Source organism: Tetrao urogallus (assembly GCF_951394365.1).
Source record: "Tetrao urogallus genome assembly, chromosome: 8".
Lineage (NCBI taxonomy): Eukaryota > Metazoa > Chordata > Aves > Galliformes > Phasianidae > Tetrao > Tetrao urogallus.
The window spans coordinates 13,001,150-13,073,238 of NC_136821.1; the positions used below are offsets into that span (position 1 = coordinate 13,001,150).

Genomic DNA, 72,089 nt, shown 5'->3' on the forward strand with positions numbered 1-72,089 from the left:
TTTACTAAATGTGGAGTTAGGTGGTTTGAGTCTTGATTGAGAGCTGAATTTTTCAAAGCCTTCAAACAGAGAAGCTGTTATTGTTCCCTGTCCTCCAGAGAATCTGTGAGGATACATGCCGATATTATCATTTTGTTTGATTGCTTGTTTTCACCTAGCCATTGTAATTGTTTAAATTTCTTTTCAGATTTCATTTTAGTGTTCATCAGAAGAATAAATGAGTAAAGAGAGCTTGGAATTAGAAAATAGGATAAACAGTGAAGAAACAGCAGGCACAAAGTGGCTCATGTGGGGTAAAAGAGGTAATGCTTCATTCCTTCCCAAACTCATATTTTACATTTTTACTTAACTGCCGTCTCATTTTTCATGCTTATAGATGTTTGTGAGACTGCTTCTTGTGATCAGGGTACATACTGAACACCCAGTGAGGTGCATAGCATCAGTGGTTGTGATGAGCAACTGGAACTGCTCAGAACTTCTGACATCTGAAAAAAGTCAATGTGAGATTTCCAATTTCACAAAGCAGTGGGATTGAGTTCCAGATTTGAACTCAATATTCAAATGATTATTTCTTCTTACTAGCTGGCTGGACATAACTGAAAAGCTTGAACTATCCAAAAGAGAATAAATTTCAGTTACTGGAACTGAGCTGAAATTTAGATGCTTTAACTTGGATATCGCTAGTTTCCCAGAAAACAACATTCAGTTCAAAGAACAACCTGCATGGGCAGTCTTGATGCACTCAACAGCACAGTAGTTTGAGTTCTCACTTGATTGTATTAAGGTAGAAAGTTCATTCCTGTTGTTGAGAAGCAAATCTTGTATTTCTCCAAGTTCCAGGAATCCTATACTTTTCAAGTCTTGGAGTTTGTTTCTCTTAATTACTACTTTTTGAACTGTCAAAATTTAAAGTAATTAAAATGTAAGATAGCATGGAAACACTGACAATGTACAGAACCTTTAAATTCTCTACTCTGCATTTTTAGTAACAAAAAAACAAATCAGTTGTTTTGCACCAGCATTAAGTGCTCAATTCACATAGATTTTGAACTGATTTGACTACCTTATCTGATGTAGAAATCCAGCACAATAAGACCAAAGATGCATCACTTCGATTTGATAAAGTCTGTAATTGTCTGTTCTCTTACACTTGAAAGTTAACTTCATTACCTGAGAGAAAGGTGAATAATCCATTAGAAATGCCATTTAGATTGTGTGCACTCTAAGCATGGAAGTAGAAGTGGAATCATCAAAAGTCACTATATATAATAAATGAAAATTATTGCTACAGGCAAATGTGTATATACCTGAGAGAACAGTATACATAATTCAGTTATAAATATAAATGTTACTTTATGCTTTATGGTTAAAAAGAAAGCAATGTTGGTATCAATTTTGAAGCACCTTTCTTATGCTCATAAAAAATACAGGAAGTGTTCAGTAGGATTTAATAAATAATAAGCTGACAGCAGTATAGTGGATAGAGGTGATGAATAACCAAGAGGAAGAGACTAAATACAATATTTGTGTATAATTAAAGCACTGAGCTATTGCTGGTTGATTTGATTAATGGTACCTTCTTAATTATAAAGTGTCTTTACTTATAATTTAAAACTGCGACAGAATGTCTTTTGCTCATCCAGAAGCAAGAGACAGTGGAGAGATGAAGTGTTTTATTATCTTTCTTGAATAAAGATGAGTTCTAATATAAGGCAAGCACACTGCAGTGCCAAAGTGCATGAGAGGTTAAGGGAGCCACAGGTTAGGATTTACAACCAGCAGATGGCACTCATTTTATTTAATTCCATTCTATTGAACAATCTTTTATTCCATCATGCAATTTTTTTATTTATTCATTCATTTTAAGATAGAGACCAACTTTTGCAGAAGGTAAATAAAGTTTCTCATTTTGATCCTTAATAATGGGAAAGAGAGGTTCAACTTGTTTTAAAATTTCCCAAAATTTCACTTTTTAATTGCACAAGCAAGCAAACAAGAATGCAAGCTTAAAAGAAATCTAAAAAAAAATTATTTCAATTTAAACTAAATGTTTCTAATAGACACACAAAGAAATTTCACTTGCTTTGCCAAAAATCCCATCCTAATAATATTTAGATTAACTCAAATCTTTTTCCTCTATCAATCCCTTTATTAAAATCTTCTGCCAAGCAGTACCATCAGAATATCTTTTGCAAGCCAATATCGTTGCTCAAACTACAGAAATGTCACTTGTCAGTTTAGACTCAAAACTCAACAACTGCTCTCCAATCACAGGGAGGGCCCTTTCCATTGTTGGAGGCAAAGCTCATTTATTCCATTTCTTAAATTCAGGCAGATTTGGCACAAGAAAAGCAAGTCCATAGAGGAATAGTTACAACACTGATTTCTACTCTAAAACCCAGCAATTAGACAAGGAATATCATATTGGGTCATCAACAAACAGCTACTTTCAATTCAAAGCCTACTATCACCTTTACAATTACTTGTAAAACTATCCAGTTCCCACTCAGTTCATCACTAGAAGAGCATGCCTTTTTTGCTTATACTCAATAGCACCTTAACAGGTGATTGTTACCACTGGATCTGTGAGGGTTATTTGCAGGCTAATTTGCAGTCTATGTATAATTGCAATTGGGTATGCCTAAAAGCAGAAAGAAGGTTTAACCTGGTTTTAAGTTCCATGCCCCTGTGCTGGTTTCATGTTTCCTGGCAATGGTGTAAACAGCAGCATGGCAGATACAAACATCACCCAGGATCGAAGAACAGAGCCAACACAGACAATTCAGCTGCCAGCTACTCACATCACTTCATACAGTATGCTGGCCTTCCTCTAGCTGTAATCTAAGTATTCAATAGATCTAACTTGATTTATTTATTAAGTTGCTTGATCAGAAAAATGAAAGAAAAATTGAAATAACATTTGCCTTCAGGTCTTGATAATATGATCACTCCCACTATTACAACAGTGCTTCTGGCAAATAAACTGGATGAATGAAATAACCTGTTCTACAGATAAAATGCTAGCGAGCCTGTAATCTCTTCTGCCTGAATAAACTGATCCATGTCTGTTTGGCATAGTTCTAATGGCAAATTCCATGCTGCAGAAAGACTGTGAAACAAGATTCCTGAAATGCAGCCAAAAAGGTCTGGATTTTTATAGAGCGATCATATTTTCTCTGGATGCCTCTGGCACAGAAGTGACCTCTAATAAAACTGGGTTTATGTCCCAGCTTCATAGTTATTGAGAAGAATACTATCATACTACCCTTTTTCCCCATCATCTCAAGCAGAACATGGATTGGATTAAGAATTAAGGAAGTGCCCAAGATTTAACCTTGCTGAATTCGAAATAATTTTCAGTGAAGGTATTTGCAAGATTTAGAAGAAATCTATCCAAAATCTATCTAGCTAAAAAGCTAGATTCAAAGGCACAGAAGCTCTGAGGTTTGGGCATCTCAAGTATTACATCTGTATGGTATACATACAGCGCAGTAAAGCAAAAAAACAATAATTCTACTTGTTCAGTTACCACCTGGTCTACGTAGACAAAGTAGTGTTGAGTAAAATAAATAATTCTGAAGTAAACTGTGAAAAGACAAGACTGTTGAGTAGAGAGCTTAAGAAAGCAAAGACTCCACCATTCTCACTCTACCCAAACTCTGGAGTTGGCAGTGGGTACTGTGGTAAAGCACATAGAAATTTATATATGGCTTGCCTAGTATGTGAGCTTTTTCCATTTACCCAAAGCCATGTATGCCTTTGCTTCCCTTTCTTCTGCATCAGACCCACTGAAAACTCTGAGCAATGGCATCTGAATAGCCACTGCTCTCAGTGAAAAACCAAGGTGAGAGACAGTGTTTACAAAGGTCTAGCATAAAATGAAAGGGGTCATCAATTTGTTGCTGGTGCATTAGGTACAAGCTGGGCATGTACCTATCTGGGCAATCCAGACACACTCATCCTAGAGTGCGTCAACTACTCCAGTTCAGCAACAGTGGAGTGCAACTCGGATTCATTACAGGTTTAAGTTTAAAGATTTTCCTTATAGAAGAATATTTTCTTAAACTAAAAGTCAACAGGACACAAACTTTGTCATGGAGTGCAGGACCACTTGAAGTAAGCAACTCTTAATAGACATACTGGAGATCAATTGAAAATCTTTGACCTACAGATTCCTAAAAAAAAATCTAAAGCCCTCCTGGGTGAAAATACTTAACACATATCCAACTAGAGCAAGATATCATGGCATTAAAAAAAAATCTTTTACTATAGATCCACTTTTTCCTTATATCATTCATTTCTACATATATGAAGCATCAGCAAAATGGAGATTTTCAATTCTTTACTATACTGGAGGAAAGCATAGATACTTGGAGCTAAAGAGTTTTTTCCATTTCTTTATATTTTCAAGGATTGTTTTGACTGATCATATAAATATTTAAGTAAATTCAGTAAGTTCATGTTTTGTCCCCTTGTCTTTTGAATCTCCACAAAAAGCAAAAAGGAAGACTGAATAAGTTACCAAAGGCAGAATTAACTATTTGATCACAGAAGTGGTCTAGATTTAAAGTGGTACATAGCAAACTTTTTTTCCGCTACTTCTGCCCACTGTTTTTCACACTCGGCAGAGGACCTGGACTATTTTGATGCCCCTCTTAAGGAGCTGAGCCAGATGTTTCTATCATGCACAGTGCTGAGATAATCAAAGTACATCTGAAAGCTAGATGATTTGCCTTTCATTACTCTGCATTACCACTACTAAATTGCCCTGAGCAAGCTAGTTTGGCCATCTTCAAACAACATTCCTAAACAGAGTGGAAACCATCAGAAATACTGAATCTTCATATCCTGGGGATTTGGGCAGATCAGTGTCAAAACCCGGGTAGAGCTTTACTATGAAAGAATTAAGAAAAGAGTCATCATGGCAATATTCGGGGTTATATTTTGCTGAAGTCACATGGACATCAACTATTGATTAGTGAATGTTGTATAAGCAAACTCACATACTGTCACTGTGGGTGGCATATTAATAATTAAGTAAAGAAGAGAAAATAAACGTGTATGAAGTTTATTGTTATTAAAAGCAATAGGAGTTGTTTATCACAGAGCCATATGAATTCAAACTGAGCAGAAGTGATAATTTGACCCCTTGGTTAATATCATTCCTCTGGCAGAGGATCCATGGAATGGATGATTGTGAATTGATTGCCTCGTGCAATTAAAAATTTAGAAATAATGTAGAAATAAACTGTAGCTATATTTCATGTATTTCAGTTTGTGTCAATGAATTTCCATCAGTAATGGCTTTAGGTCCAGGGTAGCAAACAGGATACTGAGATTTGATTTTTTTTGTAGTGGCTCCATAGAATAAAAAGAACACTTTATTACGAATGTATCAGTACACAATGAAAGGTGTTCTCACTATTGCCATCTCTCCTGATATTTATTATGGGATTTGGAACACACCATTTTTGTTACCCTTAACTTTTATTAGAAAAGAAAAAATTAGTTCTATTCATCATAACATCCATCTGTAAAATGTCAAACTGAAACATTTTGTAGCAAAGAGAAATAAGAATTAGAATTTCACTACAGTGAAATCAAGTCATGGTTGCTGAACATTTCAGTATGCTTTTACTTTCCACTGTCATAATGCTATAAAAGTCGAAACAGTCACAACGGAAATAAAGTAGTCATGTCCTTCTGTTTCCTCTAAAAAAAAAAAAAAAAAAAAAAAACCTCAAAACTCTGAAAAATAAAGTTATTTATCTAATGTCTCATACACAGTTTGTGCAACTTGCCCTCCTTTTCAGATTAATATTATCCAGTTCTGAGTCATGTAAATGAATAGAGCTTGTCAAAGAGGTTAGGAATCCAGAATCCAAACGAAAGTTCAGATCTGCTCAAACAGTACTATCAATAGCTGAAAACAAGTATGATGTAATTTTTGCTGTTCAATAATTTAATTTCAGACAGTTCCACTATTACTGAAATAACATTTCCTGATTATATCTTATCTTAACAAGTTTAAAAAAAACACTGAAAAGCAAACTATATAAAAACTTTAAAAACTGAACTTCTATTTGCAGACATTAGAACAAGATTATCTTAACATCTCAACAGCCCTCCATCAGCCTAGATGATTATCAATATAGAAATCTTAATGAGTCAGCAAACATGCAGTGACAAGCTGTCTACTTGATAATGTTTAAAAAGGATCTATTTATTCTTGAGGCTCAGTGGGAAGATGGGATGTGCTTTATGGAAAAAAAGATGGATATGAAATCCCTGTATTCTAATCTTATCTTAGTTGCCCTGTGAAGTTGTAAACAGTTTCAGGGAGCCTAACTGCAGTTCATCACAGTCTTTGGAATAAACGTAAAATCTTCTCTTCAAAAGCATAGGGATGAATGTTAGAGAACATTTGATTCCAGAAATCCCATTAAGATCCACAAATCAGGAAACCAAAACAATGCCATGGGACTTTCCAGAGCAATTCCCCATTGAGAGGCTCTTTTCGCTGTTTTAAGTAGTTGTTTGTACTTGAACCAAGATATAAACCACATTATCACTGACCTGTAAAGAAGTAAATCTTCTCTTGCTCTGAGTCCCTACTTGGAATTATTTCACAAGCTGCTATGTTCATTTAAAATTCCCTTCTAATTCTTTAAGCATAGTAATTATGTTTTGCTCAATGTAATAATATCTTTCTCCATTTCTAAGTAATTTTCTCTTGTACCTTTTGTTAACCTTACTAACATCAGAGTAACTAACCCTCTTGACCAGCAGACAAAACATCAGCATACCAGTAGATGAGAAGCTGTTCCTTCCTATTAATGATTCCTTACACTCTATTACTTTTCTCTTTCTCCCACACTTCAAACGCTTCTCATTCAAAATGCCAGTATAACTAAGACTTTTCTACTAGTATTTATTGGCTCCATCATTGTCCTGTCTTCAGTATCTTTTCTTGCTTTTCCTCAGAAAAAAAAAGTTCAAGCCATTCCTCTTCCTATTTGGGATTCTAGACTTTCTTCCTGTTCTAAATCCTTCCTTTATGAGTCACTCTTCCTGACAGTTTATCGTGAATTGCTTTGAGTCAAGAAACCAGATGTATTAATTAGTTGCTTGTCTCAGTTAACTTTTTCCATTGAAGATACAGAGTTATTTCATACTGCTGATGTGCTTAAAAGCTACATGAATTCCACAAACAAAAGATAATTCTCTAGGATCATCAAAATAACTGATGTTTGTGTTTCTGCAAAATTTCTGAGGTGAATTCTGTGTAAGTATTTAAATGCATAAATGTTTAACTATTTTACTGGACAGCAGGCATAACATTGTAGATGCAATCTTGTGGGAAATTAGTCCTGCAGATGTACTTACAACCTTAGAAAAACAGTAATACCCATGTTTTCAGCAGTTCTCCATACAAATGAGTGAAACTACGTTAAGGTTCAGACAAGAGGGGAAAGATATATTCTTTGAGTAAAATGCAATTCTAATCTATCAGTATTTATTTTGAGACCAAAAAAAAAAAAATAGATTTTGGACCTTTTAGCTGACTCTTCCTTGAGAGCTTTGAATCTAGAACTCAGATTTCAGGGAAGAGAATCAGGAGGTACATTGAACAAAAGGAAAGATTTAGATTGTCTGCACTTCAAGAGATGAATTCAGGAATACAATTCACATTACCCCATTCCAAACACAGCTGGAAAACAAAAGTGCCTTTTCTTTCTTGTTATCCAAAGTCTAGCCCGAATTCTTTGAAAACAAACTCACTGAAAGATAAATTAAGTCCACCTAAGGGGCCCAAAGTGGCCATCATTACACTTGTTACAAGAGGTCTGCCAAGCCATACAGCTTCCTATGACAAATTCACCCTGTAGCAAATTTAGCATCTTTTTAAGCTAATCCAAAGAGAATGATTTACTGGCAAGTTGCCAAAATGAAGTAGAAAATACTTCCTCCATCATTTTAATACTTGTAGTTTATTGCTGGTGTAAATAAGTTTATAACCTTCCAGTATGAAGCAGAGACATCTGCTCCACTCAACACTAAACATCTGGTTATTCCAACAAAGCATATAATTATATTTAATGGATGAGAAGTGTTTGATGGATTACATCCAAGTATCTGAATAAGACATTTATGCATAAAGACTATTTGCATGGATTATCTTGACAGGATAACAAGACACAGTAGAACATTATTTTGCCTGATATTTATATTGATATTGACTGATGCTTTGCATTGCAGAGGCTGCAGATATTTTGGTTGTGTCATGGTTTCAGCCACAACAGTATTAACAGCACTGATGTTAGACAGTTGCTGAGTGTCAGGTCATAGCATATATATGTTATAAATGTGTATAATATATTACATATATAATATACATATGAACAAACATTGGTGTTATATATAGCTTTTGACATATATATAAACACCAGAATTTTTCTCATTTCCTTTTCTGTGTTAGTAAGTAATTTTTATCTCAACCCACATATTCTATTTTGTTTCCAATTCTCTCCCTCATTCACATGGGAGACAGTGAGCAAACTGCTGTGTGGTGCCAAGCTGCCTGCTGGACTAAGCTACAGAAGGCTGCAATCACAAACTCCTTTTTTCCTTAGACAGAATGTAAGATGTAGAAACCTACATAAGATGTAGAAATTTTGATTTGCTATACCAACAGTCCAGCCACTTACACTCTAATATTGTTCTGTATTACACTTTGACAGTGGATTATGTTTTTCAAGCTAAGCATTAAATGTTCAAAGAATGAACTCCTCTACTTGTCCTCATAACCTACTGTCATCATCTAAAATACGGTTTTATCAGGCAGCTGAAAAGAAACAGAACAGAAAAAAAAAAAAGGTCATTTTTCAGTTAATTGATGCAAGCAAGTAACTCACCGAAAATGATAAAACAACAGATAACTTAACTTAAATAGAGAACTATTGTTCTAGAAACAGCAATCATAAAATTCTTCCAAGATTACATTTTTCATTAAGAATTATGACACAGAAGTAGGAGTGTTCTAATTAAGCTGAAAGGTTTTGTTAATAAAGGATGATCAGAATAGCAGACAGGAAGAACTGAGTAACCTTGAGAGGTCTAGCAGAACTGGGATAAAACTTCTTTGTTTAAACTCCAAAGTAATCTTTTTAGAGGCTACAGGCCATGATTCTGCCTATTTTCTGTCATTCCCAGTTCCAAAGCTCATGAGTGGTGGACAAGACTGAACTACCTCAGACACAAATTGGTTTTATTGTGGACAAGAAGATATTAAAAAGCATTTAGTAGTGAGTAGGTATGCACACGTTCCAGGAACTTCTTGTTCTGTATATTTGCTTTTCTGAACAGGACAAGGCTTTCATACAAATATATATATATATATATATATATATATATATATATATATATATATATATATATATATATATATATATATATATATGAAAGCCAGTATTCCCATCTTCACCTTCATGAAACACATGCCAGTAACAACTACGAATATCAAAATACACTACACATTCCTGTAGACACACACCTCAATACATATAAAATAACCATGACACTGGGGGGAAAGATCTTTTCCCCGGGATTTTATACTTCATAGAGGCTACAGGATGAGTCCTGAAAGCCTTATTTATGTCATTTGATGAGGAGCCCAAATGTTCAGTGCTTGCCAGGAATGCTCTTTTGCAAATAGACCGAGCCTTCACATTGTGACTTTCTGAACTCTTTTGTGTTTCTCTTCAGTTTCCTTTGAAGAGCAATTTGCATCACAGGCAGCACTGGGAAGCTGAGAATTCACAGATCCCACAGATTTTATGTTAGTTTGCTTGGGAAGACGATGGAGCAAAAATTGCCTAAAAAAAATATATAAGCAAGCACCTTCACATGAATAAATATTAATAGCAAAGTTTCGCACTTATGGAGCAGCTTCCATCTGGAGGTCCTGTCTGGCTTCATAAATATTAACAACCCAGTTCTGTCAAAATCTATCAGAACATTTCCACTAGGATTTCTTGAAAATGTGTCTTGGGGTTATTTTTTTTTTTAATAATTGTTTTTAATGCCTCCTTCTGCATCGCAGCAAACATTCTCTTCTGGATCTCTCCTGTGCTCTGAACAGGCTTCCACTTGAACTCCTTGATCATAGAATCATTTGAGTCAGAAGAGATCCTTAAAGGCCACCTGGTCCAACTCCCCTGCAATGAACAGGACACTGACAGCTTTACCAGGCTTCTCAGAACCACATCCAGCCTGACCTTTAACATCTCCAGGAACAGGACATCCACCACTTGTCTGAGCAACCTGTTCCAGCCTGTTCTTGGAGCTTAATTAGTCCTGCAGTGACTCTTTTCAAGAAATGTTGACTCCTTACATTTGCTTGTCCCCTACTGTACAAGCCTTAAGGGAGACCTGATCAGAAAAATTTCAAGAGAACAAGCATGTTTGCCTCACTAGGAAGTTAATGGCATTCCTTAAAGCAGGATTCAACATATTTCTCTCATTTAACAAACCTTTCTCCTTGTTAACAATTTCCCTGCCTCCAAGAGTCCCATGCGTTAAAAAAGAGCTCTGGACAGAAGTAATGTTAATGTGAATATAAAGCAGACCCTTGTGGAAAGAGGGCTAAAGAGGCAGTAGGTGAGATAACAAATGGCATCATATGTATCAAATTTGTGTTTTTTTTTCCATAAGTTTACCCAATGGCAGTGCTTCTGTGAAGATTCTCTATACTGCAAGATGGTTGGATGAAGAGCCACATTGGAGGCAGAGCTGCTGCTCCTTGTGGACAGAGGTGACACTTGGATTGTGAAGTTAGCAGCAGTCTGGAGATACTTCACTAAGAAGCCAAATAAAATTTGTTTTCCCATTAGGACACTTGTTGCTTGCTCACAAGGGTTATTTGCTTATTTTATTATCTCCTGCCATTTTTTCCCTTCCTCAAGTGATAATTCACTGAATAGTTTCTCTCACAGTAGCATAATTCTTTATCCAGTTATCCACAATCTGGATTTCTGTTGTGGAAGAATTTCCTTTACAGCAAAGTTCACATTCGCATAGCAATTGGACAGATCATACAATACAAAAAGGCATTACAACAGAGGTGTGATGACAGAAGGACTAGCACAATAGAAAGATGCTATAAAAGAAGGAAAGAAGATTATTCACCCATATCAGAAGATTCCAAGTTTGCAGGGGAAAGCTTCACCAAGGAGGGACCTCCAGAAAGAGAACCTTCCCCAGTGGCAGTCAACCCTTAAATGAGATCTAGAGAGATGCAGCCATGCTCCACCCCTTCCAGTCACACAGCTGAATTGCCTTCACCTGTGCTCCGAGTGCTGATGGAGTCCTTTCCCCAGGTGCTCAATCAGTAGTTCAGGCCATGACTCTACAGTTCCCATACAATCCATAAAACTGTGAGATACTGCTGAACATTCTTCTGCTTTTGCAGTGTTTCCAGTGCATTTAATAATATTTAAAGAATATTTGGTATTTTTAAGCATGAAAAAAATTGCTTATTTTACAGAATAAAATAAATATTTGATGTTTTATGTGCACAAGGAAAATTGTTTTCCATTCGCCCACTTCCTACCTCTGCCAATGACAAAACATGTTCAGGTAAGGAGTTCATAAGATATTTTGGCAGATATTTTGGAAAAGAAAAGTAGAGAGAAGGAGCATAGTTTTTATGAAAGCCAAACAAATCATGACTCATGCATTCAGACACAAATGTGATTCCACGCTGATTTTTAAAAACCACATACAAAACAGCACTGAAGCGGTCTGATTCATCATGCTTTTAAAGCAGAGAACTTCAAACAAATGTAATAGAAGCATTTTTAAAAAATCCATTCTGCTTTACAAAATAGAAAATGTTAATGCTGTCTGCAAGGAATCCAAGCCTATGACACATATCAAAAGCCAAAATCCTTACTAATAGGGAGAGAGTGGGAGGATCTTTTCAGGTGCCTTACCCTTACTGTTTTGTGTTATGATTTTGTCCTGAATAAACTGTTTTATAATTGAGCAGATGAAGTAAGTTGCCTTCAAATTATATTATGAATGAATTGCGAATAGCAAGATCTTCACAGCTTGAAGAAGAAATGTTACATTCAGCTTTTTTATTCTGGTATTTAAAAGCCCTGGAACAACAAGCACATGATGTAAACATCACAGCATCTTTGTTTACTTAGAAAAGTTGCATCCCACTCCATAAGAGACAAGGAGTCAGTCCCTACCACAGACATCAGAGATCTAGGGTCATAGACAACATGGCTCAACCAACTTAATCAGTATGTCCTTTTTGCTGTCTGAGACAGCAGAACATCGATTCACACAAGAGAGTATTAAGAGTGAGAAGTCACTGCTCATAGCCCAGTCATCAGCTGCCAGGCACTAAGAACATTTGATTCCTAACCGACCCATCTAATTTCTTAGATGAATTAGCACCCTGTGACTATTCTGTGAGCTAGACAGTCCTGCCTTACAATTCCACTTGGAAATATGAATTGCTTTAAAAAAAATAAACTTCCTTGATTGCTTAGAATTTGACCTCTGACGGTGATAACATGCGAAACAGTGCTACATGAAAGTAAACACCCTATACCTTCTGATATGCAATTCACTGCTAAAAATTTCACTGTATTACATCACAAAACCTACTTCATTTATCTCTTTCTGCTCCTGGGAAAACATACCCCTTACTCTTCCCACATGGCCCGGTGATTTGGTAGGAATTCCTCCACAAGAATTGGTTTGATTTTTTGTTTTTTGTTGTTGTTGTTTTGTTTTACTTTTTCTTTTGGTGCAAAATAATGAAAACAAAGTAGCTAAACAACATTCATACACCAGGACTTCTCTCCTCCAAGCTAAACGAGCTCAGCTCCCTCACCTGTCTTTGCAGGATGTGCTCCAGCTCTTTGTGGCCCTCCTCTGGACTAGTTCCAACAGCCCCACATCCTTCCTGTACTGGGGCTGCAGGCTTGGACATAATACTTCAGGTGGGGCCTCATGAGGGCAGACTAGACTTGCGAAACACCTCCTTCTGGCTGGGGATTAACAGTAGGTTTTCTTGTTTATTTGTGACAGAAAACACTCCCAAGGAAAGGAAAAAGTAAAAGAGAAGCATCCAAGATCAAGCCTTTGCTGGAATGCTTTTTCCTTCCTGTAAGACAGTCCCCTGAGAGCAGGACTCGTGGGTGTGAGGCAAATGACATCCCCTTCCTGCAGTGTGTTTACACAGGATTCACTCAGCCACATGGGCATCTAAAATAATACATCTTCTCACAATCTTTCTCAATGCACCCACCCCATCCCTACCTAAGTGCTTAGACACACATTGAAGGCCAACTGAAAATCTCCCAGGTAAGACAGAGGCAAGTTCATCTTGCCAAGAGATGCAGATGCTACAGCCTTGGAGACACTCAAGGTCAGGCTGGATGGAGCTTTGAGCACCTGATCAAGTTTTAGGTGCCCCTTTTTATTGCAGAGGAGTTAGACCAGTTGGCCTTCAAGGGTTCATTCCAACTCAAAACATTCTAAGATCTTTCTGCTTCTGGCCTTTTAGTTCCTGAGAGATATCTTGTGCTGCAGTGCTGTATCAGGGGAATACACTCGTCCCAGGGCTCTTTTGATTCAAGAGGAGTAGCTGAGTGCTTAAGCCATCTCTTTCCCTGCTGGTGACCAGATTACCTGTTCTTAATGCTGCTTAAAGATATTCATCTCTAGCACAAATCTGTCTTATCTTTCTCCCATAAAAGAGACTGTCTGAGATGCACCTGGGAGCACTGGAGATGAATGCATGTTTATCTCCTGCCACTTTCAGGATGCCTTATTGCAGAGATAGGGAAAAGGATGCTAGACCTGTTGCTTCCACTTGTGAAGAAAAGTCTAGACCCTAGGAATTGCTGAGCAACTTTACATGAGAAAAAAAGACATCTTGGGGTGGAGGGGAGTAAAAAAAAAAAAAAATTGTTCCACAAAGGATGATAAAACACAAGAAAGAAAAGAAATAGATCTGTATGAAAAGGAAATGGGCAAAACAGATACAAAGGGCAATGGGGAGAGCTAATGAAGCAGATAGGCATGAAGGGAATGGAAGAACCACTTTCTAGAGAAGCAGCACAGGTCTGAATTCTGTAGGCCATCTTATTTCTGAAGGGAAAAGAAAAGTTATTCTCTCCTTTCCAAACAGCAAACAAAACAAAACACAACCCATGCCATCCTCTCATAACACCTTGCAGTAGAAAACCGTATGGGACTGCAGGCTGCTGTTCCATGGGGGAAGAAATTGAGGTTGCAAAGTGCTAAGGGTGTTTCTGGCTGTCTGCCTAAGCTGCCTTGCTCTGCATGCACACAAATTTCTTCCTGGAAATCTGGACTAAGTGGTAGCTGTTGAATTATATCCTGCCTCCAGCAATGCAAAGCTCCTCCCAGTGAAATTCAAGAGGATGGAGCCAATGCAGGTGTTAGTACTGCCAGGACATCACCCTGACCTTGTGGTTCCCTCCTTCCCTTTCCCATCAAAATGATTCCAACTGCTGTTATTGTTTTCATTTTGGGTTCTTTGTATTTGGACTGTGATAGAAATTAGGTCTCCCAGTTCCACTACAAGGAAAAGGGGAGTTATTACAGATTTTACATGTTACATAACGAATCAAAAAGAGAACAGAAATGAAGAACATAACAATATTTCCCTGCCCTAAGACAGCCAGGCCTCTTTCCCAGGGCTTTTTTGTTATCCTTCTACACTGGATGCATTGTTTTCCTTACAAATCTCTCACAGCAAACACAGATGCCACTGCTCCTACTGACATGGAGAAATTTCTGAAAATAAATGTTAATACAATCTACCTCACACCCCAGAAAGAGGCTTTCATTTTGACAGTTTGGAAGAGTATGTTTCCAGTTTTACCCACCAAAGCCCAGAACAAACTAGCACAAGTTACAGACTGGAAAGAAAACCACTTCTAAATTAAAACTTCAAAATTCCCTACATAAATAGTTACAATACAAGTTTCTTTATCATCATTATTATTATTACTCAGTAGATATACAAGGGATCTAATATGCCACCCAGCCTTGCAGTTTTGAAGTCCAAACTAATTAGCCAAGTAGAATTAACAAATTCCTTTGATACTTCCCAGTTTTAAAGCTTTTGTTTTAATTTTTATTGTTGTTTTTAACCTTCAGACTGATATTTGGGAGAAATAATTCCTTTTAAACAAAGTGAAAAATGCTCACCCTGGAAAAAGGTATTTTTTCCTCTCTCTAGAAAAGATTTAGACTGCCTCTTCACATCGCCGTTTTTCCTATTAGTGTCTTTTTCATTCTCTACCAGTTCAGATGCTGAAGTAAAATATAAACTTTTGCTCAGGCCCAAATTAGGGCAAGGCAATAAAAACAATTAGAACTGATGGAAAGGGCCTAATCTACTATTTCTTTCTTTTAATGTTTCATCACAGATCACGTTCACTATAACAATGATCATTCACTTGGTAGCCCCTGAATTCTCTCAGCAGCTTCACGTTTTCTGCAAGAGTGTGTAAGAACTTATACCATGGTTTATATAAAGCCTCGTTAACTATCAGACAACTTTCTACACTTTACTAGTGATATTCTTATTTCCCATGAAACCATAAACCTAAAATGACTTGCTCAGCTATTATAAGCCTCCAGCTATCTAAACTAGCTGTGTTGTGATGCTATCTACCAATTCCTTACCCTCTGTTTGTGCCTTTGCTTTTTCATTCTAGTGTCTCATCCTTTCTACTGTTGTATTATCCCAGATTTTTTCCAACTATGTCTCCACCACACCAGAATTAGTTTGAATTTTTACCTTCCCCACTGTCTTTGCAATTCTCTGCCCAGTTAAACTCTACAGTTTTCATTTACTCTTTCTATTGCATCTGGCAAGTTACTAATGAAAATGTTAAAAGAAAGAAATTCAGGCTACAATCCTGCAGACTTGTATGCAAAACATTGTTTTCATACTGAACCACCAGTAACTGCTTTTTCACAGAAGCTGGTGAAATTGGACATCTATTCATTACATTAGTCTCCTTCCATCAGTTTGTTATTGTCTCAGTAAGCCCCTATGTATCCCTTTCCTAACAGCATCAGAGATGCAAAAACATTATGCAAAATGTCCTCCAAGGTCTGAATGGTCAGTGTTCCTCAGTGCCTGCCCACAAGTCTGCTAGACCAAGTTTCTCCTGCTTCTTTACTTCCCTGAAAAACTAACAAAGTACCACTTGCTTTTTTTTTTTTTCTCCTCTTTTACTGGGGCCTGGGTAAACATATCTTTCTATTAAAGACCACAAATAGCTTCCTAGTATTGTCCTATCAATGATGAATCTACTCCTTCTTCCTGGATATATAAAAATGTTTGTCCAGCCATGTCATACTGCCTGCTTTGTTATTCACGTGCTGAAGGAACACGCTGCCTTGGGGAACACAAATCAAAACAAATCCTTGCCCAGATAAATTAATAAAACTTTGCAGAGTAAAGAACTGAAGTCCAGACTATCCAAAGACAACGCAGTAAAATCCTTTTTTAATTATGTGTCAATCACTGTTGTTTTATTATACCTAATATACTTGTGAGTCTATATTCAAGAATCCTATAACATTTCAAGACCACATTCAGACTGCCTACTGCAGCATCTAATGTAGATTTAATCTCTATTATCATCTCCATTGCCAGGAACCAATAGGCAATATAGGCACAGATGGTGAGACCCATGGTGAAATTCACAATACCCAATTTGTAAACTCTTCAGGGTTTGTATCCACATCTGAAGTAGATAGTCTAGACCCCCTTTATGAAAAGCGGACAAAACTAGGAATTTCTTATTTGTGGTTTCTCACTGCCTAACCATGTTTAAAAAGAATTAGAATAATCATGGACTGGAAACATTTATGACTAAGGGAAAACAACGCAAGTGATCAGTGTATTCAGTATATTCATCAATTTTACACATTCAAATTTATAAAAGTGGAACCTCAGCTCAAAGCTGACATCTCACAAAATGCACAGAGAAGTCCAATTTGTGCTCAAATGATCATCATGCTCTGTCCTTTCTTTTCTGACCTGATTGGAATCAGTATAAGGCAGCTGTGAAAACACACAGGCCTTGGAAGCATCACCATTCCCCAGGAACTGAGGGCTGTATTAAGGGCTCAAACTTCTTCCTTTTGTGCTAAATATCAAAAGGTGTAAGACTGATGAACAGAGAGACTGTTGTAGTTCATGTCTAGCTTTTCTTCTAGAAGCAGCCTTTTGATTTCTCAACTTAAGTGGAAGTGATACATTACCAGGAAAGTGAAGGCATTTATTAGGCAAGCAGACATCTTTGAGAAAGCATCACTTGAAAGAAGCCTGATTCACAGCTTTGAAGGCATTATATAGGATCCTTTGAAGTGTGGAGCAATGGATGTGACTTACACAGATTTCAGCAGAATCTTTGATACATCATCATGAGTAAGCAAGTTGTGAACAAGATCAGTGAAGGCAGGGAAAGGGACCAGGGGTTTAGTTTGCAAAAATCCAAAGATATAATATCTAAACATAGCAGGTACCCAGAAACCAGTGCTCATAAATACAGCAGGAGGATCTAGCAGAAGCAAGAAGCCTGTTGCCCATTTACCCATGCTTTTTTTTTTTTTTAGCTTAAATTCTAATTATGATTAATGGCAGGTGTTTAGAAAAGACAAGATTTGGTTGGGACATGCAGGACCAGACCCTCCATATGGAGGAATCAAGTTTAAGCATATTAGTTGTAAGAATTAAAATACCAGATAACTACAAATGGGACTCATAGCTAGATAACAAAATGTTCATCAAGAGATCTCCCATGTTTCAGAAAGCATATAGCGACACATCAGGAGAAAGGAAGCAAAGCAGTCAAACCCTCAACTAAGACAAACTCCTTTGTTTCTTTTAAAACTAAGTATAGGTTTTGCAAGAGCAGGAAAAGCAGTGGAACTGGTGAGGATCTGAACAAGCAACACCATAAGTACATTCTACTCAATATTTTTCTTTACATAGATGTATAGAACCATCATCACACAACACAAAGCCAAGCCTCGGTAACAAACAGCGATAGATGAATAACTTGCTTATGGTCTGAAATTGAGAAAGCCTCCAAAAAACTCAAGAGAATAAACGCATCGAACTTAGGAAGCTAGGTAATTTCACTACAGTTTCAGATACCTTCAGGGAAAAAGCAGTTCTTTAGAGTGACCTCACAGACACATGAATTTTTGCCATATTTAAAAACAGCGTTACACCAAATATTTTTGGTGATTGAGGTATTGTTACTTGTTTGCTTTTGTCTACAGATATATCTGCACATACAAGAATGACATTATTTTCTAATTGCTTGGCATAGAACTAATACTCAACAGTTTTTAAAACCATGAAAAATATTTATCATAGGAAAAGGAGGAATCCATAACATTTAAGAAGGCAAATTATGATGCAAGAATTTGCCAAGACACTTTTTATTAGTACACTTAAATAAGGAAGGCCATAACTGTAGATCAAGAACTATTACAGGATCGTCTGCATGAAGGAAGAATAAAATATCTGCGCTGACCTTGACAAAGCAATATTTCTCTTGTGATAGCATCCACCACCAGCTGCCTTGTGAGGTAATGCGAAGATTCATCATTGATGAATCATTCATTGGCTTGGAAGGCACCTCTCTACCAAAGCATTGACAATAGGAGTTCATCTATATTTGTCTCCATCTTTCTCATTGTCTCCCAAGAAGTTATTTCCCTGCTAGCAAGATGCATAAATACACCTGAGACATTTGAAGTCTAATGGCAAATCTGTACTGGCACAGCATTAGAAAGAAAAATTTTCCAAGAGAGCATCAATTGATCCTAGAGCCTGCAACCCCATTCTAGGACACACAGTGCTACTTTGCCACAAGCTCCTTTCAGAACCTTCAGTAGATTCGTAGATTATATAATCTGAACTGAGTTAACATAGTAACAGGCTCTCTCAGCTTTCAAAGCAGATGCCTCATAAGCGTCACCCAGACATCAGAAAACCTGATCCTGAAAGACTGATAGGAACTTCACATAAGATAAAAGGAGATAAAATGTATCTATTGAGATAAACATTTCTGGGAATGTTAGCTTGAACTGACAACAACTACCAAGATAGACCAGAGAGTATCAGCTACAAAAGGAAGGAGCAAAAACTTATGTTTTACACTGCTTGACAGAGCAGAGAGACTGTATTTCTCACTGTGAAAAGCTATTTGAGACAAGGAGTTGGCCCAGCTCATGAGCATCCATAATATTTGGCTCCCAGGAATCCAGAAAAGCTGGCTTGATTACATTATTAAACATTGCCTTTGTAATTCAGGTACTCAAACTTTGCTCAATAGAAGCCTCATGTGTGATCTCTTGCATGTGGTTTAGAAAATGCCTACTCTGTGTGTGACATGCAAAGATAGTTTACTTAGTAGATATACATCCAGAAGCAACATGGCTATGTAAGAACAGAACTTTGCCAGGGATGCTTTCCTTTCTAGCAGAGAACAGCACACCCGCCCTGCTTCCTGACACTGTGAACAGCAGAGTAGAATCATAGAATCATAGAATCACTAAGGTTGGAAAAGACCTAAAAGATCACCCAGTCCAACCGTTCACCTATTCCCAATAGCTCCTACTAAACCATGTCCCTCAACGCAACATCCAGTCTTTCCTTGAACACCCCCAGGGTCGGTGATTCCACCACCTCCCTGGGCAGTCCATTCCAGTGCCTGACCACCCTTTCTGAAAAGTAATACTTCCTCATGTCCAGCCTGAATTTCCCCTGGCGTAGCTTGAAACCATTCCCCCTGGTCCTATCACTAATGACACGAGAGAAGAGGCCGACCCCCAGCTCACTACAACCTCCCTTCAGGAAGTTATAGAGAGCAATAAGGTCTCCCCTGAGCCTCCTCTTCTCCAGGCTGAACATTCCCAGCTCCTTCAGCCTCTCCTCATATGGCCTGTGTTCCAGACCCCTCACCAGCTTCGTTGCCCTTCTTTGAACACGCTCCAGGGCCTCAATATCTTTCTTGCAGTGAGGGGCCCAAAACTGGACACAGTACTCGAGGTGCGGCCTGACGAGTGCTGAATATAGGGGAACAATCACCTCTCTGCTCCTGCTTGCAACACTGTTTCTGATGCAAGCCAGGATGCCATTGGCCTTCTTGGCCACCTGGGCACACTGTCGGCTCATGTTCAGCCGAGCATCAATCAATACCCCCAGGTCCGTTTCCTCTACGCAGTCCTCCAGCCACACCGCCCCAAGCCTGTAGCGTCGCCTGGGGTTGTTGTGGCCGAAGTGCAGGACCCGGCATTTGGCCTTGTTGAAACTCATCCCATTGGCTCCAGCCCAGCTCTCCAGCCTGTCCAGATCCCTCTGTAGGGCGTCGCTACCCCCAGGCAGATCCACGCTTCCAGCCAATTTGGTGTCATCTGCGAATTTACTGAGGGTGCACTCGATGCCCTCATCGAGGTCATCTATAAAGATATTGAAGAGGACAGGCCCCAGCACCGACCCCTGCGGAACACCACTCACGACCGGTCGCCAGCTGGATTTGACTCCATTCACCACCACTCTCTGCGCCCGGCCCTCCAGCCAGCTCCTTACCCAGCCAAGAGTGTACCCATCCAAGCCTCTGACTGCCAGCTTCTGCAGGAGAATGCTGTGGGAGACAGTGTCAAAGGCTCTGCTGAAGTCTAGGTAGACCACATCAACAGCCTTTCCTTCATCCACCAGATGGGTCACTAGATCATAGAAGGAGATCAGGTTGGTCAAACAGGACCTGCCCTTCATGAACCCATGCTGGCTAGGCCTGATCCCCCGGTCACCCTGCACATGCCGCATGATCTCCCTCAAGACAATCTGCTCCATAACCTTCCCTGGCACCGAGGTCAGGCTGACAGGCCTGTAGTTCCCCGGATCCTCCTTACGACCTTTCTTATAAATGGGAGTCACATTGGCAAGCCTCCAGTCATCTGGGACCTCACCAGTCAACAAGGAGCGCTGACAGATGATGGAAAGCGGCTCGGCTATCAACTCTGCCAGTTCCCTCAGCACTCTTGGGTGGATCTCATCTGGCCCCATCGACTTGTGACAGTCCAGCTGGAGCAGTAGGTCTCTGTTTCTTTCAGAATCGCAGGGGGGTTAGTGTGCTCCCCGGCCGAGATTACCAGGTCAGAGAGAGGGGTATCCTGAGGATAACTGGTCTGACTTTTAAAGACAGACGTAAAGAAGGCATTCAGAACCTCCGCCTTTTCCTTATCCTCAGTGGTCACATTCCCAGCCTCATCCAGCAAAGAGTGGATATTCTCCTTTGTCCTCCTCTTACTGTTAATGTATTTATAAAAGAGTTTCTTATTCCTTTTCACACCAGCAGCTAGGTTAAATTCAAGCTGGGCTTTTGCCTTTCTGATTTCACCTCTACACATCCTAACAACTTCCCTGTATTCATTTTGAGTGGCCTGTCCCTCTTTCCACAGGCGGTAGATTCTCTTTTTCTCCCGGAGCCTCAGGAATAGCTCCCTATTCATCCACGCCGGTCTTCTTCCCCACCGGCTCATCTTGCAGCTCAGGGGGACTGCCTGCTTCTGCGCCCTTAAGACTTCCTTTTTGAAGAGCAACCAGCTCTCTTGGATCCCTTTGCTTGCTAGGACTGAATGCCAGGGGACTCCCCCTATTAGTCCCCTGAACAATTCAAAGTCCGCCCTCCTGAAGTCCAAGGTAGCAGTATTACTATTCCCCCTCCAGGCTCCACCGTGAATCACGAAGTCTATCATTTCATGATCACTCTGTCCAAGACAGCCTCCAACCTCCACATCTCCCACCAAACCTTCCCTGTTTGTGAACAGCAGGTCTAGTGGGGCAGTTCCTCTCGTGGGCTCTCCGACCAGCTGTATCAGGAAGTTGTCCTCTACGCATTCCAGAAACCTCCTAGACTGCTTCCTCTGTGCTGTGCTGTACTCCCAGCATACGTCAGGGAAGTTAAAGTCCCCCATGAGGACAAGGGTACATTCAGAGGTAGCTTGGTTTACTTCACTGCATCCCCACTGTGGACAGAATACTCATCATCTTCATTTTTCCTTTGTTTGATTCTAAAACAATGGAGAATACATCCCCCCCACACTCCTTTTGCTTCCTTACTTCATTGTGCAACATTATCTAATTTCCTATTGTTATTAGAACTACTACTACCACCTTTTATCTTTTACTTAACCACATGATTAACTCCTACTTCTCACTGTCACACACCTAACCATCCTAGACTTGTTTACCATATATTTTGTCAGCTTTTACCATTAATGCCACATCTTTTCCAAAGCATTTGAGGAAAGTAACACCAAGGCAGTTTCTGTTTGTAGAATATATTTGTCACATCAAGGAAAAAGAGGCTACATCACAAGGAACATGTCATGTTGTACAGAGGACACAAAACTCTTTAGAAAGTAAGTGTAGGTGTGAGAGAGCTGTGGCATCACACTAATGTTTGCAGCAGGTTATCAGAGAAAGTCTATAGTGAATGACTCTACAGCAAAAAACTTTGATGATTTGGGTTCATGCTGAGAAAAGTAGTTGTACTGAAGTCATGGAATAAAGTAGAAAACAATTTATCTTCCCACTTAGTTACTCTCTCTGAGCAAAGAGCTCTGGGTCAGGATCTCTTATTTCCAGCTGAGCCCTATCATTTTACATCAGCAAAGAATCTGGCCTTCTCTCTTAAGAGAGTGAAACATGAATCATGTTGCATACACTTAATGAGAAATCTGGAGTTACCATGCTCTTTTAAGTTCACAGGACCAAGCACAAATGCAACAAACTTATTCTTTTATGGTGGGATAACAGAAAATTAGCTGCATCTCAGTAATGTAGGCCCAGAAGTAACAAAGTAAAAGGACTAATCATCCAAACTAACAGTGAGTATTGTACAAATACAGGAAATAAAAATCTCTATAGGCAAAGAGTTAATTCTCTGCTTGATATTATAATCTATCTTTCTCTTCTGGTAGAAGGTTTACCAGACCTGATATATCAGCTGCTGTCTCTGATATACATCCACTGCCTCCCTATGTGCTTCATGTGTATGCTTGCATATCACTCTGCAGTCAGCCAGCAGCTTTAAAATATCACACTGATAGCTCACATGGTGACATGCCTCATCCTGTGCTCATGAAACTTAATTTCTAGGTCTCAAGTCCACATACATACACGCAACAGCAGAATCAAAGAGGCAGTTTACAGTGACCACTGGACTAGCAACTGTTTCTTGGGCCATTTTACAACAGCAAACTCTGGAGTGAGCTAATACAGGTGGTTTCATCAGCATGTAGCCTCTAGGAATGGAAGAGATATCACAATCATGTAATCAGATACTGTGTGCTTTACAGGCCACAAATTTTCATCAGCTGATTCAGAGATTAATATCTTCAAGGCCACTCAAACCATAGGATGATACCAGCTAATAACTTGCTTTATTCATTTTTTTTTTCTTTCCCAGCAAGGTATCTGGAATATTTAAATGGGAAAAAATACTTATTCTCAATACTTTGTTCCAAGCCTTACTTTAAAATTGTGTCTTTCTTTCCCCTCATTTGCATTGTTATGAAGTAGGTCCTCAACTGTTAGCTCTCAAAAAACTTTATTCCACTAGATTCAAAGCCCACTATATTACACTCACAGAGATATACTTGCAAGCAATAATTATATTACCTCTTGACTTTCTTTTTGCTAAGCCAAGCAGATGCATTTCTGCAGCAAGGTCTTAGTCACATATGAATCATAAACCTACTGCACTTCAATATATACCTATTCCTTGCTACCAAAAAGGAAAGGAAGAGCTCTGCCACTGAACTTCTTGAATCTGCAGTTGGAATTCACCCAGTTCACAAAACCCTATGAGGCCATCCTTCAAGTCAAACAAGACTCATAGCTCCTACACAAGTAGGAGCTGTGGAAAGTAGAGGCCTATGCTCATTACATACAGTAACACATGTAACATACAGTTTGTTTCACTCTGTGTGAAACTTTGTTGCTGCATTAGGGAGAACTAACACCACAAATGCTAAATTTTTGTTGTTTTGTACTGTGAGGTATATTACAGTACTTTGAGCAGACTGTTACCTTTGAAGTTATCATGTTATATATGATGGTCCCATTCAGTTTCCCATCAAGAACTAAACAGTGCCAGAGGATCAAGCTTCTCATACTCTTCATTGCAGAAAAAACCAAAACAAAACAAAAAACAACACTGTTTCATGGGGCATAAAGGAAACTGAGCATATAGTGCTCAGGAGGCTTTCAGAAAACATTCAAAAAAATAACAAGCTGGAAAGAGGTCAATGAAGCTTGTTTTACAAAATATTTGCAAGACAGCAGGACACTACAATTCCCAAAAGATGTGAGGTCATCCATTGATGTCTTTTTACAAAGATCTGTAAATGATGAGATTCTCATAGTACTTTTTAAAGTTTAGTTTCAAGAAGACACCTGCTCTTCCCAGGTGCTTCAGACAATAGAAAGATTAATGCACACTTCCATGTCAGACACCATTTCGTCAGACTGCCCCTCTCCTGCCATCTGTCACACAGCAACAAAACATAATGGAATATTGTCAGGAAGCTCAACTTCTGCCATATCACAGAAATCAGCCTCTGATATTGCATGATAACTTAATAGAAGGCATTACTTTTGGAAAAACCCTCATACCTACATTTCTCTAATTAATATTTGAACTGTAGGATTCTTCCCCCCCCCCCCCCCCATGATTAAAAAAATTCAGTATTTTCAACCTTTTCTATCAGCACATTAAAACCGTTCTTCTATTCTTTTAAGGAATCCAAGTAACTGTAAGCTCTCTGCCAGCAAACTATGAAATTCTGCCATATCAGCTCAGTAGCAGTATGGAGAATTGCTAGAAACAGTCCTTCCTCTACTATTAGAGTAAGCTCATGAATACTATTTATGAGTCACCCTTCCAAAACTTATAAGATACCAACCTAGTGCTGTTAAAAAGCAGACTGTAAACACATGCATATACACACAGAAATATGTGTGTTATCAATGCATACATATTGTCCGTAGTTATTCAATTTGCCACTAAATTCACTAGTAAGTCAATGGCAACTCTAGGGTTATGTTGTTCTTACACATCAACAGCTAATTTATTACCAGGTGCAGCTAACTGGATACAATTGTTAACACAGTCTGCATCAAGGCAGGAGTAACACTAGGGTAGTTGTACCACACAACCAGTTATTTAGATGGAGATTGATGGGAAAAGATTAGCTCATACTACACCTGGGCTAGCAGCAAAAGTAGTACCTGATAACAAATGAAATAGGAAACTGCCTTTTTTTTTTTTTTCCAGACAAATTTTGAATTTCCCCAATTGAAATTTCCCATTTTGAATTTCTCTGGGGGACAAAACTTGAGCATGTTAAGCAGTATCTTATGCTTAACCACATTGACTTCATATACAGAAAACATCAAGTACCTATCATCACCTATTCAGTGAGATCAGATACAAGGAAAGTGCTACAATTGCCCACGCCAGCTAACCACTGCTCTCAGGGTCACATCTCCATGGCTCTTGAACACCCCCAGGGACAGTGACTCCACCACCTCCCTGTGCAGCCTGTGCCAGTGGTCAGCCACTCTTTTGGAGAAGATATTTTTCCTCACACTCAACCTGAACCTCCCCTGGCACAGCTTGAAGCCATTATCTCTTATCCTATTGCCATAATGTGATAAAAGAAGCCAACTCCTCACCTTGCCAAAACCTCCTTTCAGGGAGCTGCAGAGAACGATAAAGTCTATCCTGAGCATCCTCTACTCCAGACTGAACCATCCCAACTTCCTCAGCCACAGCCCACAAGACTTGTGCTCGAGGCCCTTTACAGCTCATTGCCCTTCTCATGACCTCAGGGCCTCAATATCTTTCTCGTACAGAGGAGTCCAACATTCAACATAGTACTTAAAGCGTGGCCTATCCAGGGTCGAACACAGAAACAATCAAACTTTCATAGATTGCACAGAAAAATATGTGATGAGATGTAAGGAGAAATTGCACTTAATTAAGGTTCCTATTTATTTTAATTCAGTTCTAATGTTCTTTAAAAAAAAAGTTAGCTCTTCAAAGCTTCACAGCAGATTAGCACTAAGATCACGTGCATATGCATGTGAAAGAGAAAACAAAACCCCATCGTTACTTAAGGAATCATTAAAGTATTCAGCAGCAGCCATTGCTGAAACACAGACTTTGCTTCACATCATTGTGCAGAACAACACTAACGTTCTCATTTAAAGTTCACAGAAATTTTAAAAGGAACGTAACTGAGGCAATATTTTGATCTCAAGTTTCTCACGATCCAAAGACACCAAAGCAATGATTCTTACATACACTAAGCAAACTCATTCCAATATTAATAGGGAGCCAAAGACACAATTCAAAATGTCAATAAGATCTCTGTGGCATGTTTCAAGCTCGAAGCACTCAGCAAGTACTAGAAAAAAACCCCAGGCTCTATCTAGCCTAACACACCAGGGCATCAAGAACTTGCCTGAACTCCGTGCAGCTCCATCCATGCTGGCTCTCAGACGAAAAAACATTCGCTGCTCCTTACTCAATAGCTTGTACTTTGCTGCAAGAAGCAGGTGCAGTACATCAACGGTTTCTGGGGCAAACAGAAGGAAGGGAGGCTCCCTCTCTTCTTATTGGACACAGCTGATTGCCTCACTGGGCCAGCTGTGATTGAACGTTATGTTACCTTAATCTCATGGTAAGTAACACATGTGCATGTAGGCCTCAAAAACAGGTTTTTTTCCTTAGCATACATCACCTGGAAAATGAGGAAGAAGTGTTTCTACACTCTAACCATAAGCTTATTCCAGGGTTTTAGTCATGATTCCAAAAAAACCCCATATCTGTTGATTTGTGAGTTGTTTAGAGTAAAATTAAAAATAAAACACAACAGTACCCATAGAGAAGTGAGCTGGGAGCTTGTAAACTTGTTTGTGGTCATGAGGTATGCCCTGCCTGTGGTAATCACTTGCAACTTTGGAAATGATTTGTGAGAGCCTATGGATTCATAAACACTGCAACTAGTGATTAGTGGGGAACACTGCCTAGCAGTGCTTGAGAGGAGCTGCACTTTGTTCCTGAGCTACTGGTGTGATCCTACTAAACTCAATTAGGATTGTCAACTACATCTCCTAGTTATTTAATTAATCACTTAACAACGGAAGCAACTTGACTTAGTAAACATAAACATATTTATATTTCCTTAAGCAAGTTGCAGAATGAAAGAAAAAGATTATATGAGCTTGGGGTTGTGTAAAAATAAATAAAAATGAAATCATGAGCTGTGAGAAAAATGAAGTTCCCCTGGGCTAAAGAATTTTGTGGAGTTATTTTTAGCAAAGTGATAGGAGCAATGCTAAGCAACAGGGTCTCAGGGTCTTTGCATACGTCCTCATGGTGCTGCAGTTTCACTTAGCGTAACTATGTTTTTATCACATGCCAGCTTTGTGCTCAGATAATGCATTGGAACGCTAAAGTCTGCGCTGCAATATCTCTGCTTTTATAATTAATCCAAGTCTGTGGAAAGCAGTCTGATAATAAAACTAAGTCAGGCTGTTACAACACCAATAAGATGTTAAAGATATCTAGCAAAGCTATTAAGAAAGTGTACTTATAAAAATTCTAAGACAGCATTATTTTGTAGGATAAGTACCTTTGAATAGCTGGCAATCTTGCACAGAGACTGAGCTGCAGATTCACCAGTAGTGGTGAAGAGAAGAAAGAGTTTTTTGATCTTGCATTTGTAGAAGAAAAAAATCTTAAATTGGTGTTCTTTCCTCCACAGAGGACAGTACAGGCAAGCTAAAAATGAGAGCAAATACTTCAGTTATTATATTTCAGGAAGTGTCATCTGCCAATCTGACTGTGCCTCTGTTGCAATAACACAGAAAGTGGACTTAAAGCACATACACTCATCCAACACCTTTGTTGGATGTACCCCATCAATAGTGTTGATCAAAACAATTAGAAAAATCTCAGCATTTGATGTGTCCATGTCTGATCCATCCAGAATAGAAAGATTAAAGAAGGTGAAACCCTTGCTAAAGTTCAAGAGATTTTTGCCCATAGCTCATATTACACAAAGACAGCAAAGATGATGGACAACCAACTTCTGAGAGGATCTTGATGTGCACTTAACTAGGAGTGAGAGCATAACTTAGCACTTGGGTAATAAAACACATCAGCCTCCAGAGGTATCAAGACTCTTAAATTTCCATTTTCCAGACATTTTGGAGATCTGCAATTTTAGAGTCCCAGAAAGAAAATATCTTATTGAAATTGTGCTACAGATAATATAGTTCCAATTACGTAAACAGGAAAGGCAGTTTGCAAACTGAAGATTTAATTAAACTCCTAGCAATGATGATTTCCACTCATTAATTCTGTGTGGTTTGAGAAAGCTTTCCATCTTGTTTGTTTTAAAATTGAGCATAATTACCTTTATAATATTTATCTTTAGTTCTTTTGTTATGAGAAATTCAAGCACCAAAGCCTGCTTTCAGATTTCCTGAACTCAGCAAGAGCTGATATTAGGAAGTACCTCCACCACATCCACCTAGCTTGTGTTTCTGCTGTTTGGAACGTGCACTATCACACAGCATGTCAGCATCCTGTTGTCTGGTCTAGAGTACAAGTACAGTGATATGTGTTTCAGTGATATCAGGTATTAGATTCGAGAGGAGCAGAAATCAGTTGCTTTAAGGCAATCTGTTTGATCTTTGGATATGAAAATATTCTACACAGTGACAGAGTGTTTGTGGTTCTTTGTCCATTGAGCTCTTGGCCTTACCCATTTTACCTTCATTATAAAATTAAACTAACTACTGTTAAAGGAAAGCCAAGCATCATGCAAAACAGAAGGCACAGAGTCTTCTTATATATCTGTTTCACTGACTGTCCTACAAAGAATGATGGCTTGTTTTGAGGATTTGTATTGTATGGATATTGGAGGTTCTCCTGAGAAAATATTTATTTACATACAAAAAAAATAAAAGATGCAACAGCATACGGTAACAAATAAATAGAATATTTTTTCCTTCAGGAAATGAGAGGAAGATAATTTGTAGAAAATGGTGTTTCAGAGGGCTCAGAGACAAATTATTTTCTGGAGCACTTTTTGTATGAAGTGTCCCTTTGTCAGGACACAGCCTAGCACCTGCTGTGCTGTAGCTTTATCCCTTCTTAACCTGCAATAAGTCTTCATACTTTGGGATCCATCCCAACCATACACAGCCAAGTATGTTTATGACAGACTGAAGTTTGTAGTCAGCAGAGGTGAAGAGAAAGCCAACACCATCATGGCATTGTAGACAGGTGGTCACGGCACACTGCCTGCTGGTACGCATTGCCATGTAATTGCAGTCATCAATACAAGCATGGGACACTTCCAGAACTCACAATAGAATAGAACTTCTGCTGCCTCTATAATCACTCCTCAAAGGTTCTGGCGGGGAATCCAAACACCTCCTCTGAGGCTTGAAAGCTGCACCAAGTGGGCAGCAAAGGATACTACTGAGAGCTTTTGAATCAGCTTCTTTGAGTCTTACCAAGATTTTTGCAGTCTGAGACTACAAGCTTTGCATTATGTTTTGTCACAAAAATCCAAAAAATACAGGGATTTCTAATTTGATCTCCTAGTCAGGCATAGCTTCCTGGAAAGATACATTTTCCTTTAGCTTATTTATTCATTTTCCTTTTAGTGCAACCTAAACCTTTCCTTCCTGTTGGGAGCAACAGCTGCAGCCCATGACATGGACTTGCCAAGCCTGAACGACTGTAAAATATCATTTACCTTGGAGCAAGATAGTATCAAAGAGAACGACCACATGGGCCTGATTATGAATTCATTACATGGCTCTGCTTAAGAGAAGGAGAAGTTGCAGTTACCACCAGGTCTCTCTTCTGAGCTGCCACCTGAAAGGGCTGTTATATTTGAAAGCATTATTGAGACAAAAAGGGATTTTTTGTTTCTTTGCTTAGAAAAATGTTCTCAGCTTTCAAAGGTTGGAGATACAAAAGTATTCACCAGAGCAGGAAACAAATACTTCTATAGGTTAATGGGGTTGTGATGGCCACAGAACAGGTAATTGGCTAATTAAGGCCACACAGCTGACACACTTCCCAGCATCCCCACATTGTCCTACAAATCTGTAGACCCTGTGTGAGTGCCATTGCCTTTGGATTAAAAAATGCTTTCAGGTATCTCTGTGCTACTTCCATGTTTTTGACTTTTAGGTGGACTTTTCTGATGGAAGCAACCTTTAAAGTTTAGGAGGCTGTTCAGATGAGCTGAAAAGCAATGATTTATCACATATTTTGTTCCAATGCAGTCTTTCTCTCTAGGTCCATTTGATTTCTCCTGTCCCCCAAGGGCAGATGGCAGGCTGGAGGAGGCAGAGACCACTGGGTTGCTCTTTGTTTCCTGCCCTGGTCTCAAGCTCCTCCGGAAGTGTGCTGGACTGTCGTGCTCACTTCCTTTTTCAGCCTCACGTATTTCCCATTAATGATGAGTGGGAAAGGTCAAGGAGGGTCTCTTCAGTGGTTTACTTGAGGGCAAGAAACAGCCTAGGGAAATGGGTCCCAGGCTTCCTGATTTCCTGAGATTTTTGAGTCTATTCAATAAGCAAAAAATACATCTTAAGAAAAGTGAAAAAATAAAGGGATTAAAGGAGATGTTACCATGTGGGCTTGGTTCTACCAGAATTTCATTATGTAAGCTTCAGCAATTCTTTCCCAGTGATTTTAGTGATAGAAGAGTAGCCTGAAAAAGAACCAAGACAGATAAAGGAAACATTGCATGGATGTGTGGGGTTAAGCAGTAGAAGATAATGACGCTCAGTTTAAGGTAGCTCGGGTGTAGTGTGTTTGAAATTTTAAGTGTCCCTTCACAAAATGTCTAAGAAGTGCTTCAACCACTGTTAATAACATAATGAAGGCAGGAGTGCTTTCAGCTCAGTTACAATGGCTGAGAACTCTTTCCATTAGGAGTTCAGAAAATATTAAGGGATCTGGATAACTATGGACTTAAACATAGCCAATTTGCACAACATTTCTCATGCCCCAGGACAGAAAGGCATAATTTTACCTGTGCACACTGTGCTTCACATACAGAAGTAACATGCCTTTCAGTATTTCCATGCAGAAGCTATTTGGTGTAAATCAGTTTTGCCAGTTGAAGCCAAGGTAACAATGTCAGGAGTTTTTTCACTGTTATCTTTCCCTCTTTGTTTTGTGCCTTGCTTTGTTGCGTCTATCACTGAATGTTCCAGAGCTCTCTACAGTAAGCTTGAAAAGTGCTGACCCAAGTCATTTACTGCATCTGCGCTCACAAACAAGCTGTTATTTGGCTTTGGCATGTAAATAAGTCACTGGTCTTTTCATCTTATAGCTGTTAAATAAATGCTACGAACCAAGTCCACAGCAATGATTTCTTGCAGGACGTTACTGAGATGATCACAGAAATATCCCACAACAATTTTACAAAACAGGATGAGTCTCAGCCTGAATTTCATGAGTCTGTTTTTTTCCATTTCCATTCCAATGGGCACTGTGTTTTTGCTGTCACAGACAGGCAGCTAACTCATCCTGACTCACAGAGACTAGGAAAACGAAAACTTCACCCACTCTTCATACTGTCTAAGACAGATGTGTTATAAAGGAATTGTATTTTGGTAGGACCTAGAAGTCCCAGCTCATGTTGTTCACTGTATGTGCACACTTATAGTAACCGCAGTGTGCAGTAATAGAAAATGTGCATATACAGTGGATGCACCATAGCACAGAAATAGCTAGTGGTACCAATATAAACAGGGGAGCTGGTAGCCTAGTTCAAGCTGAAAACCTTGCTGCAGAGTAGGAATAATCAACCCATGCAGACCAATGACAATATTCTATTTATAAAGAGCGCTTATAAATCCACACCTGTGGATTAAAATACAAATACCGAGACTAGAAGGAAAAAACATCATCTTTTTTCTGCAGATGATAAGATGAGGCAGAGATGAAGTGCTTTGTCCAAGATGCCACAAGAATCCTGTGTTAGAGCCAGAACTGGAGACACCCATGTGTCTCAGTCACATGTTATTCCTCACTCTGAATGCAGTTCAGATTCACGCTCTATGCAGATGCAACCCCTCTGACCCAGTAAACTCCATTCTCAACTTTCACCCATTAAAAGGACAGGATCAGACTGTGAGTGTAAGGATGCTGCTGGGCAACAAAAATTGGAAGCTCTGATCTTGATCTCACCTACTAATGACAGGCATTTTTTGAGGGGACTCACAAGGCAGTGAGTTTTGCACTTAAGTAAGGGCTTGGGAGGTGAAACTAATAGGTGCGTCTGTATTTGGCTGAGAATGTAAAGAGCATTTTCTTTCCACTGGTTGCTGGCTTGTAAAAGCAAAAGGATGGAATACATCCAACTTGCAAAACTTGAATACAGTTACTGCTATCTGCAAATGTGTGCCCCTCCCCACTCATGTGAGCTACACAGGCAAAAGAGAATGACACATGTGCTGTTTCCTTTTCCAGTTGTAAAGGGGTCAGGAGCCAGGAAAGGAGAGCCTGAACAAGAGCCGCATTTTCCTGGGCTCTTCCAGCTGTTCTGTTCAATCCCGCCGTCGGTTCTGAGCAGGGAAGAGAGGCTGTCAACACAAATAAGGCATTTTTCAAAGGCGTAAATTATGAGTTACCAAAACAATACGACATCTCAACCACGTGAGTACCCTTATCCCCCCTCCTTGCAGTAAGAGTGGGTTTACCAATCTGACGCTTTAGGAAAGGATTGTCAAATGTGTTTCATGTGAAAGGGAAAAAGAAAAAAAAAAAAAGAATGCCTGAGACTCATCCTGAAGGAGAAAAGTTGCGATGAAACTGTTTTCCTTTTTAATTCTTTGTGTGTGTGTGCGTGCATGTGTGTGAAGAACTGAAACGGCTCTGCAGACTCCAGCTCCTGAATAGAACCAAGCAAACTCAGTAATGTTTCCGTCTAAACCCTGGTTTAAGAAAATTTAAATGTTTTTCCCTCCCTACTCCACCTCCAGGAATGAAAATATAGAGCATTTCGAAAGCTTCCTGATGCTTTTCTAAACTATTAATGGTGCTGCCCAACTTCTGTTTAGAGTCCCAGGCTGTCTGCATGTAACATGAGACGCAAAGCCACAAACGGACCGTCTATATTTAAAGTCACAATGTGTTTCTGCTCTGGAAATGTAGAAACGTGGGCTTAAGGACAAGCAAGTTCGCTTCTCAGCAAGGGAGGGTACAGGAGGGCAAGTTCTCTGCTGGCATAACTCTGCATATTTTAGTGAACTTGGAAAGAGAGTTTGGCCTGAACAGTCAAGTGAACACAGATGTTTAACGGCAGCGTGCCTGCATTCCTTTTGGGTTAGCATAAAAAAAGAAAGTGGAAGAGAAGGGGATGGATTCTGGTCTGATAAACTAAGGAAAGTTTTCACCGCTGAAACAGCAGGACGCAACCCTGTCCTTCATGATTTTGGTATAATCTTTCCTGTTTTAATTTGAGGCAGTAATTTTGTAATATTTTTGATAAACAAACTGCCAATAGCAGAATTGTTTATCGTTCCATGGTATCAGTAATGAAGACAAAATGTACAGACAGGATTGCTGAGAGCTGCTGGAAATTCGGGCTATGCTGTCAGAGTATTTGGTCTGCATGGAGGCTAATGGCAGCGGTGCTTCCTGAGCTTTGAATGGGACAGGCTGATACAGCAGAAACAGCACAGCGAGCAGTAGCTCTGGAATCCCAGGCAGCAATTTCTGTTTACCCTTTATTCCTTTTTGCAAGTTCCAACAAACTCTAAAGATTAGATGATAGGTTTATCTTATACTTTATTCTACATTATTCAGCAGTTTAGGAGATAATGACTTGTTTACTGTTGTTTCTGTTACCGTTTGTTTTCTATTATAGACAGGAAAGCAACAGGCAGGCTAATTCAGGATTCTGAGAGATTGAGTTTACAAAAGCTTGAATAAATGAGTTCCACTGGTGCTCTCAATACATGTGCAGGAGGGTGGTAGTGACTCAGTGAGGTTCATTTTGCTCCTTGTGCAGTATCTCCAAGGGTCCAGACCCTAATTACCATCTCTAGTTACAGACTTGGCCAGCTGACAAGCCAAGGGCCAGTTCAAAACACCAAATAAGTGGTTTCCAATCTATCTAGAATAAGAATTCAGCCTGAAAAATAAAAAATACTCTATTCTTTACTTCCGAAATATTTTCTGTCACTGATTCAGACAGAATGTATCTTATTTCACTTTGTGTCCCTCAGTTTATTGTTTTTGGTGTTTTTTGTTTTGATTATCTGTTTATTTTTTAATTACCTGGATCAGAGAAAGAATAAAATTAAAGATAATTCTGTAACATACTCTGGACTGTACATGCTCTGGTAAAACCAGGGCATTATTTGTATAATGGTTGAAGTTTTGGGAGTCAAGTCTGGAGACGAAGGTCTTATTTGTTAGTAAAATTCCAGTAATTTTTGTAAGTTACAAGACATCAAAAGGCTGGTGTACTACCAGGGGCAGTACAGTACGGATGGCAGATGTTTACCAGAAAGGCAGAGTATTTGGGAAAACACATTTTCTTCAGAACTGTAGTGAAAATCTTTGAAATGGGCGTGAAAATGTATAAAGAATCACCAAACCCTTTGATTAGACTGAATGAATTAATTATTACTGACTATATTAATTATTCCTAGGTACCTGCAGATGAGACTGCAGAGCAGCTACCTACTGATGTAAATTAAGCAGGGTTAAGTTACCTAATTGCTTGTGTTCTTTGCTTATCTCCTTGTGTTCACTTGCAGCTGATAAGGGATTTTTATTAATTCTATAAGTACAGTATGATCCTACCAATCCAGGTGGGAGCAGACTTCTGTTTCAGATTTAAACCGTTCACCTCTGCAAAGACAGCAAACGTATTCTGCTTCTGAATGGAGGTGCCATACCATATAATGTCAGGGAGCCATGCCTGGCTCCAATCCCATCGCTCTCAGGGGGGGTCTCTGTATACTCAGTGGAGAGTTGGGTGAGCCAGTAGTTCAGCCTGCTGATGTTAGGCAGTGTGTAAAATATTTACTCCATCATTCTTCTGTAACGGACATCTGCATGTAGCTAGAATCCAGGAATACCTAAGGAAAGAAGTCTGATAGCAAAGCCAAAAATGGAGCTGGGACCTCAAATCCATTGGCTTGGATTCAGTACAATATTGTGCTCTGAATGTATGTCCATTTTCTTTCTTCTTTTTTTTTCATACCATTATTGTCATTTTTATTGACTAGCCTCACTAAAGAGATGTAAACTTCCCGACTTTGAAACACATAATTTCTAAGTATATCACCATCTAGTGACATATTTGCTTCTTTCAAACTATGTTCAGATGCACAGGAAGTAACTGCCTGACTTATTACAAAATTGGAAGAATTCCACAAGTTGGGCAATCTCTACTCTAACTGCAGCCTTCTTCCTGCCTTCTTCCTGTTGGACTGCAGTGACTCAGTTCTGAGTCAGTGAGCAACATGAGGTGAAGTATTCACATAAGCCAGCATCGCTGGGTAGAAAGTGCAGTCTGGAGAGTCAGTGAGCTATGCAAAGCCATTGCTGGGGTTCAAAGATGTCTATCCCAACAGAGAAGGTGATCAGAAAAGGCAAGACTGAATCTCAAGGGCTGTAAAGTGGTCCTTTGAATGTTCCTGGAGCAATACTTTCACAAGTGGCATGTGGAAAGCTCAAATAGTCTTTTAGCCTTTAAACAGCACTGTTCACTGCTTTGGAGGCAGATCTAATTTCATCAGCCTCAATCACTTGCCTGTGACAGTAACTAACAAACAAAAAATAGGGGCTACTGATTACAAAAACACTGGTCTTCATTGGTAAATCTGTGAGTACTTATAAGTGAGGAAACCTGTAGATTATAATAACCTCCCATTTTTAGCACAGAAGGCTCAAAATGTGTGCCACAAAGCATTTATGTAAATTGAATGCCTCTGTCAGTATATTTGTCTTCCACTACTGTGCATATGAGTTGGAAAATTTGGCTTTATACTCCAGGGTTTCTCCTCAACATCTCAATGCCTGAGATGGGGATGTGAAAGTCTGCAAATTGGAAGGCGCAGAACACACCTGAAATTTCAGTAATTAATAGCAGAAGTGCTGGTGAATTGCTAAACTGGGTCAGAGGACAGATGTCCATTGAGATAGAAGCTTGCTTTTATAAAATATGGACTTTCCAGCAATTCTGAGATCTGCTTCTCGCAAAATAAAAATTAAAAATGGAGAAATTTTCCAACCAACAGTTCACACAATAGGTGTTAAAGATTCAGCTTTGGCTTTTTGTGTTTAAGCGTATTACTAACACAGAATTGTGCCGTGTCTGCATCTCATTGCTGATACTGCTGCACCTTTCTTTCGAGGTTCTTGTGGAACATACGCTGTACCCATCACTGTTCAAATGACTGAGTCCAATCAGCAGAGCCTTTTGTAAAACAGGCTTTGGGGACTGCATTCTCTAATGAAAGTCTGTTTGTGTGTCTGCTCTGCAGAGTGCCTGTCTCTATTGTTGAGGAGGGATTAGTATTCCTATAGCATAGAGAAATTCAAGCCAACAGAGAGATCTGATTGTGTGAGGTGCTGTGCAGTCACTCTTTCCCCAAAAAGCTGGTAGACTACATAGAGATTTTACAGGTAATAGAAAAATGACTGCTTTCCCTGGCTAGTCTTGGGTATGGAAAGTCACCGATAACAGGTAGGAGACAGAAAAAAGAACAGATCCCAACAGATCCAGTGTGCAACAGCTCTCTGCTTCCTACTCTATAATTTTCTAGTACACGCTTGGAAAAAAGATGCAGCTTAGAAGTCATTTAGCAATTGGCAAAATTATTTTGTGGCAACCTTATCCATGACAGTGGGGTTGGAACGGGATGATCTAAAAGGTCCCTTCTAACCTACACTATTTTAGGAATCCATAGTTCTACAAAATACAGTGCTTGCCACAAGGGGGATCTTTGTTGTTTTGTTGTGATGGGTTTTTCAGTTTGATTTGTTTTGTGGGGGAAGAATTAGTTATTGTGTTTTGTTTTTTTTTTGTTTTTTTTTTTTGCTTCACATTTGAGTTGTAATAAGAAATGCATGAAAAATTGGGGTCAACGCAATACTGCAGTGACAAAGGTACCTGAACACCGTAGCCGAGCAGGTACTTGGGCAGCACACAGACCATGCTTTAAACTTATTTCTGAAAGACTTCAGTTCCTAAGTCAAATGAATTTGACAGTTACCCCAGTAATGAGTTCCTGAGAAATCCACCGGCTGCAGAGCATTCTGTAAAACTGCTCTGTGAAAGAAAAAGAGTGGCATTCATTCTGGGTCTGCCAGCAAGTTATAAGCAAATAGAGAAAAGGACTGTTTTCTCTGCATAATTTATTTCTAACGCATAACTCAACTATATCAAGCAACGATCATGCAGCATGATAACAGGCATGTACCTCGTAATTTGTAGCTGAAATCAGATCCATGCTCCTCAATTTCTCCAAGGGTCAGCATGATCTAATTCACACTAGTCTCCTCTCTAATGTTAGCAAAGAAGTCAAACGCACTGTCTTTGCTCTGCTGATCTCTCATTGCAGATGTACCTTGCACGTATAGTTTCACCAATGAGACATCTGGCTAAGTGATTTCTCTCTTAATTAATCTTCTCATCTGCAAAGAAGACCACTTTCTCATATCTGCTTCTCTTCTGACATGTTTCACTGCAGGATTCTTCCTGATGAAGCAGAAAACTTTACTGAAAATCTCAGTGGGTTAAAATTGTTCTGCTGCATTTGTTCTTCTGCACCTTCCCTTTCTTTCTCTTTTTCCATCCTTGAAAAAAATTCAGTTATTTCATGAGGGTCTACCTCTTTCTTCTTCAGATAAGCCCTGAAACAGAGTTAAGCTTTTTATCAGTAAGTTGCAGGGGTGCTTTTGAACACACCCTGTGACAGTTTCATGTTATCGTGAGTGATAAGTTCCTATTTTCCTGGGGACTGCATGTTTAAAATATCTACTTTGAGGAGGCAGTCCACATTACAAAGAGCATGTGTAAAAAGCTTATAGCTCAGCATAATCAAACATCAAGCCTTTATGTATGTGCAGGTGTTTAGATTTGGAAAGACACACTGTTTCAGCAACAGCAAACCTGCAAAATGGATTTGAATTCTTTTTATACAGACACATATATCATACACGCAGTGTATGCATATAAGAAGTTTACATCTGTGTGCAGGCTTACACTTACTTATGTACAGACACCCCTCTTCAGTATTTATGCACTTTTTCACTAATCAGACTTATGGGTATGGAGAGGTTTATTTCCCTAACTACATCTCCATTCACAGACCAACACCCACAAGCTTATCTTTTCCTTTTTATATGAAAGACACCTCCAAAAGCAGCAGAAAAATGACTAGATTTTTAAAGTCTTGGCAGAGGCATAAACTCAACAATGAGGAAGAAAGCAAGAAAGAGGTTTAGGCTATATATAAAAAGTTGGAAAATATTTTTAAAAATCCTTTTTGTATGATACAGTAAAGCATCAGTGAAGCAGCCTTATTCAAACTCTTTCTTGTAGACACCAGATTCAATTCTCTCTCTGCTGACTGTTTATACAGCCTATCAGCTCACAAAGGTGTTGACACTGAATCACTCCATATTTTGAATTTAGGCATCACAGCATTTGCTTTATCTTGTACACCAGTGCAAGACTCACGTCTCCATAAGCAAAAATCTAGAGGAAATCAATTAAATTGCATTCTGTATTTCTGTGTCTATCTCAAAATATTATGAGACAAATGAATTTATACTGGAACAGATGTCACAAATTTTGTTTCAGATTGACTTCATGCCTCTGTGTAATAAACATTTATTCTCTCTATAAAACAACAAAAAAACCCACCTTGCTTTCTTTGAAAAAACATCTGTTAACCTGAAAACAAGGTGCTTCTCATCTCTTAATTGGATATTTCAATCACTTAATAAAGGATGAAAAAAACAGGTGCTGATGGCCAGCTTTAATTAAACCAGATAACTGATAGGTTAAGCAAATAATTCAGAAATCACTTAACACCAGTTATTAAAGAGCTTCACGTTTGAAAAGCAGAGAGAAAAGCATTTCTAGTGGATTAAGAAGAATTAGCGTGAAAATGTCATCCTTGAATTCAGAATATTTGGGGAACTTTTCAAAAATTCTCAATTAACTTCAAAATTATACTATTTTTATATTTCATTTCTATATTCTGAGATCTATGTGTATATATTGCTGAATTCAATTTTGAAGGTTTACTTAATGCATATTAGAGCTAGAAATTTACTAGTTTATTACAAAATCACATTTTCAGTTGAGACTATTATTTCCTGAAACTTTAAAGAAGTCCTTATATAACCAGAATTTGTAATCCAGCAGAGATTGTCCTTCTAACTATACGACAGTTCATTCCAGTGTCATGAGCACAGTCTTTCTGATGAACAGTACAGGGAGCAGAAAATTAAGATTCTTGGTGTATCTTTATGCAAGGATGCTCACAGAGAGCAGACCAGTCTCTGCTTGTTATCTTTCTCTCACAGCTGCCTTCTCAGGTTGTCTAGTTCAGATATCCTCTTCCCCTCTTACCCCCCCTCTTCCCCACCTTCATGCTGGTCTCTTTCTCAGCCTACAGGTAAGGGCTCATATCTCAGCAAAGGAGAGACAGTCCAGTTACTAAACATAATTTCCTTGCTTCTTTCAAGGATGTTCCACAGTCCCAGCAGTGGGAAGGAAGAAAACACAGGCAAGGAAGACATAAATCTTCATTTGTCAAGCAATGCGCTGAGGCCGTGTTTCCTTCGGGAGTTGTCCCCTCTTCCACCACCATCCCTTTTCTCCATTGGTTTCTCTTTGCTCTCCCATCTCCACAACTTGCTGTGAAACTATCTTCCTGCCTCCAGATCTTTCCTGTCATAGGAATTTTCATTTAGAACCTGGGACTTGTTTTTTACATCCTGGATCCCACAATTGGGAGAGTTTATTATTGTCTGTCTCCCTTCAATGTCCATAATAACATCAGCAGACTTCAATTTTGGGAGTGTCTGTTCTACAAAGATCCAGTTTTCCCTCACTGAACACAGTGGGATTTATTTCTATTTTAAGCCAGGCTGTACTATCAGTAACTAATAGCAATTAAGCCCTTGGTAGAAACAGGGGGATGTGCACAGGATTAGTCTGCAGAAAAACCTGCATAAAGCATTGAGCAGAACAGACCAGAAAACAAAACTGCCGTTCAGTGCCATGATTCTGTTCCTGCTTCCTCTTTGCTTTACAAAAAGAAGAACTCAGAGCTTTCTTGTTCTTTTTCAAAATCTCTTGAAAACTTTCAAATTTTTTTTCAAAATGAAGGATGCTTTGCATTCCTGGCCGTGTTTCCTGTCATTCATACCACTCCTGCAGTAGTCATGGAGAAGAGTGGAGTGAATGCCTTCTGCTAACATCAGCATGCCAACACCAGCAAGTCCAGATATAACAGCACAAAGTCAGGGAGAAAAATCATGATCTGTAGGTTGCTCCTTTGCAGATTTTGATCTCCTAATGGAAAGGGACCAATTCAAATGAAACCTTGTTGATTATCTTTGATGTTTTTCCCATTCCCAGTGAGAGGTGACTTCTCCTCCATGGCTAGAACTCAAGCAGTGGTTAGCTTTAGGGCTGTAGATTATAGATTATAGATCTTAAACAAATCCAATTCCAAATGGCAGTCGTGCATGGTGGCTGCATGTGGTGAGATGGGAAAGATGAGCTTGCAAAGCCTTCATAAAGTTGCTGGTTTGATCATAGCCTGACATAGCCAAATTTTTCCTCTATTTCCAGCTCTCTAGTCAATGTCTCCTTCCTGATCGTATCACTAGCAGTTCTTACCATCTTTTCCCTCACATTCTTCCCATTCTTTCTTGATAAAATACAACATTTTTATTTTGCTTTGTTTAGCTGTAAATAACAATTCATCTCTTATTCTATCTACTTTGTAAACAAAAATCACCAAAGAATTGCTTGCCACATCAGTGCCCAACAAGGGATGCTGAACACATCCATCTTCCATGGGAAGATATGATTAATCTTCATGGACGGGTCTTCCCTCATTATGTTGCTCATTCTGGAAGAGATGGAGGCCTCCTGAAACATGAAGATAAAATGCAAAAAAAAAGCCCTTAGAAATGACATCAACTAGTGAAGCATATCAAGTTGGAAGGACTTTAGGGTTTTCTCCTTGAAAATAAATTTCCCCTAAATATATTCATTTATATTCTATGAGATAGTCTTTAGACAGTGGAGATCAAACCAAACTGGAATTCCAGCAGAGTTCTTAAGTGCATTACATGTAGCATGTTTCAAAGCCTTCTGCCTGAACATTTAAGCACCATAGAAGAAGAGAAGTAGCAGGTGGTAATACATGTAAACATGATTGCTCTAATCCTTATACTTTTCAACTTGTCAAAGCTAACTTTCCAGCACAATATATGACAAAGTGCAAAAATAAGGGATGCTGTATGCACATGCATACACACATGGAAGAGCATAAAATCCAGGGTCACCAACCAGCTCTAGATTTTCTTTCAGACACATTTCTGATCTTGTAAATCATTCACAGAAATAAGGACATAGATTTATGCAGAACCTGGAAAATCTGTGCTTGGAGAGAGTGCTGCTTCTGAGGCTGGTGTAATTCTCTGCAGCCTTACTTTTTGGCAAGTAAGTTTCACCCAGGTAAAAGATACAAAATTAGTGACATAGTTTGGCAGGTGATATTGGTGAGTAGGTGGACGATTGGACTAGATGATCTTAGAGGCCTTTTCCAACCTTAATGATTCTGTGATCATACAAAAATGCCATCCATTACAGCTAGTGAACATGCTTCAAATGCAGTTCCATCTACTATCATTACAAATTTCAGTGAAGGCAAAATGATTTATCAGTGGTAAGTCAGAGTTCCCATGGGAAGCAGAAGTGTAGGCATGTAGTAGTGGGGAACAAATAAAGATAGACAGATCCTGTATGATCCCACCAAAGAATATTTCCTGTTGATCTAAGTTCTTTGCACATGTAAATGTTTGTGGCTCCTAAGTTCATTCTTCCTCTAGGACCCTTTTTACCGAAGAGGAGTAAACTAACCCTCCCACTTTTGGCAGGCAGGAATGCAACCAGGGAGATAAATGCTTTTGAATTTTTCTGAACTTTGCTTTTGCTCCTTAGTAAAAGATTTCCCCTTCTGGAAGCCATTAAAATTCGTGAATCTCAGACAAAAACTTTTCTTCCTCCTCCCACATTCTGTGCAAGATGCTTAATGTCTGCATCCTGGGGACATAACCATGAGCTGGAAGCAGAGCACAAGCCAAGCCCTTCTCTTGCATTACCACTGTTCTTTGCCTTCACTTGGGATGAACGAATCCTTTCATCTTATCTGCATTTGAGTCGTGTCAGAAGGTTCATGGAGCAACAATGGGGGGACAGAGATGGTGAAACAGTTTTAAAAGTGTCATTTCCTAATAAGTCAGGCTCGGCTTTAAGCGCTGACAGAAAAAGCAGGAGCAGGACAGGTACAACAGTTTGACACAATTTTACGATGAAATGCAGCATAAAATAGTGGACTTTACCCCCTTCACGACTTGCACTTCCTTTAAGGAAAAAGTCATGTCTTTGCTCCCAGCTGTTCTGAGTCCTCCCCAGGCAGGAAGAATATCCTGTGTCCTGTGTTCTCCAGGGGCCAGCAGCAAAGCAGAGGGAGGAGCATGGCTTCCACCTCCCTGCTCCCTCTGTTCTGTTCTTAAGTGATGTGATCCTGAAGCACTGGGAAGATCTCTCTCCCTTCCAAACATGATGCAGCTCACATAGGACCCCAGCAGCTGGTGGAAGTGGCCAGAGGGGGAAATACAAGCTATTCCCTTTGGAGGCCTCAGAGCCTATTTTTGTCAGGTATGAAATTGCAGTCACTGGGGGAGGGGAAGTAAATGTCCTGTGATTAAAGATTGCGTCTATCATTTCTTCCCGAGAGAGGGGTGTATTTTCCTCACTGGATGAGAAATTGAAAAATCGAATAAGTGTTGTTTTCTACCTAAACGATTTCCTTCAAGATAACAACTGAGAAGAAGCTCTCAGACCCTAAGGGATGTAACCTCCTGTTCATGCACACAGCAAGATTCAGGGCTTGTGAGAGGCTGAAGGAAGTCTGCCATGGAGATACGGAGATGCTGATGTCCAGCTTAGTAAACAATTGTGCTTGCTGCTGTGTGCCATATTGAGGTAGCAGCTTGTTATCTATGGGCAAAAGCATCTCTTATCCCTAAAAGGATATGTACATCTTCTCCCTCACACTATACATAACTCTAGGTGGAGGGGAGATGTAGAAAGAAATGCAAAATCAGTGCAAAGATATGGCATGAAACTGTGGCTGAGGGTCATATAATCTCTTCAGATTCTCAGGGCACACTTCTCTGTCTTTCCTGTTCCCCATCCTTGTTGGGATATTTCTTATCTACCTTCTAGCTAATAGGACTTGGTAAAATTTTTCACATCCCTTCATAGACATCGCATGATGAAGCAACATCGTGGGTTTGCCAGACCTGCCTGTGTTTCCCATGGCTCTCTCCAGCTGGTTATCTTAAACACCAGTATTAAGAAAAGGAGAACTTCTTTCCCAAGGACACCATCACCTCTGTTAAAGCATCCAGGAAAAGTGGTTGCCAAGATCAGTTTGATCCTGATGGCACTGAGCTTTCTCACTTAATCAGACCTTAAATGCTTTTACAGCTCTGGCCATGAACGTGTTGTGAGAAGCACAGAGCTGATGGGCCATTTTCCCTGTTAGTCATCTGATGGAAAGTAAAGGACAGCCATCTAGGAGGTCTGAAACACAGCAAATTCTTGAACCTGAATTAGTATTTCAGTGTTTATAGAGGTGTGCTGGGTTACAAAAGCCTTTGCACTTACCAGAGTTTCTGCTATGAAACACTTGAACTTCTTGCTCAAAGCTTGGCAGAATTGAGCCTCACCTCCCCCTCTTCCCTCTCCTTGAATGAGCTCTTTTACCTTGTAATTGAAGGAATTCAATCCTGGGAGATCAGCGCTGCTGAAGGCACGGCTTGTATCAGGGAATGAGGCATCACCCCACCCTGCCCAAATACCAACGACCAGGAGGTTAACTTGGTGGATGCAGAAAGAGTCATTCAGGTCTGAGGATCAAAAGGAGAGGAGAGAATCAAAATTGAAAGGCATTGTGAAACTTGGGACTGTTTTATTTACCTCTTTAAGAATTCTGTTCCATCTATACAGAGGAAACAATACAAAAGGGATGTGGGCTCTTCTCTTTGATTTGTAATGGATACACACTTCTGACTGAGCCTTGCTCTGAAGTACAGCACAGCTCCCCCCGAACATAAACTGCAGCTAACACATATCTCAGGGCGGAACTTGGCTCTTAAACAGAGTTTAATGGGAGTCTGTTCTGGCTGAACTCTATGGATGACTTCATATTTTCCAGGGCTGCGCTGGTGCTGTTGGCTCATTCTTTTTTTTGTTGTTGTTGTTTTTTCTCTCTCTTTATAATAATAGGTGTTTCAGTGGAATAAATTGACCTTCTGATACTATTCCAAAGAACACTTCTTTGGAGATGATTATAAGTAGTTTGGGGATGTTATAAAAAGGACATTGAAAAATTTTCAAGCACTTTCGTGATTGCTGAGAAGGTGTGCCTTCTTTTTCAGCCTCTAGCATCAACTGGTGAAAAAATCTGGGAACTGGAAAAACAGAAAGGATGAGCAGATGCTGCATCTGGTGATCTTAATGCTGGAACACCAGTTCTATCATGTTTCTAATATTTATAACATGGATTTTTTTTAAAGATTTCACCACTGGCCAATTTTGCAGTTGAAATTTATGGGAGATCTGCCACTAACTTCAAAGGGACCAAAAGCAGCATCACAGAGCATGCTTTTACAAATTGTACCTTGCATGTGTGCAACTCAGTATTTCACTTCGTGTGTTGGAAAGATGTCCTGCTTTGCTTCATGTGTAAATGAGACAGGAAGGATTGCTGTTGGTGTTAGCTGCTGATTCAGCTATGGCAGAGCAACATCCCTCCAGACAGGCAGGCAGGCAGGGGGGAGCAGAGTCACAGAGTGCTTGTTTGTACAGTTGAAAGAGGGCCCTTACTTCTATACGTTCTTACACAGAAAATACCATGCCCTCAACATTTGCCAAGCCACTGTATTTCAAAGGAGTCACTTGTCCATGAAAAACTGGAGTTTTCTGTTAAGAGCAATCTAATGAGGAATTACCCAGCTTTTTCCAGCTCTTTTTCACCTTGTGCTTCTCTTTTAGGGGAACCTGTTCGAGTACAGATTAATAATGTACTTCACTTGCTTGAGAGTGCATTCCTGCCTTCCTCTCTGTCTACACAAACCCCATTCCTCTCCACAGAATAACTGACAGTCAGACCACACACTGACTTTGAATCAGTTTGCCAATAAGTAAATACCCCCTGCCTCTTTCTTTTTAGTGGGCCAGTTTTCTGCTGAATCAGCTTGAATGGAAAAGAGTTAGCAGCAAGAATGCACTTTTCAGCTGCAATATAGCAAGCATCTCAAATCACAGCAATTCACCCTCAGCTTTCCTGCATGTACATTCCATATATTTAGGAAAGGATCAGTCCAAGGGCTTTGCAGTAAGCCAAAAATATGGTGATTAGAGAAGTGCCTTTGCAAGCATTTGTTGCTATTGAAAAGTACTAGACCATATTTCTTTGCTTAATGACACACATTAATCCTCCATTGAAATTGCCAGGGCTGTCCAAGTTGAATTTGGCTTTAAAGATTTAAAATATAGTCCAAACTATAAAAATGTAATATTCTGACCAAACAAGAAGCTGAAAAAAAAAATCTCAGCACTGTGTCTTTGGCTTTTCCTTTTCCACTAGAGACATTGCCTATATTCTTTGAATCTGCTGCAAAAAAAAAAAGGCAATTTTAATTGATGACCATTATATGAACATCATCCAAGTACTTCCACCCACTGCCACTTCTGTTTTCAGTCCAGTTTCCTAATGAAATGAGTCTTATGAGTTCCTGCTGTCTATCTGTCTGCTTAATCATCTGTTCATCCATCTGTCACTTTTCATCAAGAACTTTTGTATCCACTAACCAGTTTCAACCAGATTCGAAAGAGAAGCAGAAGCCTCAGAGATTATTATGGCCCTCGAAGTAGTATGAAAGTCAACGTTTGTCTAGAAAGAGACAATCAAGAGATAAGTAACACAAAAATGACTCCTTACTAGAAGATGAACCTAAATAGGATTCTTTTCTATTTAGGAGTGTATTAATATCCAGTTTAAGCAAGACAAGTTTGCTTCAGAAAATATGTATGCAAGATAGTAGGCCTAATGCAGAGACATATATAATGCAGAAACATATATCAAGAGTCTATTGGAGAGAGATCTGGCATTGCACATGTCAAAAGCTTTATGAAAAAGCTCTGATTACCTTTAAGAAAGGCTAAGCCGTTGGTGCAGGTTTTGCAAAGGAATGGCTGAACAATGCTAAAAGTAATAGTTGGGATTTATTTTCCCTAATTATAGACTCCAGAAACCCAGGCCTCTTATTTAAGCCAGTCTTCTATGTTAGCTTCCTAGTTGATGGGAAGAGAAATTCCCATTCCTTCCCCCAGGATTCATCACACCTCTGCAAGAGCTGAATCGATTTTCCTGCAAGGGGTGTCCTCTGTGCAGCATCTGTGAAGACAGCACAGATCACCTAGACTCCCTTTCAGGGATCAAACATCTCACCAAGCCGATTATTCTTTCCACCTAGATGCTACTGACTGTTTACTGTTCGTTAAGAGAGAGGAACGTTATTAATGAATTTCTAATGAATCTCACAACAGTGTAAATTCGTCAATGAAAAATATTCCGTATATGGCTCCAGTTCAGGCTTTTTATGCTCAGCTGTTAAAGTCTTCAATATGCTGTTTGTCAAATCATGCTAGACAACTGTCCAAAAACAATAGATAAGCAAGAATTTCTTTTTCTATTTTTTTTTCCAACAATTATTGCACAATCTGTCCAGAATTGCTCAAATGACTGATAGATATTAAAGAAGTTTTACTAAAATTGCTCAACTCAATTCAGACAGCTTGGACTGATATATATAAATGCTTTTCAGATAATGAAACAGGCCTTCTCTCTTTAAATGCAGCAGATATGCAAAAGAAATCTGCATATTCATTGCAGAATCCTTGGAAAATGGAAGTGTTTTTGCCGTGAGCTATTATTTGCCTTGCAAGTTTCTTAGGTGTTTCAATACGTCTTATTTTCTTTGTTTAATATGTTCAATATTTAAAGCATTAGAAAACTTGTTTCCACTGCAGATATCTCCATTAATAATACTAACCTCATCAGTGTTCCATGAAAGATCTCTGTGTCCCTAAAGAGCAAATGCTAAACATCCTGACATTTCTACTTGCAGTGCTTTGCAAACAGTGCCTTAGGCTAGCACTGGTATAGGAATTGAATGTAGCTGAATACAATTCATACCAAATAAGCAAGGGGATGCAGTACAGACTGCTCTTGTTTCCAAGAATTATCACCTGTAGAACCACTTTGCAACAAACTATTGGTGGTGAGAATGAGACGTAGAGGAAGAAACCTGCCCCTGTTGGAAAAATTACTATACTTTTCCAAGGAAGGTAGCTAGACTCTAGATTCTTCAAATTGTCAGGATAATATCTTTGTACATAACTGCAGGCTTTCACCAGGTACCAGATGATTTCTAGGTCGCATGACCTGTAATTTAGGCACAAGGTCAAGTCTTTTCATCTCAAAACTAGAAATAGACATTTAGCAGCCTTAATAAAGTAATGGCCACATTTCTTTCTTTTCATGTCTGTGTTTCTTAGAACAAGCTTTTTGCTAGCAGCAGAACCAGGGAGACGCTCTTACTTTTGGATTTATGTCCCTGACTGCTAAATCCCACCACTGCATACAGTGGCTCACTTCCACAGCATCTCAGATTGGGAATGGAAAGTACATTGCTGCAGCTCCTGTTTACCTACATGCATGACCACTGGACGGCATGTGGTGACTGGTCAACAAGTTGCTGCTAAACAGAGCTTAGAATTGCTGAGTCCTCACTGCCTTTCCTTCACTGCTGGTCTAACCTGATCTTCTTTTTCTCTCCAGCCTACCGTTTTCACAGAAATTAAGGTAAAGTGTTTGTCTTTGCCTGCTCTTCCTTCAAAAGCTGAAGAATGGAGCCAAGATTTCCAAAGGTTGTAAGGACAGATATACAGGCACAAAGGAAGAACAGATATATCCCTAGACAAAGGCAGGGCAAAATGATGCCAAAGGATATTTGAAGGAAATATTTAGAAAAAAAACAGTTCTTCTTGTCTTAGTTGAGGGGACTAACTTTGGCTAATGTTTGTCTTCAGTCGTACCGCACCCAGAAAAATTGTGTTTCAGATGTAATTTAAATCTTACATAGTTGTTAAGGTTATAAAATCAAGCTCAGTAATGTGAAGAAATATGGAAATTACCTTATACTCTGCTGACACCATCAAATGTCCTGAGAATCAAGACAGGCTGGTAGACCTGTTAGGTACACATTAAAAAACATCTTGGTAAATAATTACACACAGTTTAGCGGTCGAACTCTCTTAATACATCATGTAACCATCTACACAAATGAAGGAACTATCAATACATCTCCTAAAAGACATCTTAGCCTCTGACTTCCCACTGAAAGGTTCAAATTTTTGTGCTTACCTTTCTAACATGCAAAGTTTAGGTCAGTGCAATGTGCTTTTTCATGGACTGTTTCTCAACTGTTCCAAGTAAAGTATCTGATACATGTTGTGAGATGAATTTTCACTTATATCCATCCTCAGCTACTTTGATTACCTGACAATGGTTAATCAATTGATTCCTTTCCATTCAGTGCATTATTTTGATCTCAGTGAATGAGCAAATGGCTGTTTTGTTTCCATTTTGATTCAGCAAAAATGACTAGAGCTTGAAGATTTTAAAGGAATCAAGTCTTTGAAGGAAAGTCAGTCATAAATTATTAGGCAAATTCTCTAGCTATTTGGTGTTTATTTCAAAAGTTTCCTCAAAAACAAATGCTCTGTTCTAATGAGGAATGGGGAGATGGAAGGACACATACTGGAAGACTGTCTGAACATGGACCATAGCTTCTGGATTGATTTTTACCCCATTTGTTACTCCTTCTTTAATGAAGCAATAACAGATCAATTTATCTTCCCCAGCAAGATGTGCATTTCGAGTGTGAGCCAACTTTCTTGTGGAGGAGAAATCTGCCCTTTCTAAAGGGGAAAAAGCCATTTAAATGCTCATACTGGATGTACTGTGCTTAATTGACATTAGAATATGTAGTTGATATTCAGCCACTTTAAGTGAAGGAGTTAATTACTTCTATGTCAGTCTCTAGTAAGTGCAAGCAAAACTATGTCTATGTACACATATATGTGGCTCAAACTTAAAGGGGTTTTATTAGTTCCTTCTGGAAATGAACAGATATGTTTGACTTGGTTTAAAAAAATCTGTGCTTTGTTTAGACTATGCATCCCTTTAAGCAAATTTCTTAATTTTCAGCCAAAATTTTTATTTCAAAATGTCAACTATCTGTTCAGTTTTAAGAAAATCCTTATCTTTTGCAATTAAAATAATTTCTCATATTTTATGATCACTTTCACCTTTCTCCTTCTTATCATTAAGGGCTTCATAACAATACTTTTTTGACAAAATCTCCATCTCTGACTTTCCCAAAATGCCAAGTGAAGCTCAGTTTAACAAAAGAAGAAGAAACTATGTTGATGATGCCATTGCCAAAATCAAAAGTGAACTGCTGAAATTATGTGGCAATACTAACCTAATTAAACTAATTTAATAATGCCCTTTATTCCTCTCTGAATTACACAGTTTGGAAACTTTTGAACAAGCCTTGATTTTAATTGAATAAGACAGGATTTTTCCTTCTCAGAATTAATGACAAAGTACTTAGCTAGGATAGCAAAGGGATTGAGCATGGTACATTTTTATACTGTAGATATTTCTATCTGCTTTATTTAACTCAAACGTGGCACACAGGCCATTTACTTACCCAAAAGATCATGTGGCTGTTGTACCTCACCATTATTATCATTACAATAATTTAGAACATAAATGGCAGCCAAATTATTCTGTCTCTTGTCCAGATTGACAGATAAGAATCTGTTCCTTAATTCTGAAAGAACAGCCTTGATGTGTTTCATTATCTAATAGGAGATGGTGATGGCCTTTTCAGCAGAATGTGTTAAATTGACGGGTTCAGACCGATGACCCTTTGGAATAAGAGATGCCAGCTCTGGCTAGGCATTACACACTTAGTGCAAATATTAAAATAGGTAATTACTTTTTTTTTTTTTGCTCTAGGAAAAACTCAGTGTGATGCATCTGATATTGGAACACAGGCTAGGGAGCAACTTAAGCAATTAAGTTTTCAGAAGTTTGTTCTCATTTTACATGTGCAGCCATAGAGAACTAGTTCTAACTATAGTTTGTAAATTAAATCAGTATGTTAAGGTTAATAGATTAATGATTTTCTCAAGAATGCAATGTGTTGGCAAAGCACAAATATAAGCCAAAGGGCAAGTCAGACATACAATGTTTTCATAAACAAGGGGAGACATTGAGACTTCATAAGATTTTCAGTATTATGGCAAAAGATATACTAAGAACTGCCTTTACAGTCAAAAGGATTGGTCACTGCAGAAGCGCACACAAGGAACACAAAGAGTCCTTGAGGGAATAAAAGTTAAAATATTTTTTAATATAAGGAATGTTAAAAGAGAAAAAAAATGGAAAAATGATTAAGGATTGAACAGTTGCATTAACTTCCTAATGGTATCTATAGATTCAGAAGCTTAAAATATGTTACTGAATCCAAACAAGCAGCATACTATCATCTTCAGCAATAGCAGTGATGAATGGTTTGAAATCCCATTCAAATTCCTTAGATAAAAATGTGATCACCCTTTAAAATTAAGACCTTTTTAAATAAGGCAAGATTTGTATGATATCTTGTATTATGCCAATTGACATACACACAAAAAAACAAAAACAAAAACAAAAAAGACACAGTATAGTAGACTCTTTGTAGCTACTGCTGAGTAAAGTGTGTTTTATTAGTCTCAAGTTACAGTTAAAATTCTTTCAAATCAAATCTATAATGTGTGAAAGATCAATCAATAAAGAAGTAAAATCTTTCTCTCAACTCCTTTTATATGTGGGCTGAATCGTGAACTGGATCTTATTCACTTTGAACATATCTCCTGTTTATCAAAAGTCCACAGATAGCTTGTATGAATATTTAAGACAAAACCATTAAACATTAAGTAGCTGAATTTCCAAGGTACATTTCAGCCTACAGATTGCTTACTCATTGCTTGCTCTGTAGTCAGTATCTGGGGTGGCTCTGCAAAGAATATGGAGACTAAACTAAAGCTGGGTTGTTCCTCACCTGTAAGGTGAGCAGCAGTGTTTTTCATACAGAGGTAATGTGAGCCTATTAAAGAGGAGAGTGTGTTTCCTAGTTTGCATGCCTAAGAAAGCCCTAAGAAGAGAAGGGCTGCATAACAAGCTCAGCTCATCATTCCAGTGGATTAAATGACTTTCAAGTGTTTCTTGTGCAACAAACATGCACATCAAGAGAGAACGCGGGTTGCCCAAGGAAGCACTTAGAGACCAACTTAAGTGTAACTTAGCAGCCAAGACTTCTGAGATAATAACCACAAGCAGGCAGCAACAGAGCATCATATTAAGGGTTGGCTTAGGTTTCTATGAATCAGAAGAATAAGCTTGTGGGCAGGAAAATCCTGAAAGGCAGGAGCAGCAGCAGTGCTGCTTCAATAGTTTCAAGTGGCTTTGTAAATTATATTGCAAAAGCAGCTTATCACACGTAGATATCTGCCTACTTATTCAGCTTGACTCATCCACTCCAAAACAGCAGTGTAACTGGACCACAGCTGTAAGGGATTCATTATAATCTAAGTTGTAAGGCTGTAAGCTCAGGCTTTTCTTTGTATATTTGATACTGCAGAGCAGTAAACACTTGTCCTACTTTGAAGCTTTATCATAGGAAATAACAGACACTGAGAAGTTTGAGTTAAGGTATATGTTACCCCATCAGGTTGTCCTTTGGATTACACAGCAGAATCAGAATCACAGAATATCCTGAGTTGGAAGGGGCCCATAAGGATCATCAAGTCCAACTGATGTAAAGAAACTGTCACAACTGGCAGGAGCAGCATATAAAAAAGTAAGAAGAGTGCTGAACTTCAAATTTTTTCACTGCTGGACTTGTCTTATTCAAACAAGTGCTCCTCAGCAAAAATCAAATGAGGGCAGTTTGAAATAAAAGAAAAATCAAAATTAATAAAAGTCAAGTTTTATTTCAAAATCATGCCTAGAGTAGAAGGTTTAACAAATTTACTAGAATTCACTGGAAAAAAACTGTCACTGGTTACATTAACATGAAAGCTAGTTGTACCGGGTTTTCACTTTAGAGGTCTTAAGCCAGAGATCTACTTGCAGTATTTCAGACTCAGAAAATTTCCTGGGGTTTTCAGAGGCTGCTGCCTTCTCGGCATGATTTGATTGATGAGAATGAGGCAGGTAGCAATTGTTGTTCTACTGCAAAATCTTATCTGTAAACTTAGGGACAGAACTGGAATTCGATGAATTTCAGGTCATGGCACAAAAGCATTTTTCCCCTTCATTCTAGCTTTTAGAAACTTGCTTTTCCAACACTAGGCAATTTGATTTCTATGTTCTATTCTTGATTTAGGCAACCCATTCTGATGGCCAGGGTTTTTAAAAACTTTTGATTTTTGCGTGTCATGGTAACCAATGGCACTAAATAACAACACTATGTAAACACATTTGAGACCAGATTGCAGCTATGGACGAGGGCCAGTATAACAGTGAGAGGAAGTTTTACAAGGACAGTTTAGCAGTAGATAACAAAATATGTCCTTGAAACAAAGGAAAATAACCAAAACAGGTGCAAAAGCAGTTAATGAAATATAGACCTTTGAGTGCTCTGTGTGTTAACAGCAGAATGAAGAAGGAATAAGGTGATCTGGATGGTTTCACCTCTACTCTGGGAAAATGACCTTATTTTCTTTAGTCATTTTTTGTAAAAGATGATACCATTAGAATCTTGAATGACACTGATACCTTCCCCCCACCTCGAAATATTATTATATTGCCATAGAATCACTTAAGACTTTCAAGATCATCAAGTCCAACCTCAACTTATCTGTACTACCCTAACAACCCACCGCCAAATCACATTTGCTATGTACCACATTCCTATTTCCTAGTTGGAAATACCAATAATATCATGTCACCCAGTGCAACATCTACTCTTTTCCTGAACACTTCCTGGGATGGTGACTCCACCACCTTCTTGAGCAGCCTGATCCTGTTTTTCGACAAAGTGAAATCTTAAGGGCTGTGAAACAGGTACTAAGGATAACTGTCTCCCTTTCCTCATCCTTGCTTCATAATTGATTTAGGGAGCAGACCTTGGAAAATTCTGATCACTGATGGCTGCAATTTCCTGGCACTCCAGAAGTTGCAGCAAAACCCAGTCAAGGACAGGTAAAATGTAAATGCACCAAAGAAAAGTAAGACTTTCTCATACTTGCAGTAAAATGAGAGCCATGCTGAATGAAGCTTTATGACACTGCTAGTGATTTGCTGAATGGCAGAACATTGATAAACTGCTAACTACACAATAGCTCAAGATGGGACCAATGTTCTGAAAACTTAGCACAGTATTGAAATGAAAACTTTTCTGCAAAGTGATGATTCTGTAATCCATTATCAAAAAGTACTTCTGTGCTAAGTACTAGAGATAAGACACCTGCTTGTTATCTGGGCCTGAGAGACACATGGGAAGAATGGAAAAGAGCTGACAGTTACTCACTTACCTTCTTATAATTAAAGGGATAATGATTTGATCCAGAATTAATGTTTGGAAGCAAGCTGTGTAGCTAGGAAAGTATTTCAGAATTCACACCTTTAAGAATTTTATTGTTGTAGAGGAGCTTGCTTCTTTGGCATGCAGTATATATTTATTGTATTAAGAACTACTCCACAGTTTGACCTTGAAGCAATTAATCCCTTCTGAGGCACATGGGTTTTCAATGGATGTACACATAATTAGAGTTTTTAAATTACACAAGGCGTGCCCAGTCCTTCCATCAGGATACAGCCAGAAGAAAATGTGGGAAGAACTTCTGTGGGAGAGAAAAGGTCTTCTCCTTTCCAGAGGAAGCACTTCACATGACTGTGAAGAATGTATAGAATCCCATCAATTTGATATGAAACTGGGCACAAGTAAGAAGAAAGCTTCTGTGAGATTTTTCCTTGCAAGGTCTGTCACAGATCTAGCAAAAAAGCCAGAGTCAGCCACAGTGCCACTGTTGAATTTATGAGAGGATTTGGTATTAGCATTTTTGTTTTCAAGAGAACTTTTCTATCTGTTGTATATATTAATAAGGAAGAAAGAAAAAAAAAAATTAAAAAAAAAAACAACTCACCCAAAGCTACCTGCCTTGTTAGGAAACTGACAGCACTTAGAAATACATAAACAGTACAATAATACACAAAGAGTGTCCCGTCATAAAACTAGCATGGACAAAAACCAAGAGTTTATGACCTTCCCAGACACACACATAATTCAGGAGTAAATGGGTTGATACCAGTGATGCGAGATAAGGATCCGAAAACAAGACTGTATGTTGATCAGCTACAGAGATGCTGGTTAGGAAATGCTTATCTATGTGAATTTACTTTCGCTGAAGGTTTGTGTCAGATAAGGAGAGCCAAATTCTCACTGCTTTTTAGAATTTGCTTTTCCACTCCCCTTTAAAACACTTTGCCTATTTGTTAGCTGTTTTGAATGTTTCTAATAAGCGTTATAGTTCAGATTAGAATCTTTCACCTTACAGCTTCTCCGTTCAATCTCCCACCCCTTAAAACGATGTGGTCAAATACTTCTCCCTAGGTTTCAATTTGCAAAAATATGTTTGTTTGTTTGTTTAAGAATTTATAATCCAGTAAAGAAAGTAATTTGATTTATCAGAACCAAACTCAGACTTAATCCAAATGAGGACTGTGTTTAAAGCCATACATATAACATGACGTATTGTAAGATTAAAAGTAAATGCTAAAATTAAAAGCAGAATATTGCAGGCAAATAAGTAGTAATTAAAATCAAAAGAACTAATTTGATTTACAAAATCCAGACCACAGACTGAAGAGCCATACAGAGAAAAGTAAATAGGTGCTAACTTTTTTTCCTCCACAAAAACCTGCCTTTCTGAGAGTAATCACAGTACCTGATGCCCTTAATTTAATCATTCACTGGAGGATGTTACAGGTAAGTGCTCATAATACACAGTATGTGTTTCCCTGAGGACCACAATAGTTTGCATAATGTGCTAGTTATTTTTTATCCAGTGTTATGGTGACAGAAAACAGACAATTCTAATGAGATGTTTTATAAATGTATTTTGCTAACAAGGGATCTTATTTAAGTTCTGAGTTTCGGAGGTTAAAATAATACAGCTCTGCTAGAACAGTCACTGCTGCTACGTGTGATCCAAGTCCTTTTTCTTTAATTAACTTTTGTATCTTCTCATCTATTTATAGATGGGGATGTTGAGAATTCCTCAGCTGGAGCAGATGTGGCTGTGATTGGAGGTAGGAAGCAGGCTGTACTTAGCAGAACCATTAGAATTAAAACAGCAGGTTGGTTGCTTTCCTGCATTTTGCAAAACTCCTACTTTGCTGACAAGACAACAGGAGCAGCACAATTAGAGTTAATTAGGCCAGTGGGAAATCTATTCCCACAGGGGCTATTGGCAAAGATAATGAGATAAGATAATGAGCATGAACCATTGAGCTGTACCACCTCCATCTATTCCTTCTTTTAGGACAAAATATCCAAACACCCAGTAGCAAAGTCAACCTCTGATATTTCTCATCATTCCATGGACCAAGACTTTCACACAATACAAAATTGGAATGCTGTCTTTGATTTGAGCAGGCTAACTGTCACCAGCTGACCTTTTATTCTTACAGAACGTGCCACAGAGCCCATCCTAGTGTTCCATTAAAAAACCCTCATGCATTTAAACTAAATACAGTTGTCAGAAGAAACGAGCAAAGCTATGTTCACAGAGAGAACCCTGTCTTTTTACTTTTATTGTGTTTGTTCATTTCATGCTAATGCGCTAATTTAAGTTATTCACAAGGGGGTATACCAATCATTAGTGCAAATTGGTGAGGCTCTGCTATATTTCCCTCAGGTCCCATCTCACGTACCTTTAATTTCAGCTTTCTATGAACAAGTAGCAGGTAAATTGATTTGTACTTAGTCCCTCAGGCTTATTAATATTGTGCTATATCTAAAGCCTATTAAAACCTCTTGTGTCAAGGGATACCAGCCCGAAAAATTGATGAAATCCCCACCATAACTGAAATATCACTGTAAACCTAAAGTTCCCAGTATGAGCAATTTAATTTCTGCCAGCAATAACTTTGCTTTCCAGAATCAAGCACCATAAAACCTGTGGGATGATGTTGCAGGCATGTTTTTTAAGATAGAGTTATTATTTCTATTCACCTTGCTAATATTCTGTCCAGACCCCCATCTTCATGTCAGTACAGTATCTGAACTTAGTTTACAGATGCTCCTAAATGTAGAGCTTTGGAGACAATCTCTTTACTCATATCTTGAATACAGGGAAGAAAAGAGAGACACTCTCTATACAGCTGTCATTGTCACTGTGGAATTGTTCTTATTTCCAGAGAACAATTCATCTGATCAAACACAAACTTCTATTTCTAGAAGAACAGGAATCATCCCCTCCATATCACTGACTGCAGAAGCAGTCGGATGGGACTAACTCAAACGGAACCGTCTCTACCATAGATGCCTACAATTAGTCAGATGAGTTCCTATCCACTGCATTCTCACAGCAGCTGCAAAATCCACATATGGGATTTTCCTAGGAATACCCTCTTGTGGTGCTTTTCATTTTCCTTAAATGCTTGGTTTACCCTTTAATCCCCTTCGTCCTGGAGTCACATGAATATAGAATCAGCTCAGTATCATGCACTTGTACAGAATAGCAGCTATAGAAGAACATCCAAGTTATACACAAGTGCAAAAGGAAAAAAAAAAAAAAAAAAAAAATCAAAATTGAATAAATCAGCTTCATACTATCTTATTTATTGTCAAGATTCTTAAAAAACTGATTTTATCTGACAGGAGGGTACACAACTTGTAATTTTTTAGCTATGAACTTGTCAGTGGTGCCTTTTTTGTTCTGGACTTCCGCCTTTCACAGGGAAAAAGGGAAAAAAGGAAAAAAGGAAAAGACTCTGCAAAGTAAGGACACAAAGCAAAGCCAGGACATAGGGTGTTCACTGCACAGCCATTCCTGGAGTCTGGAATTACCTTCCTTACCTAGGAATGCTTTCATTCATAGTTCAGTCCCATGTGAGTTTGGGGTTACCTGTGGAAATTTTTGTCCAGTCAGCATAGGGATAATAATTAGTCTTAGTCTAGGAAATGTAGAAGTTCTACCCACAATCCCTCCTAGGTGTCACTTTCATGTTTACTGCAATAAGATTTTCCTAATTTGAGCACAACATGACATGACAACTCCCAAACAGAGAGCAGTACTGCAGGCACATGGCTCCTGCTACTTGTTGAATATCTCCAAAGAAATGTTCAGTGCCCTTTACTCCTCCTGAAATTGAGTACACTCACTGGGGTAGGATCAGGCTGCCCGCACATTCCCCCAGATATATACTACCACTGGGATGGCAGTGAATTTTTGAATGGATTTCCAATGAATTCAACAAAATCAAGCTATTGATTTGAAAGAAAGCTATCAAGAATTTGACCTGCATTTCTGCAGTATGTATATCCCATCTGTGTTCTTCAATTTGATCCTTTCAGAATCTTTTCTAACCTCAGCCATTACAATTTGTGAATATCTTACATTACGCAGATTTTTTTTCTGATCAAGTAACTCAAGCTGTGATGCCTGCCTGTAATATGCTGCTTGTATTTTATTACTGACAGTAGTGCTTTTCCTCTAGGTGTGATAGCTGCGGTGGTATTTGTCCTCATTTGCCTGCTGGTTGTGATGGTCCGGTACATGTACAGGCATAAGGGCACCTACCACACCAATGAGGCCAAAGGAACTGAGTTTGCTGAAAGCGCTGATGCTGCTTTGAAAAATGACCCTGCTCTCCAGGAAGCTGTGGATGAGAGTAAAAAAGAATATTTCATCTGAAAGGCAAGAATTTCCACGGAGACTTCCCCACGGGAATCAATCAGATATACTACAACAAAAGTGCCAAGAGATGGATAATATTAGGATGCAGGCAAGCATCCTAATTGAAAAGTATCTCTTTATTTTGTCGCTGAGTTGTTTCTTTTTCTCTACCCATGAAGAGCTAAATGCCAGATACTTGCCCGTTGATTTTATAAGCAACACAGCTGGTCACAGTTGAAATCAATATCAGATAAGAAGAAACAAAATCTCAGTATGAGTGATACACCAAAACCAGATAACGATAGCAAATGTCAAGTCTTGACATTTGGTGAAAACAGCAGATGCCAATGGAAAACATCCTCTCAGAGTTAATGATGCATTCTATGCTGATATTATACAGAACTACCTGAAATTGAATTTCAAATGGTCACAGAACAAACATTAAACTAGATAAAGCTGAAGTAGCTGGAACAAAAATAGCTTTGTAGCCCAGATATTTCCCCCATCCCCATAAATGTGCAATTATATTGCAACAGGGGAGTTTGCTTTGTTTGTTTGGGGAGTTTGATTGAGACCTTTTTTTTTTCTTCTTCTTTTTTTTAGTTTTTAGGATTTTATAAACATAAAAGTCCAAGACAATTCAAAGGAATAAAACTGTTGGGAAATATGGAAAATGAAAGAATGAAGAATTTATTTCTAACTTGCTCTTCATGGCAGTTTGAGAACTGCAAAATGTTGGAATTTATAGTGTAGAATATGATAGCCAGTAAACTTGCAAATATGATTTCAATTAGTCGGTAGGCTCCCTGCATGCATGCATAATTAGATACGTATTAAAAGGTAAAGTATCTTGGTTTGAGCAGGCCTTTTAAAACAACTGAGCTCAGCCAGATTTTTTTGAGTAAGATATTTTTGCCTGGGTATTTATTTATTTATTTTGCATTGGAACATTCTCTTGAATGCTTGCCAGCAAGATTTTGCATTTTTGCAGGAAAAGGAATTCAGTTCTGGTGCATATAGTGATAAATCTTTTACAGATGAAACTACAAGACTGCCAATAGAAGGAAGCTTGTTCAGCTGCATGCCATTGGCAAGTACTGATGTCTCCCTCTGCATGGCCTCTGTACATCCTTTGCATTCTCCTCAGTAAGAGAATTACACTGACTATCAATGCTTTAATATAAATAAATATATAGAATGGTCGTGGTGGATCACATGACAAGACCTTATGCCTCACCTAAGAATCAGTGATGATGAGTTTCTTTAACCCAGTAAGCTGGCTTCTTAATTAAAGCCCAAGAGTAGCTCCAGAAATAGAGTAATTGTTCTCTGCACCTGCTCATTCCCAGCTTCACTAGTGCCCTGAACTACTGAAAATACAGAGGGATAAATATGTGATAACATGTATTTTCTATCTCTTATGTATATATATATATATATATATATATATATATATATACACACATATGTAGAGCAATGTATACATCAAGTCATGTACAACTGCTTTCAAGACACTGTTACTGATCACTTGTGCTCACTTCTTGGCACCAAAGCACAAAATTCTCCAGGACTCCAGCATACATTACCAATGTTGACCACAAAAGCGCAAACAGATCTGACAAGAAAAGACTGTGAGGACTCAAGTGGAGAACTGGGATATTTTTGTCTTTTCAATCACAATCTCATTCTTTTCTCAGAAGCTGAAGGAGATGGACTTTGAACTGCTCTTCAAATCCTAATACCTTAGATCTCAAGTACCTGTGTGTCTGCATTTTAACCAAAGAATATAAAAATCCTGCCACATTTACTAAATGCATCAGGTATTTTTTTCAGAACATACTGTTCCAAAGCCAAATTGTATTCTGTGGCTCAAGTATAAAGTATATGTAATACAGAACTAGCAGAGAACAAATATTTTGATATTATGCACCTGACTATTTTTTTTCTAGATTCCTTGCTATTTTCATCTTTTTACTGCTTTTGAAAAAGGAATCTGTTTTTATTTTTTCTGGGCCAAGCGTTGCATAAATTAACTAATCTTAGCCGTAAAACTGAGTTTGTAAAACTGAAGACCCTCTAGTTCAATGAGAATGTAAATATTACCTCTGAGGAGATGCTAAATGGGGTGACAAGCTCTGCTGCTTTTGTCATATAAGGCATGGAAACACCAAAATCCTCTCTTCAAGCATTAGAAGGACCTATAGAAGACTGCCAATCTTTCATCACTTTCTGTCCTTATTAGCTACAAACGACCAGGTGATATAGGTTTGGATGTTGAAGAAAATTCACTATAAAGCAAGGTATGGGGATCACGGAGAATAAATTCCTTCCTTCCCCACTCATGAAATTCTGCTTTTGCAACTTGAACACACTGATTCTAATTAGTCAATGGTGACATACCTGATACAAGATGGGGAAACATGAATTAGTGGCTCCTTTTGGGGGAAGTTAAGTTTATAAATTATGAAATGGATTAAGTCAGACTAAGTGTCTGCATTTGAACCACGGGGTCAGATTCTCTGGTGAAATGACATGAATTCAGAAGATTTAAGCCAATTCTTACAAGTTCAGTCAACATCAGACATTTTGTCATTTCTTCCCCTACTGAATACAACTACTAGTCTTTGACTATATGCCTTTTTTAGTAGCTTAATTAAATCTCTTTATCCCATTTTCTCTATTCATCTGGGCTAACAAACAGTACAGCAACAGCTTCCTAGCAGTAATGAGCCACAATGAATGTTTGCAGAGCAATGAATTTGGCAAGAGCTTCAGTTTCAGTTAGTTTATTTTTTAACAGAGTCCTTTTGGGCTCCAGGACTTTGTGTATTTAGAAATGACTCAAGCATGCTGAACACAGAGATGCTTTTTGGAAATTTTCTGCTTATTTCTTTTTTGAGGACAAATTTTGCTTTGTAATGAAGAAACCCATGACTTCTGAATGACTGGCAGAACTCTAACGGCCTCATCCTGCTATTTTTTTTTTCTCCACTCAAACAGTAACTCTACTGTCTTGAGTCATTCAATTTAGTTGTAAAAAGATGGCATTACAAAATTCCTACTGCTTTAAGAACCAATAATTAGCAAAAAATCCTCCTGCAAGCAACATGCTGTGCTAAAGTAAACACTGTGCACAACACTGAACTGTCTTGGTTGGCAGCCATAGCTTTTCATCAGCAATGATCAATCAGTTTTAACAATTTGCTTCCTGAACAGGAAAAAGAAGGAAATACTTTATTTTCCCCTCATGTGCTTTTGTCCCATGCTTCTCTACTGCTGCAGGCCCCGCTGACCTGTGACTCTCGGGCACTCCATTTCCCCAGCTATGCCCGCTCTTCCCATCTGCAGTCCCTTGGGCTCCCAGTTAGATCTCCCTTGCCTTCCCCATGGCATCTCTATGGCAAAGGATAGACTGTTTAAACATTTATTAATTGTTATCAGTGAGTATGCTCTGTCCCTCTCTGCCAGCTAAGAACTAATTTTCACAAAAGTCTGACACTACCCCACTCTATGTCAAGCCTGATCAAACCTTCCCAATCTGTCCTGAGTGATTTACAAAGTGATCACATTTGCTTGCTCGTTTGTTAAACATATTACTGATAAACTTCTGGCATCCATTAAACAAAGGATCTGGATGAAGGTCCCTCAAGCACCCTGGTTTTGTCCCGATGCCTTAATTCCTCTTGAAAGGTTGGGGAATCCCTCTGTATATTGGTCACTACCTTCCTCCTAGGGGCCAAAGTGCCATTGCACATGAATGCAATCCTGCAAGGGATTTAAACAGACACTAGTCACACTAATTGTATATATTTCTTTCTTTTTAGAGCAAAAGGACCAAATCACTTTGGGAGACTCTTAGTACCATAGGATCCCTTTAGTACTCTCAATGTGGATTTTTCTTTTAAATCAAACTTTGGAATCGTTGAGAGAATTTCACAAAGGGAATATTAAAAGGACTGCTCCCCTTCAGTGGGGAACACAAAGTGCTGCAACACTTACAGTAGAAGAACAGGTAGGATAGTACTGTTAGCCAAAACCATGTAAGGATGTCTCACACAGAGCACAGAAAAAGCTGATACAAGATGTAAATTAGTAAAAAAAGATACAGAGTGAGAAAAGGTAATCAGATGAGAGCACTTTTTTATCAAATAAAATAGATGGTGCTATTTGGAGAAATCAAAGTGTTTTTGCAGAAGGCAACTGATGACAATAAATTTCTTAGATTTATAGAAGACGTTTGAATTCCTTGCATGTGCTAGTCCAATAAAAAAATGCTGGTAAATACACACCAAAAAAGCTCCTACTAAGTCTATTAAGAGCTGTTTATTCCCTTTTCTAAAATCTCTCAGTAATTCACATAAGAAAGCTTTTGTGTTTGGAAAACGTAAAAGCTTCACAGCAGCAGTTCATAAAGGAGAGAACACTGAAGAACCTCTGAACAAGCAATGAAAACACATCCAAGGTTTGGAAACACAGCCAGCTGTAAAGGAAGCTAGTGATAGCAAAGAAAAACATATATCCAACTGTATAACAAAGAAATGAAATGTTTATAGAAGTAGTGGTCTTTGCCTAGTCCAAAGTGGCGAAATTAGCAGTGACTGAAAATAAGGAATCCTTATTCTATGTGACAGTTCCCTGTGTGACTGGGATAAACTCCTACCAAATTCAGTGGGACAAGAATTTCATTGACTATATCTATTCTTCTTGGAAGAAAATTGTATTCCCATGTCAAGAAAGAAACACTCTGAAGCAAGGTAGAAATCCATATAAGAGTCAATCTTTCAGCATAATTTCATATTTTTTTCACATCCTTTTTCAGTTGTTTTGATCTGTACGTATGGTTGAAAGTGTCTGGTATGTTGTATTAAAGTATCTGAATTGCAGCATTGCTACGACAAGAGAGAACACAGCATTCAAAGCTTACTGCTGATTGTATGTTAAAGCTGACTATAATGTTTGTATTTTTCAAAGCTATTAATACAACGCTGGTGTAAATTACTTTGAATTGGAAAAAAAAAAACTTAAATATAAAGGAACAAATAACTATAATTAAAGTTGTAATTTTCAGCATTTAAGAGACTGTTCTTCTATTTTTATTACCTTTGAAAATATCCTGAACTTTCAGAACCACCAATTATGCTGTTTTCTTCGGGATGTAGGTCAAAAAGGATAAGTAGGTTAGAATTGTTCTCAATAGAGCATGCAAACACTGAAAGATATACTAGTAGAGTTTGCTTGTGAAAAAGCAAGAGACTCTTGTAATAGATAGACGAAGGAGTCAAACTTGGAGTATGAAATCAAACAATAACTCTCTCTGAAAGAGCATTACCCTATGGATGTCAGCATGCAGCTGAACACTGGTCTATTATCTAAGACAGCATTTGTAAAAACTCCAGGCAGGCTCATAAACACCTAATGGATATTTACTGATGGATGGCCTGCCTTCCATCCAACTGCTACCATGTGTGAACATTTCTGCTTTTCTTCATTCTTTCCATACAGTTTCAGTTTTATCTTAGTATATCCCCAGTGAAAAAAACAATCAGATGCAATGCCTAGTACAACGTATATTGTAATTTTTCTTTTGCCACTTCTTCTTTCAAAGACCATTATTGGTAGTGGGAAAAAAGAAAAAAAAATAAAGGGGGGGGGGAGGGGGAAAAAACCTTACTTTTGTACAATATATGATTTGGTCAAAATGATGTCTGAAAATGGTCACATTGTGAAAGGAACCAAAAGGTCAGGGTAAATTTTAATATCCATAAGCAGAGAAGCTGAGGTAAAAATAAATCTTTGAGCCTTTCACATACCTCAGGACTTAAATGTGCAGGGCTGTTCGGGGGCCAGCAGTAGCCAAATGCTTCGTTAGTATTGTTCTTGCTGGGATGATAAGTTGAGGGATAGAATAAGTAGAGGAATACTGAATAACAACAACTGTATATTCCATGACTAGCCAGCAGATTATGGAATTTTGACCTTGACTTCAAAATACATCTAACTGTGGGATTTGGTGCCACTGGAGTTGCTTCAGCAATCAAAATGTGTGAACTAGTAATGTTAACAGTGGCACTGAATGGTATGTAATACCATGGAGATCGGCCACTGGCTGTTTGCCAAGAAAGTGTGTTGGGACAAAATTCATCCTTTAAGGCTAATCAGTAGCTGACAAGCTTAAAGAAGAAACAAAGTACAAAGTAAAGGAAAAAAATACTAAAAAAATGGAAACAACAAGAGTGCTCAGTAGTATGTGGCACCACATAGCAGCATCTTATATGCATGATTCGCTTAACATCTTGTGTATCATCTGTGCTGAACTTAGAGTCTTAATACTGGATGTTCTGATTACAGTGAGGAAGAAAAGGGTCATTGCATCAATGAACTTGTTTCCCAGAAAGGACTTTGATTAACAATTTCAGCTTAAAATATATATATACCTATATCAATATCTATATCTATCTATCTATCTATATATAAACATATTAACATCCAACCTTTCTACAGTTAGTCTTTTTAGGAGTGCATGCAGAGATGTTTTCTAATTTTTGAGGTTTGGCTAGTGACCAAGAAGAGCTGAGTGGTCACCCAGCTTCTAGCATCTTTGAAAGCAAGTATCTAATCTCCCAGAAGGATCAACTAGCAGATTCAATTGAAAGCTCTTCTTACTGTGATATATGGATATGCTCATAAAATGCAACTCAACACCACATTCACAGAGACTGAGAACAATCATCTTTATCCATTCTAACACCTAATGGAGTGATCAATAGCATTTTAATAAAGCCTGCTATAAGTCATATTTAACTCAAATAAGATTTTGTATTGTATTTCAATTAAATTACACTTTCTTCCATTCCTTACTGTCAAATTCTGCTTTCCTTTCCATTCATAAAATTTTGTTTCACAAAAGCATGTGTGACCCTGAGAACTCCCTATACTTTTTCCAATATTCCTGTAATATTATGCATAAATAGAGCTTCGTGTTCAAAAATTCTTCCATAATACTGAAATATCTCCATTCCCTTCAGCTCAACAGCAGCACAGCTTACCTGCCAGAACAGAAGTGGAGAGATTATTACATCTCTCAGTTTACTGGTAAGGGAATAAAGATCACTGTTCCATGAAGGGAGCCCAGGACTCTCTAAGTCTTTCTTCTTGCATGACATGAGTGATGCTTCTGGCACTGGGATGTAAGAAAGCAGAATGAAAAATGAAAGGCACAGCAAAGAATCAGGAACAAGATGATTCCCCTGAACAGCGAGGTGCTGAACGCATGCCAAAAGTTAAGCCGCAGGAATCAGTCACAGAGACTCCTGCCCAGCCCCCAAAGAATTATTTTTCTTAGTCTTCTCATTCAATATCTTACCTCCCTCCTTTCCCCTGAAAAACATCTGGCAGCTGTTTTTAAGTTTAACCAGATCTCTCATCTCTGCTGTTCCAATGATTGCAGTGAAAAATGAATTACAGGCCCAAACAGCAGAGCAAATAGTTCAGGTTCAGATTACTTTAAACCTCATCTGACCTACCAAGTCAGCACAATCACCGTCCCACCCAGACATACACAAGTTTTGAAAACCTGTCCAGATTTCTCATTTTGCCCCAGTCCCATAAGTCCTGTTTTTGTCCTCCCATCCTTAAGATCAGGAACATTCTTATTACATCCTGGATGACCTTTACAGAGATCTGCTTTTGGTAAGTGTGCAGGGATTGTTGTATTTTTGGCATCCAGTACCAAAAACAGTTTTGCCAAGCCCAAAAAACAGTGATGTTTCAGTAAGGAAGATAATGGCACAGTCCCGAAGTCAAGGTCACATTCTCAAAGAAAGTCAGCCTGCCTTCCTACCCAAAGTAGGGAGACAGTGAAGATGTAGAAGAAATCTTTACCAGAGTACCGTTATATAAGTTTTATATAAAACAAATTCTTGGCCAAAGTTGAATTGTTTTTGGAAAAAAGAAAGTAAAATCTTCTAATTCCCTGTAATTATCTCCTCTCTGTAATCAAGGGTAAATAAATTCTCAGTCTGAGGAAAAATCATTTCTAATTAAACAGGTGAATAAGAGGTCATTATTCACAAGATCTATTTATCTTCCTACAGTTCTGTGCCGTATATAGTAAATTTTTCACGAAGTACTGTTTTTGTTCCATCTTCCTTTTGCAGCAGCATTTGTGGAATGTGTTTGTGTCACTTTATCTAATAATCATTTTTCTTGTGCAGTATCTTCCCAGGTCTTGCCCTCTTCTTTTTGCATGCAGTGGGTTAAGGCGGAGCTGGGAAAATACATATAATCACTCATTTCTTTCCTCTGCCTTCTTTGAGTCCAGGCAGGAGTTCACACCTTCCAAGGGCTCTGTTTCATTTTATTGCTATTATTATGGAAAATTAAACCTCTGAGAAAGTGCCACACAGTTTCCTAAAATTATGTATTTAATATATATTTATAGATATCTGTAGTCACTATTGACAGCACCTGAAAGAGAATATCTTTGTTTTTTATTTACTACCTATACGGGGACATTTTTCAGCATTGCTCCCCTACACTATTGCTGCGAAGGTCATTTTAAGATGGTATTTCTAAACTGCTCTTAAGCTCTCTAACAGTATTTTTCCAGAAAGTATCTTCTATCAGGGCAAGGCTGCATAGGAATGCATTAAAGTCATGGCATATTCTGTGGCTACTAAAGATTACAAGGAATTTCATTTCATTTCAGTTGGTAATCAAAGCTGACTTGGGATATCCTCTTCGATTTCCACACTAAGGTCAGTGCAAGAACACCAGAAAACACTTTGGATTCTACAAGTAAGCCAAAAGCCTCGTGTACCTCAGAGAAAGCTCGATTATTCCTAACAGAAACACTTTGTAATCTATCATCTTCAAATATTAAGATTCTACAGTTATACATGTTGGTAACTTAAAGCTGTTGGTTACTAGAAAGCTAGAAGTTTGATCACTAGAACTAAAAGCAGAAGTTTCTTCAGATTTAGTTAAGCCAGTGAAAGTTCCCAGCTGACACCGGTGCCTTTCTCAGATGCTGTATGTCAGGAACACAGTCAGCATATAAGTATAAACATGCAGTGGGATAGCATATAAAAAAGATGCAAGTGTCTTTCAGCAGGCCACTATGCACCACAGTGCAGTATTTATGCAATGAGTATCCGTTTTCCATAACCTATAGCAAAAATAAATTTTAGTCCTCTCTGCCCTGACAAGAAGCTGACATGAATATTTTCTCCCACTACAGCATTTCAGAAGAGGTTCCCTTCGACAGTACAGTGTTTAACAGGTGCAGGAGCACCACGAGCCCTCTTAATGAGTTAAGGAAAAGAAAAACAATCAGTTCCCGAGAAGAGCAGAAACATTCACCTATTCCAATCCATTTGCTTAGCAAAGCCCCGCAAACTAGGAATTATGAACTCCTGAGAAATATAAAGAATACTTAAAATAGCCATTTGCAACATATTAACAATTTAAATAGTTAAATCTTAGCTTATTTTTTCTAAGATTTTATAGACCGCAAAGGGGCAAGTTCACCTCATAAAAGTACTTCTCATGTGAAAAATCCCCTCAGTTAAAAACAGGTGATGTGCATTGTCAGTACTGAAAAGCTCAGGAGATGAAACTCCTTGCCAAGAGGAAAAAATATATTTAAGGTATCAGCTGGTAAACACTTGAACCAACAAGATCTGCTGACTTTAAAGAAAATTGGGGTTATTGAGATTTTAAATGTTCTGCTAATTAAGACACTTGAATGGGGGATAAGAACTGGCAGCCAGCCCAAGTGACATGAGTTTTTCAGGATAATTTGGCCACACTGGCATTCCCAGACAAAAAAGCCATCAAGATTTACGAGGAGCTGGGAAAGCAGGAGTGAGGAACTCCATTTGTCATTATGAGGAAGGCTACTGAGTGCCCTGGTTTGAAGTGAGACTCAATTAAAGTACTCGTTTTTCTTCTCCTTCATTTTCTCTTTATTTTCCCTCTTTTTTCTCAAGAGCCACATAGCTTAGCTGATGAAATTCCTGATAGGAGTAAAATAAAATGATCCTTCCAAAGATATATAGCCTGCTGCTCCAGAACTGTTGGCATGCAGAACATTATGCTCACTTTTCTCATCAGTCTAAAACTATGAAGAAGGAAAGCATCAGCTCTTTTGAGGGCACCTGGTCAATAACCTTTTCCAATGAAACAACAGATAATAAGAAAGGGAATAAAGAGACAAGGACCTAGTCTGGTCAGCTGTACTAATTGATATGGAAAGAATCACAGAATCACAGAATTGTAGGGGTTGGAAGGGACCTCCAGAGATCATCGAGTCCAACCCCCCTGCCAAAGCAGGTTCCCTACACCAGGTCGCACAGGTAGGCGTCCAGGCAGGTCTTGAACATCCCCAGAGAAGGAGACTCCACCACCTCCCTGGGCAGCCTGTTCCAGTGCTCCGTCACCCTCACTGTAAAGAAGTTCTTGCGCATGTTTGTGCGGAACTTCCTATGCTGCAGTTTCCAGCCGTTTCCCCTTGTCTTGTCTCCACTCACCACTGAAAACAGTCTGGCCTCGCCATTCTGCCCCCCACACCTTAGATATTTATAGACCTGGATCAGGTCCCCTCTCAGTCTTCTCTTCCCAAGGCTGAACAGACCCAGTTCACTCAGCCTTTCCTCATAGGAGAGATGCTCCAGGCCCTTCACCATCTTTGTGGCCCTCCGCTGGACTCCCTCCAAGAGATCCTTGTCTTTTTTGTACTGGGGAGCCCAGAACTGGACGCAGTACTCCAGATGAGGCCTCACCAGGGCAGAGTAGAGGGGGAGGATCACCTCTCTCGACCTGCTGGACACGCTCTTTTTAATGCACCCCAGTAAGCCATTGGCCTTTTTGGCTACAAGGGCACACTGCTGGCTCATGGCCAACCTGTCATCCACCAGGACACCCAGGTCCCTTTCCGCAGAGCTCCCCTCCAGGGGATCATCCCCCAACCTGTACCGGTGCATGCAATTATTCCTCCCCAGATGCAAGACTCTACACTTGCTTTTGTTAAACCTCATCCGGTTTTTTTCTGCCCAGCTCTCCAGCCTATCCAGGTCTTGCTGAATGGCAACACAGCCTTCAGGCGTGTCAGCCAATCCTCCCAACTTCGTATCATCAGCAAACTTGCTGAGGGTGGCCATTATCCCCTCATCAAGGTCATTGATGAAGATGTTGAACAAGACCGGACCCAGCACAGACCCCTGAAGAACACCGCTAGTTACAGGCCTCCAACCGGACTCTGCACCACCAACAACGACCCTCTGCGCTCTGCCAGTCAGCCAGTTCTCAACCCACCTCACTGTCCACTCATCTATCCCACACTTCCTCAGCTTTGTTATAAGGACGTCATGGGGGACAGTATCAAATGCCTTGCTGAAATCAAGGTAGACTACATCCACTGCTCTCCCCCCATCCACCCAGCCAGAGACAACATCATAGAAGGCTACCAGGTTGGTCAAGCACGACCTCCCCCTTGTGAACCCGTGCTGACTACTCCTGATAACCTCCTCTTCTTCCAGTTGTCTGGAGATGACATCCAGTACAAGCTGTTCCATCACCTTTCCAGGGACAGAGGTGAGGCTGACTGGCCTATAATTGCCTGGGTCTTCCTTCTTGCCTCTTTTGAAGACCGGAGTGTGACATTGGCTATTTTCCAGTCTTCAGGCACCTCCCCCGTCCTCCAAGACTTCTCAAAGATGACAGAAAGCGGTTCAGCAACCACCTCTGCCAGCTCCCTCAGCACCCGTGGATGAATCCCATCAGGTCCCATGGATTTGTGAACATTGGTGTTGCCTAGGCGCTCCTGGACCACCTCTTCCCTGACAGAAGGGAGGTCTTCCATTCCCCAGATCCTCTCACTCACCTCCAGGATCTCAGATTCCCGAGTGGGAGCTTTTTCACTGAAAACAGAAGCAAAGAAGGCATTCAGTATCTCCGCCTTCTCAGCATCCCCCGTTACCAGCACACCCCCGTCACTTAGCAGGGGAGCCACATTCTCCCTAGTCTTCCTTTTACTGTTAATGTACTTGAAAAAACCTTTTTTATTATCCTTTATCCCCTTTGCCAGATTTAATTCCAGGCGGGCTTTAGCCTTCCTTGTCGCATCCCTGCAGACCCTGACAACATTCCTGTATTCTTCCCAAGTAGTCAGACCCTTTTTCCACATTTCATGGGCTTTCTTCTTTCCTTTGAGTTTGTGCATGAGCTCCTTGCTCATCCACACAGGTCTCCTGCCACCCTTTCCCGATTTCATCCTCACAGGGACACACCGATCCTGAGCTTGGAAGAAGAGCTGCTTAAATGCCCACCAGCTCTCACAGGCCCCCTTGTCTTCCAACACCCTAGCCCATGAGACAGCTCCAAGTAGGTCCCGGAAGAGATTGAAGTCGGCTCTCCTAAAGTCCAGGATAGCAATCCTACTTTTTGCTTTACTTCTTCCATTCAGGATCTTGAACTCCACCATCTCATGGTCACTGCAACCCAAGCTACCCCCGACCTTTACTTCCCTCACAAGCCCTTCTCTATTAGTGAGAATAAGGTCCAGCAGTACCCCTCTCCTCGTCGGTTCCTCAACCACCTGCATCAGGAAGTTGTCTTCAACACATTGCAGGAACCGTCTGGACCGCGCATGCCTGGCCACATTGCTTTTCCAGCAAATATCTGGATAATTGAAGTCCCCCATAAGCACCAGCGCCTGGGATCGTGACGCTGCTTCCAGCTGTTTGTGGAAGGCCTCATCAACCTCCTCCTCCTGATCAGGGGGCCTGTAGCACACACCCACAACGGTGTCAGCCATACCAGCCCGCCCCTTGATTCTTACCCACAAGCTATCCACTGCTACACCACTCTCCCCCAGGTGGAGTTCAATACATTCAAGCTGCTCTCTTACATAAAGAGCAACTCCACCACCCCGCCTCGCTGGCCAATCTTTCCTAAAGAGCACATAGCCCTCCATGACAACATTCCAGTCATGCGAGCTGTCCCACCACGTCTCTGTGATCGCAATGAGATCATAGCCATGTGACCGCACGCAGATCTCCAACTCTTCCTGTTTATTTCCCATACTGCGTGCATTGGTGTATAGACACTTCAGGGAGGCAGCATTCCCCTGCCACACTCCATCCCTTCGAACTCCACCCTCGTCACCCATCAAGTTCAATATTGAACCTTGAACTACCTGAACCTCAGCAGTCCTCATTTTGTCCCCTTCCCCCTTCTTACCTAGTTTAAAGACCTTTCAATGAGGCCCGCCAGCTCCTGGGCTAGGATCCTTTTACCCCTTGCAGACAGTTGAGCTCCATCTGCAGCCGTCATGCCAGGAGCTGAGTAAATTGCCCCATGGTCAAAAAAACCAAAGTTCTTCTGCCTGCACCAGCCTCTAAGCCATTTATTGATGAGGAGGGCTTTTTTGATCCTCTCAGAGTCCTTCCCCGCCACTGAAGGGATAGAAGAGAAGACTACCTGCACTCCCACACCATCCAGTACCCTCCCCAGACCCTTGA

The 72,089-nt window shown here is 39.2% G+C and overlaps 1 protein-coding gene across 1 annotated transcript; it reads left to right on the plus strand.

The window, feature by feature from the left end:
- Positions 1–32,824: 32,824 nt before the first annotated feature.
- On the plus strand, positions 32,825–58,587 carry GYPC (glycophorin C (Gerbich blood group); the record flags this gene model as incomplete). The annotated part of the gene is made up of 3 exons (XM_079539330.1): positions 32,825–32,858; positions 55,928–55,978; positions 58,391–58,587. 3 exons carry the CDS (start codon positions 32,825–32,827, stop codon positions 58,585–58,587), a joined length of 282 nt encoding a protein of 93 aa, XP_079395456.1.
- Positions 58,588–72,089: the final 13,502 nt, after the last annotated feature.